The 70,691-nt window shown below is 49.6% G+C and overlaps 1 protein-coding gene and 1 long non-coding RNA gene across 3 annotated transcripts; one reads left to right on the forward strand and one right to left on the reverse strand.

Annotated features, from left to right (window-relative positions):
* Window positions 1-18,092: 18,092 nt before the first annotated feature.
* BOD1 (biorientation of chromosomes in cell division 1) lies at window positions 18,093-25,438 on the reverse strand. 2 transcript variants are annotated; one of them, XR_007127461.1, is made up of 4 exons: window positions 24,970-25,438; window positions 21,048-21,172; window positions 19,710-19,978; window positions 18,093-18,849 (listed from the first exon to the last, which is right to left on the reverse strand). XR_007127461.1 is itself a non-coding variant. In XM_047730047.1 (4 exons), exons 1-3 carry the CDS (start codon window positions 25,204-25,206, stop codon window positions 19,783-19,785), a joined length of 558 nt encoding a protein of 185 aa, XP_047586003.1. In that variant the 5' UTR covers window positions 25,207-25,436; the 3' UTR covers window positions 18,093-18,849; window position 19,782. The 2 variants fall into 2 exon arrangements, 1 of the variants encoding a protein (XP_047586003.1); XM_047730047.1 differs by having other exon boundaries at window positions 19,782-19,978; window positions 24,970-25,436.
* A 299-nt stretch (window positions 25,439-25,737) lies between these two features.
* LOC125100134 (uncharacterized) lies at window positions 25,738-44,474 on the forward strand. Its single transcript, XR_007127462.1, has 4 exons — window positions 25,738-25,880; window positions 26,341-26,489; window positions 29,111-29,226; window positions 42,069-44,474. It is a non-coding gene; the product is annotated as an uncharacterized LOC125100134 (long non-coding RNA).
* The last annotated feature ends 26,217 nt before the right edge of the window (window positions 44,475-70,691 follow it).

Below are 70,691 nucleotides of genomic sequence, written 5' to 3' on the forward strand. Positions count from 1 at the left end.
TTCACTTTTCCTTTCTTTCTCCCCATGTCCTCTGTGCTATTCCTTATGCCCCACAAGTAAGTGAAACTGTATGATAATTGACTCTCTCTGTTGACTTATTTCACTCAGCATAATCTCCTCCAGTCCCATCCATGTTGATGCAAAAGTTGGGTAGTCATCCTTTCTGATGGAGGCATAATACTCCATTGTATGTATGAACCACATCATCTTCATCCATTCGTCTGTTGAAGGGCATCTTGGCTCTTTCCACAGTTTGGCAATTGTGGCCATTGCTGGTGTGAACATTGAGGTCCATATGACCCTTCTTTTCCCTACATCTGTATCTTTGGGTAAATACCACTTGCAGCATCATATGGTAGCCCTATTTTTGATTTTTTGAGGAATCTCCACACTGTTTTCCAAAGTGGTTCACCAACTTGCATTCCCACCAACAGTGTAAGAGGATTCCCCTTTCTCCACATCCTCAACAACATTTGTTTTTTCTTGCCTTGTTAATTTTGGTCATTCTAACTGGTGTAAGGTGGTATCTTAATGTGGCTTTGATTTGAATCTCCCTGATGGCTAGTGATGATGAACATTTTTTCATGTGTCTGTTAGCCATTTGTATGTCTTCTTTGGAGAAGTATCTGCTCATGCCCTCTGCCCATTTTCTGACTCGATATCTGTTTTTTGGGTGTTGAGTTTGGTAAGCTCTTTATAGATCTTGGCTATCAGCCTCTTGTCTGTAGTGTCATTTGCAAATATCTTCTCCCACTCCGTGGGTTGCCTCTTTATTTTGTTGACTGTTTCCTTTGTTGTGCAGAAGCTTTTTATCTTGATGAAGTCCCAAAAGTTCATTTTTGCTTTTGTTTTCTTTGCCTTTGGAGATGTGTCTTGAAAGAAGTTGCTGTGGCTGAGGTTGAAGAAGTTATTGCCTGTGTTCTCCTCTAGGATTCTGATGGATTCCTGTCTCACATTGAGGTCTTTCATCCATTTTGCATTTATCTTTGTGTATGGTGTAAGAGAATAAGACCTTATTTTTTTTTTTACAGCAGTTTTAGGTCCACAACAAAACTGAGAGGTAGGTACAGAGATTTACCGCATGTCCTCTGACCTCCCTCACACACAGCCTCTCTCCACTGTCAGTGTCACTCATCGGAGCAGGACATCGTGACCAAGGACAGACGTAGACATCATAGTCATTCAAAGTCTGTGGTTTACCTCAGGGTTCACCCTTGGTGTTGTGCAGTCTATGGGTTTGGACAAAAGTGTAAAAACATATATCTACCGCGGTCATATCACACAGTCTTTTCCCTGCCCTAAAAGTCCTCTGTCCTCCACCTACTCATCTCTCCACCCCCAACCCTGGCAACCACTGATCTTTTTACTGTCTCCATGGTTTTGTCTTTTCTAGAACGTCATACAGTCAGAATCCTATGGTGTGTAGCCTTTCCAGACTGGCTTCTTTCATGTGGTAATCTGCCTTTAAGGTCCCTCCATGTCTTCCCATGGCTTGATAGCTCACTTATTTATAGCCCTGAATGATATTCCAGTGTCTGGATGAACCCCAGTTTATTTAGTCATGCCCCAACTGAAGGACGTCCTGGTTGCTTCCAAGTTTTGGCAATAATGAATAAAGCTGTTATAAATGTCTACATGTAGGTTTTTCCGTGGTTTTAAGTTTTCAAGCCCTTTGGGTGAATACCTAGGGAGTGCTGTTCCTGGATTGTACAGTAAGATTATGTTTAGTTTTGTAAGAAGCAGCCCGACTGTGTTCCGAAGTGGCGGTATCATTTTGCATTCCTGCCAGCAGGGAGGGAGCACTTCCATCGCTCTGCATGCTTGCCAGCAACTGGTGTCAGTGTTTTAGATTTTGGTCATTCTAACAGGTGTGCGGTGGTATCTCATTGTTACAAACCATCACTTTTTTGAAAAGCATACATTTCAACAGATTATTGGTATGGTTTTAAGAGATCCCAATCTTCCCACAAATCTGAACATGGTAATTTATCACAGACCCTAAACAATGGCTCTGCCTTGGGTTTTTGCTTTTAAAAAAGCATTTTCTGAGAGAACTGCTACAGTCTGAAGGGCTAAAAAACACTTTAATATGAAGTTGCCTATCAGCTAAGTAGATGCATTCATATCTTGAGGAACTGATAGGTCCCATCCCAAGAGCTTAGGGTATGTATCTGGTCTTTTTTTTTTCTGATTAATCACTTAAATACTCCCCCCGCCCCCGACTTCAAACTCTTTTGTTACAAAGCCTAATGCCTTGCTTTTGATTTTTCCAAAACCCCCAGGGCCTGCCTTAGTTCTGCTTTTGAAATACCAGATGCAGAGGGACCTATTGTTCTTGCCCATCTGCACCACAAGGTGGCGCTGTTGAACAGCAGCCCTGTGCAGCTCTGTGGAGGGGAGGCCGTTACTCTTCTGTATCTGCGGTCCCTACAGGGGTGTTCCACTCTCAGGCTCCAGAGTCTGCTCCCTTGGTTCATGTGCAGATTCTGTTCCCCCAAATGAGACCCTGAGTAGCATGCACCAGCTTCTGGGTGTTGAGCCTGAATCATCCACTCCCCAGACTCCCATGTTTTTCCTGGTAAGTGTGATGGACTGAATGTTTTGTCCCCATTCCCTACCACCTCCCCCCTCCACTCCCAATTCATACATCGAAGCCCTAAACCCCGGTATGGCTATATTTGCAGATAGGACCTTTGTGGAAGGGACCAAGGTTGGTAGGGTCCTGATCTGATAGGAGGAGGGCCCTTCTATGAGGGCCATTCTGACACTGGAGAGCCTGATGTCTGTCTTCCTCCATGAGGCACTGAGGCAAATGTGAGCGGGCAGGGAGAAGTCAGCCGTGAGCAAGCCAGGAAGAGGGTCCTTGCCGGCACCCTGATCTTGGACTGCCAGCCTCCAGGGCTGTGAGGAAGCAAATTGCTGTTGTTGAAGCCCCCAGTGTGTGGTCGCTTGTGATGGCAGCCAGAGTGGACTGACACATTGTCTGTGTGTTGCAGGGAATGACCCCCGTGGAGCTCCCCGTGTCCATTCTTGTCAGCATCCTTTGCTCAGGGGCACCCCTGTCTTACCTGCCAGAGCCGCTCGGGGAGGGAATTCTGGCACACTGAGTACCCAGGCCACGGTCCAGTAGCATGGGGGAGGGAGGAGTGTGGGGTTCCTGTGGGCATGTCCTTGGCCCTTGCCCTGCGGGAGAAGCCTGGTCAGAGGAGGAGATCAGGGGCCTCTAGAAGGTGGGGCTCAGAGTCGGGGTCTTTTCTCCCCAGCTTAATGCCAGGCTGCCTGGGCTAGATCCTGGGTCTGCTGCCCACTAACTGTGAGCCTGGGGGTGGGTTCTTTGTTCTCTTTGTGCTTCATTTTTCTCACCTGGAAAATGGGTGAGTGGGGGCAGTAATAATGGGATTAACCTCACAAGATCATCATGAGGATGAAATGCGTCAGTGGTGTGAAGGGCTTAGACTAATGGCTGGCTTATGGTAGCTAGTACTTAAAAACAACAAAAACAAAAACAAAAAACCCAGCTCCTCCAAGGGTTCTCCAAACCATCCACTCACACGTAAGCAGTAATGGTCTCTGCATACTTTACTCAAGATCTGGTATGAGGGCCAGAGGCCTGGGGTTACATCATGCTCTCCACAATAAAAACCCTAAAGATCTCCTTCTCTTGTGTTCTCTTTGTTCATCCTGCTTCCGGGGTGTGTCTCTCTGGCCCTTTGGCCCGGTGGTCCCCAGCTTTCCCATGTCTCTTATCTAGTCCTGACTCCCCTCCCCCAGGGAGAAGACACCTTCCTCTCCCAGTCTCCTTGTCCCTGTGCTATTCAGTTATATCCTTGTTCATTTGTACATGAGCTAAGGGTCTCACCCTCCATCCCAATCATTCAGTCAAAATATTTCTTTCAAAGAAATATAATGTCCTCACCGGTGGATCCTGGCGGAGGACATCTTCTCCAGCCTTCCATGCACAGAACTGAAAGTGGGGCCAAGGTGTGCCTGGGGAGTCCTGTTACCCTATTTCATTTCTGTGTCTGTAGCCCTCATTGAAAAGTGAGTTCCCTGAAGACAGGGGTGACACCGTATTCACGACTCTAGGGCCTGGCTCCAGGGGCACGGATGACATGTGGATAGGTGGAAGGTGTGCTGCCTTTGCTCTCTGCCGCGTCCCTCAGCAAGGCCTTCTGGGCCCTTCTTCTGCTCTCATGAGGGGCTGGTTCACCACACCCTGACACGCTCCGAGCTCCAGGCTCCCTCCTGGGAATGGTGCTTTTCTAGCACCCACTAGTCATTTCCACTTTTATCTTCGCCCTTGGGCTTCCGAGAAGCTTGCTCTGAGCTCTTCCCTAGCAACACAGAACATTCGCAGCTTTGGCATTTAAAATTACCCCCTTTGGGTCGTCTTGCCTTAAACAGAAAGAAAACAATGAGACTCAAGTGCCAAGACTAATTGGAGACCCCTTCTCCACCCCCCTCCAAGGCCTAACATCAATCTCTTATTTAGAACCAAATATAAATTAGAGTTATGTACATGTATCCACCCACAAGCAACCAAGAGGTAATACTCCTTTTTTTTTTTTTTTTTTTAAAGACTTTATTTATTTATTTGACAGAGAGAGATCACAAGTAGACGGAGAGGCAGGCAGAGAGAGAGAGAAGCAGGCTTCTTGCTGAGCAGAGAGCCCGATGTGGGACTCGATCCCAGGACCCTGAGATCATGACCTGAGCCGAAGGCAGCGGCTTAACCCACTGAGCCACCCAGGCGCCCCAATACTCCTTTTTTTTTTAAAAGACTTTATTTATTTATTTGACAGAGGGAAAGAGATCACAAGTAGGCAGAGAGGCAGGCAGAGACAGAGAAGTGGGGGAAGCAGGCTCCCCACTGAGCAGAGAGCCTGATGCGGGCTCGATCCCAGGACCCTGAGACCATGACCTGAGCCAAAGGCAGAGGCTTAACCCTCTGAGCCACCCAGGTGTCCCCAAGAGGTAATACTTCTATCCGTTTGGTCAGATACTAGCTTAGTAAATGCATACTTTTAAAGGTACACACAACTGTGACTTGTTCCAAAAATAAATTGAGATAGCTATAGAATTATAAGTTCATATTTATCTTTTTCATTTCATTTTATTTTATTTTACAAACACTTATTTGGGGGGTGCATGGGTGGCTCAGTTGGTTAAGCATCTGACTCTTGATTTCAGCTCAGGTTATGATCTCAGCGTTGTGAGATCCAGCCCTATAGTGGGCTCTGTGCTCAGCAGGCAGTCTTCTTGAGATTTCCTCTCTCCTCAACTTCTGCCCTTTCCTCCACTCTCTCTTAAAAAACAAAGAAGCAAACAAAAAAACCACTTATCTGGAACCCATTCTGTGCCAGGAAATGTTCTAAGAAGGCTACAGATGCTGACTCACTGACTCCTCGTGACTACCATTGGAGGTAGGCACTATGAGAATCCCCATTTTACAGATGAGAAAACTGAGATACAGAAGAATGAAGTGACTCATTCAGAACACATAGCTGGTGAGGAGCAGCCAGGAATCCAGGCAGTGTGGCTTCAGGGTCCATGCATTTAGCAGCCACACTATGCTTCTAGAACTTCAAGGAGCCCAAGAAATCATCTGTTTCCCTGTGTGTCCATTCCTTGAGCAGACTCACGGTGAGCCCCACAGCTGTGCTGGGTCCACCCGAGGCACTGGCCACACCAAAGGGACAGCATCTGGGGACTGCTCTCAAGGGACAGCCAACCTGTTGGCCTTCCCACACTGAGGGGCTGAGTGCGGCATCAGGATCCCAGCCCCAGGAACGCACTCAGTGACCCCCTTATGTTGTGAGGCTCAGGCACGCCACTTACCCTCTAGTCTCTGTTTCTTCAGCCGTAACATGAGCATCAGACCCCCGGCGCTCTTGGCTGGTTTTGAGGGTGGGATGAATTGGTGTTTGGGAAGGGGTGGGTGGAGCCCTGAGGGCCACCTGCTCAACCCCCCTCCTCCTCCAGAGAAACATCACCTGTTCGGCCTCTGGTCTCCGTGTCCATTTGGAGGGAGAGTCGTTCAACAGATGTGCTTTGTTTTTTGGGGGTGCTGGGGGGCGTGCTCAGTGCTGGTGAGGGCAGGGTAAGGTGGACTCAACGGCAGGCGGAAGTGAGTTTCCAGCGTGACGCAGGGCGAAAGGTCAGGTGTGATTCTACTTCTGTTGGCTTCCAGCAGGGCAGTTTACTGAGAGGCGGTTTCTTTATCTGTGATGGCGCTGGTCACACGGGGATGGTGAGGGGCTTAACTGAGACGGGTGTGTAAGAGCCTGGGTGTGCACTGGCTGTGTGGGCTGCATGGGGTCAGACGCTAAGAAGCAGGTGCTCCGCGTGGGGAGGACCCATAGCTCAGTTAGAAGTAAGACCCTGGGCCGGGGCTGGCCAGGCCCCGCAAAGGATGGAAAGGGCAGAAGTTAGGGACACCACATGGATGCCATCTGGCTTTCTGCCCCTCACTTGTGCCTCTTCCTGGGCAGCGGTCTTTCGTGGTCCACCCTACCCTTGGCTTTGGTGGTTATTTGCATCCAGATGGGCTGCCACCCTCCAGCTGACCTCTTACAAGGCCGGTGGCCTTTGGGGCCACCAGGGAGTGGGTTTTTGCTTACACGGCCTTTGTCTATTTATAGCAAGTGGCACTGATGAGACAGGTGCTGTGGTTGGTCCTGCCCTATGAAGACAGCTTTCAGGCCACACACGGCTGGAAATATGGGGACAAGAGCTGGGTGAGATAGAAGGCAAGGTCAAAACTAGCAGGTAGCAGCAATGTTTTCAACCCTTACTACATGCTAGGACTGTACTAAGGGGCTCGCATGCATGGTCCCAGCTGTTTGGTCCACAGAGAGGCTGAGAGGCCTGTCTCTGGCTGCTTAGCTACTCGTTTGGAGAGCTGGGATTGGAGCCCTGATCTCTCTGCAGGTCTGTGCTGTCTTCCCCTTGGTTACTCTGCCCCAAGTGAAATGAATACCAGCAGCTTCCGTTTAAAGATCCTCTGTAGTCTTTAAAGCAGCATTGTAGATAAGGAGACTAAGGTTCCTAGCAGACCAGTGACTTGCTTACTGTAGGTTGCACAAGTAGGAAGTGACAGAGCTGGGGCACATCAACCAAGGAGCCTGGCTGTCCCACCAGGAAGGTCTCCCCTGACAGACACTTTTCCTCTAGGAAAACCCAAGGTGTACCCCTCCTGACCTATCTTTTTTTTTTTTAATTTTTTTTTTTTTTTGACAGACAGAGATCACAAGTAGGCAGAGAGGCAGGCAGAGAGAGAGGAGGAAGCAGGCTCCCTGCTGAGTAGAGAGCCCGATGTGGGGCTCGATCCCAGGACCCTGGGATCATGACCCGAGCCGAAGGCAGAGGCTTTAACCCACTGAGCCACCCAGGTGCCCCCCTCCTACCTATCTTACAGGTCATCTCCTGGCTCCCTCTTCCAGCATGCGCACAGGGTGTGTCTGAGGAGTATGGAAGTCTGGCCTGCATCTCTGCCCTCAGCTCAACCATCTCTGAGCTCCATGACAAGTGATGCTAGCTCACTCAGCTACATAGGGGTCCACGTGGTGGTCTAACCCAGGTGGGTTTCCTTCCAGAGCTGCTGCTTCTTGCCTCCTGTAGACCTTCAGGTTCCAAGGCCCTCTCGGTTCCCTTCCCTGTGCCCATCATACCCTCTCTGGCAGGTAAGCCTACTTCTGATCCCCTTTCCCGCTCAGATCTGCCTCCTCTCCTGCGTACTCCTGCCCTGTCCATGCCCCACCTTTTCCATCTCCCTCTCCTGTCCCCAGGTCTTTTGGAGCCTGCTTGCAAGATAAAGCCCATGCCTTGGGCTGGGCTCCTGGAATCTCCTGAAGGAGACAAGCCCTTGCTCTGGGTCTGCTGCCCACAGGCTGGTTGGGCAACTTGGGCCAGGTGGCTTCATAGCCCAGGGCCTCAGTTTCTCCATCTGGAAAATGGACAGATGATGGCTGCTCGGCATTCTGGGGTGTTCCATGGTTGAATGAGTCATCCACCCCTCCTGCTGCCCCTGCAGCCATTTCTAGGGGCAACAGCGATATTTAATGAGCACTGACTGCGTGCCCCGCACTGTCCGTACTCTCAGGCACCGTCTCGTTCCATAAATGAAGGAAAGAGGCAGGCTGAGTGCGTGGGTGTTTCTGAGCTTCCTGTTATCACTATTTCCTCTCCCTCTTCCCCTTCCTCTCCTTTTTCCTCTTCCTCTTCCTCTCCTATCCCTCTTTTGTTCCCACAGAGCTCAGCCATGAGAGGACTGCCACACCTCAGAGCCCACGGAACAAGAAAAGGTCCCAGGTAAGAGGTGGAAGTTGGGATACCTGGGTGACTCGGTGGGTTAAGCCTCTGCCTTCAGCTCAGGTCACGGTACCAGGGTCCTGGGATCGAGCCCTGCATCGGGTTCTCTGCTTAGTGGAGAGCCTGCTTCCCCCTCTCTCTCTGCCAGCTGCTCTGCCTACTTATGATCTCTGTCTGTCAAATAAATAAATAAAATCTTCAAAAAAAAATAAAAGGAGGTGGAAGTTGAGGTGACCCTGTTCCTTGAGGATGTGGTTGTATCACTTCTCACGAATGGATGGAGCCCAAGTCCATTGCCAGTGCCGCATCAGGGCACTTGAAAACCATCCCCAAGATAGCCGCTGGGAACTGTTTCTTTTTTTCTTTTTAGAGAGATTGAGAGCGAGAGAGAGAGCACATGGGGCAAGGGCAGAGAGAGAGAGAGAGAGACTCTAAAGCAGGCTCCTCGCTGAGCATGGAGCCCAATGCAGGGCTCGATCCCGGGACCCTGAGATCATGACCTGAGCCAAAATCCAAAGTTGGACACTTAACCCACTGAGCTCCCCAGGTGCCCCCCCACACCTCCCATTTCTGGTTCTTACAACAACCCCGAACAGATTTGCAAAAGGTCTGTTCCTGCCTCCCTGGGCCCCTGTACCTCCCGTCACTCTACCCTGGGGCTGATCTCACAACAGATACTCCCACTTGCCAGAGGAACGAATGCTATAGGAACTGGTAAAATTCTAGGGCCCCAGTTGGGCCACAGAGCTAGTGTGGTGGCACTGGTGCCCACGCACAGGCCCAGTGCCCTTGGCCATCACCTTTCTCTGTCCATCCATGAGATCGCTGTGGCACAGAGTTGGCTCTGCTCCCTCGGAGCAGGCCCGGGCATCTTCTTCCTCTTTCTTTTCAGCTTAGGAGGCAAGCATAGAGAGCAAGGCCTAGAAGAGTCCTATCCATTTCTTACATTGTCCCTACCTCCTCGTGGTCACCCAGCATGGGACTTGCTCTGGCCTGACTTTTCCTGGGTTCACTTAGGCTGCACTCCAGGCCTGGGGGCCCGTGTGCCTCTCTTGCTGTCCTTCCTTTCTCTTCTGCTCTGGTGGGAGAGGGAGCACCTTTGCAGCTCCCTGGCGTGACAAGTTCCGGGAGTAGGGTTTGGGCATGGAGAAACAGGCAGAGCCGGCCTTCTTAAAGCTCATTTTGGTTCAAGACCATGTCATCCTGGAACTGGCTTGGGCCAGCAGCCCCCTGTGTGGTCCAGCTTGTCTCTCTGGAGTTCTGTGACAGGGCTCTGGCCACAGGCTCTGTGGATAGTCAAGGGCCAGCTTACTGATGTTGACTGTGCAAACATGTTCTTTCTTGGGGGTGCGAGGCTGGGCCAAGGAAGCACAGAAGTGGTTCTGGGTCTCCACATCAGATGGGACTGGTTTACAGCTGCAAACCACAGGGTGTTCTCAGCACAGACTTAATGAGGGGAAGTGGAATGATGTATTACAATACTCCTTTTATGGGGGTTTTATCCAATAATGTTCACTGTGTTTCCATCCACCCTTGCCCAAGCATTTATGGGGAGATGTGTGCTGGGCATGGAATTAATAAGATCCCAGCCTATTAATAACTTGTGGACTATAAATAAGGTTCTGTTAGTTTCCACACTCATGCAAATGGCAGAGTGGCCCTTTATCCAACCTGGTGGGTGTGTGAGGGGGTCTTGTTGGGAGTATGAAGAGTAAGTTCTGGGCAGGCATGAGAAAGACAGGTGGCCTGCCAGCAGAGTGGCTAACACGGAGCCACAGCAAGACATAGAAGGCAGATTGGGAGTGGGGCCAGGGCGGAGGGGGTGTGGAGACAATCAGAAAGCGTGAACAAAGAGAATACAGAGGGCTGGCTTGACCCCCAAACCTGCTCTCTCTCTCTGCGATCTGGCACTGTCTGGGAGGTAACCCGTTTCCTCTTCTAGCCAAGCCTGGAGATGGCCAAGCCCCCAGCCTGCCTGGCAGGGGCTATCACATGGAGATGACTCGCTGCGTCAGCCATTCTGTCTCTTAACTGTCACCACCTTGCGGTGACTGTCACCACCCCTGGCCAGTTCCCTCTCAGGAAGGGCTCGTCTGTTCATAACCACCTGATCTTTAGGCAGGGCTCGGGTCAGAGGTTTGCAGACTGAGCTACTAGGTCAGCATCCGTGGAGATGGAAGTAGGGGGCGGGGGACCAACACGGGTGTCAGAGCCAGAACGGGCAAGGGGCCAACTGTCTGGGTTCAAGGTGTTGGCGGTGACAGGCGGTGGTTCTGTGGAGATGTGACTGATCTCATGTAAACGTATGGAGGATAGTGGGAGAGGCTAGAGAAGGAATGACACTTAAGGGAAGGAAAGGAGCTCGAGTGCACCCCAGGAGGGTCTGGGAGCGAGGACACATCTGGCACTCAGTGTGACTTTTAAATACCAGACAAGGGAATCAAAGCTTCTTGGAGAAATGGTAGATTCCAGGGCAGGAGCAGGAAAAGCAGGAGGTAAGCCTAGACCGCCTCCTCATGTCAGAAAGTAAGGAGGTGCTCAAGGACAGACAGACGAATGTCACAGGATACAAAAGCCATCCTGAAAGCCTGCCCACTAGCCAAATCTGGGGCAACCTGATGCCGAGCAAGGTCATAGTAACCCCAGACTGTATAACACATTGGGTAAAATCGGGATCCATGGGTCCGTACAGATAGAAATGAACAAGTGAATCAATAAACAGGGACAAGAAAAAGCTTTTTATTATGGTAGGATGCCAACTAATCAGTGTGGAAGGAACGATGGAATTACAAATGCCCAGTTGGCCGTGGTCAAGGGTGATACTTGGTTGAACAGAGCTGTCGATGGGCATGAATGCTGGATGAAGAGCAGAACACGTACCAAATCTCCAAGTCCCTCCCCTCAAAATACTTATTGCAAATGGACAAAAGAGGGATGTGGCCCACACCACTTTAATCAAGTGATCAAAGTTAACATCAGCCACAGAGAGACAGATCTGACTCACGCACCCTATAGGATGCTGTGACCAGAATGCATCATCGCTTCTGGGATGTTCCTATCAAAGATGCAGGATTAGACGCTCACCGTGAGTAATCATCAGATGAACCCAGCTTAAGAGCTGTTCTACAAAAGATCTGGCCTGGTATATTAAAGAGGGACCGTTTCAGATTAAAGGAGACAAGAGAGATGCGGCCACTAAATGCATGTGTGATTCTGAACTGAATCCCTTCACTACACAGAACGCAATTGGGACCTACTGGCAAAATTGAAATGAGGTCTGAGGATGTGGTGGGAGAGCTCAGTGAGAAATAAGCCAGTCGTAGAGCACAAATATGTACAGCTCCACTTAGATGGGGTGCCTGGAGTCTGCAGAGTCACAGAGATGGCAAGTCGGATGGTATCTGCAGAGGGGGGATGGCGAGCTGCTGGTAATGGGGAGTTTGAGTTCAGGAAGATGTACAAGTTCTGGAGATGGATGGCGGCAATGATGGAATAACATGGACTTCATGCTACTGAACTAGACCTTAAAGATGGTTAAGATAGTAAATTTTATGTATATTTTGCTGTAGTAAAAAAAATGGGGAAAAAAGTGTGGCTTTGGAGATGAACAGAGCAGGGTTGAACTCTTGGCTCTGACTCTTGTCACTGGATGATCTCAGGTGAGTGCTTGTTTCTTTCATTGTCAGTGGGGACAATGACACTGTCTCCCTGCAGCGACACCCTTTAGTGGAGTGGCTGGAGTGCTCTGCATGTGGCAAGCACTCAGACAGAACAGGCTGCTTCCTCTTACCTGATCGTTGTGCATCATTGACTCTGTACCTGGAAGGTGGCTGCCATTTTGCCCATTGCCTCCACCCCCAGCCCACCTGTGACCTGTTGGCCACTCAGAGCTCCTAAGCCCATCATCTTCTTCTCTCCAGGAACTTCTGGGGACAGTTGTAGAGTGCATCCCAGCTGAGGACAGACATAGGAGCTGGCATGCTCGCATCTGCACGAGCCTTCTCTGAAGGGGTGAGTACGGACAGACTTTGTACTGTGGCAGCTGCTGCTGGGACAGTATCTGGGAGATGGGACACTGGGGAGGACCTTCTCCCTGTGAGACTCATGCCCTCGGAATGTCTCCCCACACACAAGTATTGTCTATGTAAATAAGTAAATACACACATGGCTCCATCATTACCACAGAGGTGCCGGAGAGGGGCCCCCAATCCCTCCTCCATCTCCTCAGTGCTCTGTCATCTGGCAGTAGCCCCTAGCTTCCCAGCTGAGACTGCTGTGGCCCTTGCTGATAAATTCAGTGAATTTCTCCGTCTCCCTCTTCCTGTCAGCTCTGCAGCTTTGCCGAACACCGCTTCCCCCCACATCAGAGAAACCAGTGACCTGTATCTGTGATTTGAGGAAGAGCGACATCTTTCATGGCCACGGTGAAGGGCACTGCCTGACATACTTGTAAGTGTGCAACAAAGATTTTTTTTTGAACAAATCATTAAACGAACAAAATTTTTAAAAATATGACTAGCCTTAATGCAAAAGTAAGCTCAAATATCATGGCACTGACGAGCTCACAAAATCATTTTGATGTGCAGATAGCCAGAAATAAAGGCAAAAGCCATCCATTTTTAAATAAAGCAGTCCTGGATGTGGGATTATATTATTGTGTTGTAAAATGTCACCAATGGAAAAACCAGGTAAGTATCGATGTGTACACAGTTAATAAGGTATAATACCAAGAGTGCCTATCTGTGAATTAAGTTATTACAAAATAAAGAGCTTGATTTAGGTAATGCAGTAAGCGCAAGCCTGATCTGTCAGAAGACACATCCACCAGTCGGGGGAGCATTCACGGACAAGTCAATCAGGCGGCACTGTAAGGCCGGTCAGGGCATTTGTTGAGCTGCGAGCAGCAAGAATGCCCAGCGATCAACCTCTGTAAGGTGGTGCGTCCTGGCAGCAGCAGCTCGGGGGCAGGTCACGTGCCTAATGAACTTGTGGCTCTAAGGGGAGAGGCGGGAAAATGGATTTTTAATAGCATCCTATGGTTATGTGGCCTGCATGTGGCAAGGTCTTCCCAGAAAGAGATGAGATCAGAAGCGAATGTAGAGAACACTTATGTGACAAAGGCCTCCATACCATGATCAGATAAGGATGCGGTGGTCTGGCCAACTTTTCAGCTTGACAGAATGGCTCAGGGAGTAAAGTGTAAGGCTCAGCTTTTGCATGGAAACCCCATAGACTCAAAGCTTCCATTGAGAGAGAGGTATGAGAGCAAGGGAGCAGAGGAATACACCAGATTTATAAGTCCCCCTAAAAATTTTGTGTGTGGCTTCTGGCTTATGCTGCTGGTTGAAATCTGTCTAGTAAAGCTCCTACTCTGTTTATAAGATAGCCATTCTGACCCAAACCCCCATGATCCCCAGGCTCCAGAAGTCTCCGCTCCAAACTTACAATGACCCTTGGGGCTGTGGTTGCCTAGAACAGGACGGGGATTAAGAAAGCTGGACAGCCTTTCGGTTCTGACTCCCCAGGAGTGTGGTGTGGCCAGAGTGCCTTGGGGAACACCGTGGAAGAACCTCCCAGAGGGTGGCACCAGAGGCCACAGAGAACTGCAGGCTGGGCCGGGCCTACGAGGGATGCCCGCCCTGCCAGTCTTCCCCTTCCTAGTTTAATCCTCTGTTAAGGACTGATGGGGGGTAGGGGTTATTAGGCGGGTGACTTCTCTCTTCAGTTCTGAGGTTTGAGGAGGAGAGGCCTAACTGCTAACACAGACACCTCCTGGGCGTCAGTCGAGCTGGCTGAGACCACTAGATGGTACTTTGAGATCATTTTCCATGGAACAGGAGCAGGATCACTGTGGGAAGACACAGCATATTCAGGGTCGGGAAGGCACACTGAGGTAGCCTTCTGGGACTCGGCCACATTTGGTTCTCCGCTCCTTCTGGGCATGTGTGTACCTCTTGGTGCCCTTGCAGTAAGATGTGACCACGTGCCTAGCTGTGGCTGGTGGGCTATGAGGGAGCGCACGGGATCACTTGCGGGCTGGATCATTCATCCTTCATGTGAGACCTCCTGTGGTTCTCTTCCTCTGCTGTGCTCCTGTGGAAGAGGTCTTGGGTTAAGACGATGGGCTAAAAGTTTGAAGCAGCCAGGATGCTAAATGTTACCTTGAAGGCAACTTGCCCTGGGGCATTGCCCGGATCATAGCCATTTTGTGTAAGAAACTTGGTGTGTGAGGCTGAGGAGATTCTGGTGTTTCTTTGTTCACGTGCTGTAGCAGAAACAGGATCTACCGTCACTCATGCTGCCCCAGAGCCCAAGGGGCAGAGTCGGTCCTCGGATTCTGAGCCTTGAACCAGCACACCATATAACTCATAGGATTGTTATGAGACGGCCATCATTACAACTCCAGGCCAGGCTGAGTGTGACAAGTTTTCCCACCTGCCCTCGGCGTCACCTCCATGCGGACCGACTGCTGCCCCCTGAAGAGTGCTGTGTAAGCTTTGCCACATTCAGATCCCACCCCGAGCATCGTTTGACTTCTGCCATCTCCAAACTCTTGCTCTTGTGAGGAGTGGAAGTGATTTTCTTTCTGCCCTTCGAGTACTTGGCTGAGACCCCTGTAATAAAAGAAAGGTTAATGAAGGAAACACGGAAGCTTCTTCACATGTATACCTCATGTCGCCATGGAGACACCCAGGGAAAAAGAAGTAACTCCCCGAGGTGGCTTAGAATTCAGGATTAAACAGGATTAAATTAAACAGGGAAGGAAGAGGGGGTAGGGAAGCCTTTTAGGGGAGAGTCAATGATTTTTAGGAAAGATGAAGAGACCTTTAGAAGAACAGATGGAAGGTATCACAGTTTGTGATGAAGTTTATCAGGGTGCACTGTTGACTTCTGGTCTCTTCTCCTGGCTGATGAATCTCCAGGGAGGGGGACCTGTGACAACTGCCTTTAGGAAATAAAAGTATTTCGGTGAAAGCCTCTCCCCATATTTGCTGTTTTCCAAGTGCCTACAGCTCTAAGTAATCCATGTATCAGAGGCAAATTTGGGGATTGCAGGTCCTGTGGTCATATTTTGGGGTGGCATATTCTACTACCCTTTACCCCCTCATTTACAAGACTTTACGCTTCATACATCAATTAGGCTACACAGACAAGCCCTCTTCTGGCTTCTGCTCTGGCAAGACTGCCATTCAGGGTCAGTCTGAGGGGCTTCTGAGAATACCATGAGCTAGTTCTCTCGGTCTGCATCCTAGCTGTACCCTGAGCCCACCTCTATGTGCGATGTTCTGTGACCTTCCCTCATCCTTGGATAGGTTCAATGTGGACACCCAGAGAGAGATGTTAGAAAGGGAACTTCAGACTCCATTCCAAGCTTGAAAATTCTGGAGCCCAACTCAGGTAGCTGAAAATCTAGTCTCCATGAAAATCAGTCTAGAAGATCTGGCCCTCTAGCTGGAGACGTTTTGAATACTCATCACAGGATGCTGACACTGTAGGGCAAGTATCCCCAACATCCTCAGGGGCCTGCATGGTGATGGAAATGAGAAGCTAGCCAGTGGCATCTGCATGTCCCACGTGCTGTCCAAAGTGGGAGAGTTGCTACAGAGTTCTGGCGGATTGTTATCCAGCAGGAATACAAGTATGTTGCCAAACCTTGACATTTTTCATTAGGAAGCAGAAAGAGAGCTCTATATGGAATTCTCCCCATTTTGAAATATTGGTAATTAAAAACAGAACAACAGACAACAGTTACAACTCCATGGCCAATAGAACATGCCTGGAGGGCAGAGTTGGTTTACAAACTCTGCCCTGTGACATTTGAATGAGGGGCACTTCAGCTCTAGGTAAGTGTTGAGATGGAGCAAGAGGTCAAGCTGACTTGACTTTGGCCTACATTTGGAAAGAAGAGTGGACCCCAAAGAACTGACAAGTCTGACTTGTTAAGTAATAATGAGGCAGAATAGCAAGGGGGTAGGGTGGGGAGGGCAACATGAACTTTAAATCCAGAGGCTTGGGTACAAACCTTGCTCCCCTACGTGACAGTTGTGGAGTGAGTACGTTGTTTCACCAGAGTGTAGGTTCCCTCATCCACAGAATGGAGAATAAATCCTAACAGGGTCGTGAGAATTAAATTTATGTGTAAGAAAATATTGGCCACCTGGTCAGTACCTAGTTTGTCTACTTCCTTTCAAAGGCTCCAGAGTGAGGAAGAGATTTGACAAAAGCAGTGTTTCTGAAAGAAAGGCCAAATGGCAGTTTGGACACTGGAGACCGAGAGACTGGCAAGGTCGCAGGCAGTGTGACCAACTTGAGAGGACGAGTAATTACTACCATGTGGCCTTGGAGCCAAGCCCATCCCTAGTGACAAGACCATAAAAAATGTTGACCTCCTGGCTCCTCCATGGGTATGGTGATGGCCAGGGTGTGATACGTAGTGCCAACAAAAGCTTGGCTGTGCCAGCTGTCCTGTCTGCTTCCCGCCCTGTCTTCGGCCTCCGTAGGGCAGCCAAGAGGGGCAGGGCCTGGCCCCCTGTCAGCGCTGATCCCGAAGGGGAGTTTTCAAACCCAGACCTCAGTGCCAGCCTCAGACCCACACCAGACCCTGACCTTTGCTGGATCCCCACAGACATCCTCCTCTATCTTAAATAGCAGCGAGTCTCAGCAGAGTTCTCACCAGTGTTCTGAGCTACTTACCAAACTCCCCTTCGGAAGACACTTCTTTTGAAAGCCAAGGAGGTGTAAGTCACATGCAGGCATTCCTACATCAAAATGCCCCAAAGCAGAGTCCTTGCAAGGAATTAAAAAACAAAACACACTCAATAGTCTCGCCCCTCAGGAGCTGCTGGAAGAGACAGGTTTACACACTAATCACAATTAAACTGTCATTGCCAGTCAACATTACCGGCTTCCCAAAAACGTTCCTTAAAGAGAAAATGATTTTTCAGGCAAAGAGAATCACCTGGAGGGCTTGCTGGGCCCCTCCACGAGTCTTGGAATCCCGTCTGGGGTGGGGGCGGCTTTCCTAGCAAGTTCCAGGGTGATCCTGCTGCTGCTGGTCCGGGACTCTGCTCTCAGCAGCACTGCTGAAATGGGTCTCTCATTACTTACCTTAGTTCACAGTGCCAGTGAGCAATCCCGAAGGCATGGGAACCCATTTGCCCTCGATGAGTAAACAGAAACTGAGGGTAAATGGCAGAAATAGGGTAAAGCAATGCCAGAACATCTGACGTAAGAGCCACAAACTTCACTTATAAGCCAAGAAATGTAAAGGTGGAGGTGGTTCATTTTAACAGGGAACCAGCTAAATAGGTTACAATTTATTGGATGAATAATATCCAGTGACAGATTCAACTAAGAACCCAAACTCTTGGATATAAGCTTTGATATTATTGAAGGCCTGCAGTACGAAGCGTTTGCCTGGGGCCAGCAGCACGAGCAGCCCCTGGAGCGTGAGACACACGCTCAGATCCCACCCTAGAACTTCTGGGTCGGGATATGCACCTTTCCGAGATACCTGGGTGATGCTGCTGCTGTACACTCAGGCTTGAGAAACACACAGAGATGGTTCTGCCCTCCCAACTAGGGACCAGCAGCAGTCATGGTCCAGGGGAGGAATGGGACCACCTGCTCACTTCTAGGGTTACCCGCCAGCTTCAGGGCGTGGGCGGCTCTGAGTTCTGCTCATCCCCCGCCCCCACCACTACTCACATGTGGGCAGGGAACAGCAGGCGGAGGACAAAGGTTACTCTTCACAGGCTCACAGGCCTGGAGGCTACACTCAGTTGAGGCTTCAGAGTATCAAATCATTTTATTACAAAACTTAAGCTATTTATTAATCATTCAACTTTTCTAAAAAACACAAACGCGGGAATAAAACAAACACACCCAAGATTCACTAGCCCTTGCAGGATAAGCAGCAGCCCTGGATGGAGAGCCTGCAGGTGTTTTTCCTTCTACCTGTTGTCCGCACTTCCTCACACATCCTACAGTCCTCTTATAGGCAAAGGAAACCGAAGCTACAAGGTTCACGTACAAGAGGGTCATGACAACTTTAGAGCTAGTTGGTGCTAATAGCTTATACACTCTAGTTGACAAATAAGCACTAATTCCTACTCCATGCTAACCTTTACTGTCATTCTTTGAAACTGCGTCTTTGGAACTGGTTATGTTCCTTCACTGTAGCTACAGCCCCTCTAGGGATCCCCGAGCACAAACCCTAAAATCCACACAGTCTCCAAGTTCAAGTATAAACATTTGTTTCAGGACAACCCAGCCTGATGCAGTGTTTCTTTACATCTCTGTAGTGTATATTGGGGGTCATCCCCCTTGGCAGGCTGACCAGATGGCAGCACAATGAGGGGACAACACGGTCAACTCCGTTACGGCCCGTTCCATCTGGACACCGCCCCACAGTCAAGGCTGAATGTTGAAATCAGTGTCGACCTCAGCCTGTCTTCATTCGGAAGTTGTACTCTTAAGTAACCAAATCCATTTCTTCATGGTCAATTCAGTGGAGCTTCCAAAGGTGTCAGACACACTCTAAAGAGAATCAGATGAAGATGCTTTTTGAAAGAGACTACATTTAATTTTACCTTCCTAAAGGAATTTACAGTTAAACTAGAAAGGATGGTAATGTTTTATACTCCACAATGGAATTGAGTTTTTCCCCCAGTCCAGGCACAAATAAGACAACCCCCCTCTTAAGGCAGTGCCCCACACGAGCTGATGCTCTTGTTCTATTCACTCACTGATGCCTTCCCATCATAAATAAGAAACATCTTAACGATGCTTACAGAGAGAACACCAAAATGGAATGAGGGGACAGGTGACTAACAGTGGCTAGGTAAGAATCCACTGCTTATCTGTTGGTCACTGCCCACATTTACTAATGTCTCAAAGCCTGCAAAAAGCATTGCTTTGTGGATCTGTAGCTGACTTTTAAGATTAATTAAATCCCAAAATAATAAGAAGGGACAATGCACATAACATAACTGACATTGGTAAACTCCAATCTCTAAACAAAAGGAAATCCAGCGGGGCTTAAAGCAGACTGTGAGTCCCGTTTAGGATGCCTTTTCAGAATGCCGTGTTTGATTTTATATTCAAACTGCAAACTCAAGTTGAACTCATGTCTAGGCATGAGACTCATTTAATCAATTTCAGAAAAATAGGACTTTCATTTGAATTTCTCTTGTGCACAACAATCACCCCTGTTGGTCTCTAATGAAGTATCTATTCACAGCGTACATGTTTAGCTCCGGGGCACAGAAGATCACACTAACACAGGAGAATGCTTCCCATTAGTTCTCAGTAAAAGAGAGACTCTTGAATAGTAGCTCAAGTCCATATGCAGTAAATGCTTTTCTGAATAAAGAACAGGATCCCCAGTAGTGGCTTACCCCTTTTCTATCCATTTTATATATCTACAAGCCAGAGATGAATGCTCCTGGACAAAAGACGGGATACTGGACCTTAGGAAGCATCCTGGGAGGGAGCTGGGGGCTCTTGGCTCTCAGGCTCTGGAGGGGGCGCGGGCACGGCTTCTTTTTTCTTGGCTGCCAGGAACTCGTGAATTGCTCTTTCTATCTGTGGTCTGAAGATGTGGTTTAGTTTGGGATCCACCACTTGAGAAATGATTCTGTCCACTCCAGCTTCCAACATCCCTGACCTTGTGGAGACAAAGAGACCACTCTTTGAAGGTCCGTGCACCCTCCCCCCAGCGACCTGTTTGCACCATGCATACCTGCAGTACAACATCAAAACTGGAAAAACGACACCAGTACGATCCAACCTTCCTTAGTTTCACATGTGGCTACACACCATTGTGTGTTTGCACAAGCAGCTCTGTGCCATTTCAGCACAGTAGTGACTTCAGGTGACCACCCCCACAATGAAGAGCTCTCCTCGGCCACCACAGCATCCCCTTGTGCGACCCGTTTCAGGTCACACTCACCCCCACCACCTTCTGCCCCTAAGCCCTAGGCAACCCCTGATCTTGTCTCCAGTGCTATCATTGTTCACCAGTGTAACATATATGGAATCAGCACCACACGTCTTTTTTTGATATTGGCTTTTTTCACTCAGCATAATTTACTGGTATTTCTATTTCTAAAGAGGTAGGCTTCACAAGCTTTTAGACATCCTAGGAGAGCTCAGTGGATCAAGACCTGAACTTGAGTGCTAGTAATAAGACCAAAAAAAGGACCGCGAGCAGATTAGAAAAAGCCAGATGCCATGACCGGCCTCCGCTGTTGGGCCCAGTAACACTAAGAAGTCACCTGGATGAGTCAGCAGTAGCACCTTGTTAACTAAGGTTCAGTTTGTGACCGACAGACATGCTTTAATAAGACTCCAGGTCTTCCTGAAAGCTGCCCTTACACTTTAGACCTCTCACCCAAGATCCAAACACTGCTATCTTGGTAGAAAACGCCCAGATATGTGCCAACTACACTGAAAACTTCAAGCAAGGAGGGAATCATGTTTCATAATTTGGAGTATCTTTCGAGGCACCTGGTCGAGTTTACACAGGAGACCTACGGAGGCTGGATAAACTAACAAGAATGTCAGTTGAGTCCTTTGATTACTTGAACCTTAACTTTAATAAAGGGGTGCATTGCTGCGACGTGTGCATGTGATTTTCTGTAAAGTACCATCCACCTTGACCAATTAATAACACCTATCAGCTCTTCTGTGCCTCGTGTGGTGAGTACTTTTCACTCTTAATTCTAATTACTTACTGAACCACACTTTGCCTCAGACCATTTCGCAACTGGTTTTTGTTCATTGTAGGATTCCATTCCTGCTTATCCAGATGTGTTGACACAAAATTATCCACTTTCTGCCTCAGGTTCTGGTAAGCTGGCTGAAACATTTAAAAAAAAGAGGTAAGGTAATAAGTTATATGCACCAAAATTTTAGAAGTCAGTCATTCAAGGATACGGCTTTCCACAGAAATGTAGATGTCTCAAGCCCTTAAAGACACTTCTATCATGACGACGAAGATGGCCCTGAGGCCCAGAAGAGCATGAATTAACGAGCAACGAAGTGCTAACATTACAGCGGGCAGGCACAAGGCCAGCAGATGCCTTATCATCCCATTTAATTTCCAAGTAACAGTACAGGGAGATTCTATTAATTCTCCTGCCCCCACTGTAGAGATTAGAAATTATGCTTAGAAAAGGGAAACAACTTGCCCACATGGCCAAAATGTGGTAAATCCAAGGTTAGGATCAGTCTGTTTCTGAATCAGAGGAACTGGGCTCTAGCCCGGCACCATGACTAACTGGCTGTCTGACTTTCAACAAGTCACCAACCTTTCAGTCTCAGTTATTTCCATTGGTAAACCTGAAATGTTACCATCCCACCTACCTTGCAGGGTATCCTAAGCAATAAATAAGGGCTCAGGAAAGCCCACCGTGTAAAATGAAGGGCTACCCGAATGTCAGCACGATGTGAGAATGGAGACTGAGGTCAACGCCTATGGAACAACTGGAAAGGCTGAGGGGAAGCACAGCTTTATGGCCAAAAATGGAGCTTGAGGCTCTTATTGGCTTAGAGTTGGTTTTAGACCCAACTATGATCAGGACAAAATTAGAAGGAACTTGGTGAACACATGGAATTTGTATTCTTAGCCTCTAAGACCTTCTAGTATGATCAGCGGCTCTTCTTCAAACCAGGTATAATAGTGTGCATTGCTGCTAGGCATCACCCCTGCCCCCCTCTGCCTGGGCAGAGACTGCTTCTCTACCCCAATGACGTTGAGTTTTAGCAATGCAACATGGTCTGGTCAATGGGGTGCTAGTGACAAGAAGCCTTAAATGTGGTCATCCTCTGTCTGGCTTGGTTCTTGTGCTCTGGTGACCCTCTATGAGGGCATGTCTGGGACCTAAGATGAGTTTATATGCAGCCAAGCTAACCCCAAGCCCAGGCCACCTGAACCATCCAGCGGAATCCCACTTAGATTAGCTCAACTTTAGCTGACCTGCAGCCCTATCAGCATGAAGATGAATGCTTATCATAAGTCACCATGATTTGCTTCATCGTGCAGTGTTAACTGTGGCAAAAGTTTGCTAGCAGTGAGAGGTAAAAATTGACAACGATATCAGCAGGCTTCAACTCTACAGGTGGACTCTTGCAAAACGCCTAGAGAACTGACTGACAAACACCCATGTACTATCTACCTAGCAACTCCTCCTTCCTCTCCTCACAAGGGTAGGACAGAGAGTGCCATGTTCTCCTGACCACAAATGGGGTGCCTGACCAACGCTAAGACAATGCTGATGTTCCCTGGGATTTTCAGAACAGGAATTGAGAGTCCCTTTCTAGAGGAAGAAGAGGTAAGATGTAATGACAGTAGGAGTAACCGAATGGATGACGCCGCTCTGCAGTGACAAGACAATAGTTATTATGAAGAGCAGAGATGAAAGACACCTTGTGGAGCATCCCTGGTTCCAAATGCATCGCTACTCTTCTGACAGCCTGTTCAATCAGTCCTTTCTTGGGGTGCCCAATCAACAGATTCACCCCTTTGCTTAAAGAAACTGGAATTAATTTGTCACTCAGAACTATGCATCCTGATACTAGATTTTCTACTATTCTAAATAAGTCACCTGGTTTGAAATGATAGTTACTGTTTACTGAAAAATGACAAAGGACAGCAAAGGTCACCACCAAACCTGAACAGATCTTGACAACACAGAATAATCCCTTCAGTTCTTTAAGTGAAAGGACAGAATGGGCCTGCCATGAACATTTTATTGTATTATCTATCCCTTACTTGATTCACTTATCAGTTTGTTCTATTTATTTGTATTTTGGATGCAATGCAAAGTAAATTACAACATCATTAGTACACTTTCCTTGAAATATTTCAGCAGTCTGGGAAGGGGCCCAAGAATATGCATTTCTAACAAGTTCTCAGGTGATGTTGATTCTGCAGATCCAAGAGCCACATTGAGAACCACGGAGCTAAAGCCACAGTGACTGAAAACACGTGGTTTCCAGAATTAAAACCACCCAGTGACTAATGGAAGGAATATTTAAGATGTTATGTGGGGAAGGCTCCAACTCTTCTTCCCCCAACAGCTTTACAATACTACTTTTCTTTCTTTCTTTTAAAAATAACATGCACGGGGGCGCCTGAGTGGCTCAGTGGGTTAAAGCCTCTGCCTTTGGCTCAGGTCATGATTCCTGGGTCCTGGGATCAAGCCCTGCATCGGGCTCTCTGCTTAGCGGGAGCCTGCTTCCCCGCGCCCCCCCGCCCCGCCTCCTTGTGATCTCTGTCTGTCAAATAAAAAAATAAAATCTTAAAAAATAATAATAACATGCATGAGGTGCCTGGGTGGCTCAGTCGTTAAGCGCCTGCCTTCAGCTCATATCATGATCCTAGGGTCCCAGGATTGAGCCTTGCATCAGGCTCCCTGCTCAGCGGAAAGCCTGCTTCTCCTTCTCCCACTCCCCCTGCTTATGTTCCTTCTCTCCCTGTCTCTCTCTGTCAAATAAATAAAATCTCTTAAAAAAATAAATAAAAATAAAAATAACATGCATACTACATTGACTTAGACACATAAAACAGAAAATGATAGAAGGGAAGAACTTGTGATGGAAGTTGAGACCATCCAGAGTCCTAGGAAAGGTGGAAGCTCAGCTGATACGTATCTGAGACCTTTAAATAAGGAAAATTAAACATTAAATATTAAGCACTTCTAACACCATGTAGTGTATATACCATTTGGTCTACATGTCAGTTTTCTACCCTACAGTTCAAACTTTGAGGACTGGTAGTAACCTACTTGTTCCTGTATCCACACAGCCCCCATGCTGTAGGCCAATAAATGTTCAATGAATAAATGGATGATGTCTTTCCCTATATTTGAATTGTAATTTTAAGTTCACGATCTTCACGTTAGGTAGGCAGATTTTCTCAAAGACGAGAACTTACTTCCGTAAAGGGGCTTAGTCAGTAACAGAACCCCCTTAACCTGCAACCCGTCTTGTTAGAAAAGCTTCTGAAAGGGGAGAAAATGGAACATTCCAGCAACTACTGTATGTCTGACACTTAACACACCTGACTTCATTGAATCTCCATGACTTTGGCAAGTAACCTGAAATAGCATTTTACTAGGGGGTTAACCTATGGCATTAGAATCTAAAATTGGCACCAACCCCCCTTTAATCCACGGTGGAGTACAAGATAGGGGTTCTGCACAGCGTACCTTAATTCAACTGGATGTTCAAGCCTGCAAATCACTGAGCCAGAGAAAAGGAAGGAACAAATAGCTACAACGTTCTGATGACTGTATTCAAACCATTCTCCCTTCCTTACCTGGCTTTCTCCAATGTTCTTAACTCACAGAGGTTTGTTACTGAAGGGCTTAAAGAAGTCTCAGCTTGGGAAAGATAAGAGCTAGGCTCAAACCAGTACTGAGTCCCCAAGTTCAGAGAAACGACTGGACGGTCACACAGCTAACAGTGATGGGAGCCCCGCCCACGTGTACACCACTCAGAAAGCTTCCCGTACTGCCTCAAGCGGTCTAACACCTCACTGCTGAGATTTTTGAAAGTCTCTTTTGTTTTCCTTTCTGCTTTAGAAAAGCCAGCCTGCAACACTGCCGTCCTCACGCCCAGCCCAACCCGTCGCCACCCCCTTCCTCCCAATACCTTGGTGTCCACGTCCGCCAGGCAGTCCCGGCGGAAGCTGTCAAACAAGCCCCGGCTCTTGAGCTGCTCCACGATGAGAGCGATGAGCTGTGGGTCTCCAGGAGGCAGTGAGGCCGGGTTGATGGGGCCGCCGCTCCCACCGGCCCCTGTCGCGCCTGTGGCCGACCCCGCCGAGGCCTGGCCCGCTCCGCCGCTGCCCACCGAGCCCGTGCCCCCACCGCCGCCGCCGTCCGCCATGGCTGTGCCCTGGGCCCACAAAGGAAACTGAACACGACTTCTCAGGGACAGAGGGTCTGGGTCATCCAGAGGTGGCAGAAGCGCCCAAGAAGGAGGTGTTGTGGGGAGAGGTGGAGGAGGAGAGGGAGAAGGCGGCGGCGGCGGAGGAGGAGGAGGTCGGCTCTGATGCAGCGGAGGTAGTGGTAGGAGCGGTAGAAACGGCCCGCTCCATCCCGGGCGCTGTGCAGATGACGTCACAAACGGCCTTTGCATTGTGGGGTGGGAAGTTTTTGGCAGTCAGCTCCGCCTTTTTTTATAGGTGGCGTTTTGGCGGTGGAAACTACAACTCCCGTAAGGCCCCGGCCCTCTAGGCGCCAGTTTGTGGGGCAGTGTGGGAATTGTAGGCTCAGGCGCTCATGATTGCCAGAACCTGCGCAGGCGTTCCTCGTCCAGTCACTGCCTTGCTCGCTTGGAATCAGCAGGTCTCAGCCAGAGTCCGATTATGAGAACCATCTGTGGGACTGAGTAAAAGTGCAGAGTAACAGATTTGTCCCTGAGATGTTCGGATTCAGTATTTCTCCGTTGGGGCCAAGGAGTCTGCTTTTAACGTGCACACCCACGCCCTCCTTGAACAATAGGAGCCCGGGAAATTTGGGCAACAGTGGACCAATCAAATTTATATTATGTCAAAATGTGTAGGTACTTTTTCCTCCTTCAAGTTTAGTAGCAGTGCATACTTATCTTTTTAAAAATTGGAATATAGGGGCGCCTGGGTGGCTCGGTAGGTTAAGCCTCTGCCTTCAGCTCAGTTCATGATCTAGGGGTTCTGGGATCAAGCCCTGCATAGGCTCTCTGCTTGGCGGGGAGCCTGCCTCTCTGCCTACTTGTGATCGCTCTCTCTGTCAAATAAATAAATAAAATCTTTTTTAAAAAATGGAAAATAACAGAATATTGTGACGAAGAAGATAAAAATTTCCCTGAATTTCTTAAGTGTGTGGATTTGGTCCCAGATAATAGACACTGTCAATAATAATGGTGATAATAATAAGAAACTAATATCGAGTAATTGGAATGTGCCAGGGATGATGCTAAGCCCTTTACACCCAGTGCTTGACAAGAAACTAAAAAGCAGATACTGTTCTTGCTGTTTTACAGATGCAAAAATGGAGACAGAGTTTGTTGCTCTGGTCACATAGCTAGAGGCTGAAGAGGAGGCTTTGAACCCAGGTTTTCTGAATACAAATCTTGCAGCTTTTAACCCAAGCTATGCTACCTCCTGAGATCTAGAGGGCGTCACGCACTAGGTAAGGCTTTTTATCCTAATTTGTTTTTAGCCTTGGTTCACCACGGGAACCCCATGGAGGTCACCACTCTCCTCTCCTCCTTTCAGCCTTTTGCCTATTATTGGCTCAACTCCTGCCCACCTAGAACAATTAGGTCAGCTTTTGTTATTTCCTCATCTTTTATAAACAGTGCAGGGGATGTAAATAATAAATCCTGCAACACCATTGGTTACTGGGCAGAGGCAGAATAGACAGGTCTGGGATGCTCTCCGCGTTAACATTTCCTACTCAAGAGAGTTTAAATTAATCTTCAAACTAAATATTCAGGTGTTAGTTTTTTAAAATTTTTATTTATTTATTTGACAGAGATCACAAGTAGGCAGAGAGGCAGGCACCCTGCCGAGCAGAGAGCCTAATGCAGGGCTTGATCCCAGGACCCTGAGACCATGACCTGAGCTGAAGGCAGAGGCTTAACCCATTGAACCACCCAGGTGCCCCCAGGCGTTAGTTTATACTCATCCTTTAACATCCACCTCAGTCTTTCTCAATGACAAATGTTACTGTTAATGACATTCTCTTAATACCTCACCATCCTTGAATTGACCCAATGCCTATTCTGACTGACTTCACACTTAACCACCTTTTGCCCCAGGAGAAGACCAATTCGGGCTGCTTGTGCCCCAGGTTTGTTCTCTTCCAAGCTCTCTGATCACTTTTCCCAGCCTTTTCTCCATTTTGGCACGGTACGCCTTTCTTTCCTCTTCTTGACCCTCAGAACCTATCTGCCTTTGGTGTCACAGATGTAGACTTTCAGAGCAGACTCTCTTGTAGCGGTTATTATAATCAAAAGTAAATACTTAATAGACTCATTAGCCACTTGTTGCCCCTACTAGCATGTAAGCTTTAGAGCTGGGACCACGCCTTGTTGTTCATCACTGTGTCCCCCGCCTGAAGCACAAAACCTAGTTCAAAGTGAATGTGTAAGTTCCTGTCTGTCTCTGGTATGTTTAGGATAGGGTCAGAGTGTGTGTGTGTGGAGGGTGGGTATCACCTAAGCCACAACCTCCAGAAAAGTGAGAGTCATTATAGCAGGAAATACCGGATTAGTTTATTTCTCATGGGAAAGTGATCCTGGAGATTGGCAATAGGTGGTTTACCCTTCGGGCAATCTCAGTGTGGGGACCCTTGTGTCCCAGGTGGCGGAATTCTGAACTGTGAGAAGATGTGCACCATATATCTGTGACGTTGCCTCTGGAATTGATATAAATGGTGTGGGGTGGGGGTTTGGGCAGTCAAGGTGGTCAAGCCTAAGGAAGGCTTATTATTCATCTAAATAGGAAGCCACCACTTATATCAGGACGCTCTCATCTCCAGTCAAGGAGTGTGTAATACACAGTGCACTAGGGGGCACCATTGCTCTGTTGATAATCCAGGACCTTTAGCAAAATCTACGGAGATGATTGCCTTAACTTTGGCCCAGGTAGTCTCATTTTCAGGTATTCTTCGGGTGAAAATAATTGTTGAGTCTCAGTTTTAAAATTGGTCTCTAACAAGTTTCCCAATCCCAGTGACTTGGACATACTAGGTTCTGGACTATTTTATATCAAAGACTGCATAAAAGAGTGGAAGCCCCATTAAGCCCAAGTCCAAGTCTCAAAGGAGAAAGGGCAGGAGCTGGAAAGGGTTGAGATCTATAGGTTGCCAAGGGAGATATGAAAAAAGCAGCTGAGTGCATGCAGGGCTTTTTGCATCAGGTGGTACAGGATTGGAATTCCAGCTGTCACTTTGGGACAGTGTGGCTTTGGGAAAGCTGAATCACAGTCTCCAAGCTTCTACTCCTCAGGACCTTGGAGAGGATTAAGCGCCATTGTGGAGATCCATTTAGTGTAATTCCTGGTCCTCAGCAAATGTTTAATAACATTTCAGTTGCAGATTTACCCCCGGGTTGGGGCATTATTTAATTAACTCTGTCTCCCCCACTGACCTCTAAATTCCCTGAATGTATTGTCTGTTTCACCTAGAAGAGTGCCTGGTATATACAGGCACTTGGAAAATGTATGATGGAGGGAAAAAAAAAGTATGAATGGGAAATTTGCTTTTCTAAGTATAGGATAAGGCTGTTTAAGATTTTTGATACTGCCTTCAAGCAAATGTCAGAATATAGCCAATATTCAGAGGAGTCATGTACAGTCCAGTAAGCTGTCCGCATTATGTGTCTAAATGGTCCATGATTTATGACCACATGGACTAGGAGACTGGGCCAGGAAGCATACCCCAAGGTTAGAAGTCAATCTGTGGGTTGCCCTGGTAACCTTCCAACCATGTAATCCAAGATCCTGGTCCCTAAGCAAGAGCATTCCAGAGCCCTAAGAACTGAATCCAAGGCTGCATTTAGATACCACAGCCACTTGGGGTAGACACATGGTTGATTCTTATTCATGTTCACGGTGCGGCCCTTTTTCTTCTCGCTTCCGTGTCGCCGTCCAGAGAGCTCTGCCAGTTCTTAGTCTGGACAGCTGTTCGTTTCCTAATTAACAGTATCCAGAGTTTCTCAAGATTGCCTGTCTGTAGCGTGTTGGCTCCATCTATACCATGTGATCTCCGCTGCTTCATTTTGTTTGTTTTTTTCTAATATTTTCCAGCATATCTAATGACAAAATGGATCCAAGTATACACTGAAAACCAGGGCTTTAATAAGCAGGAGTCCATAGCCCCAATCAGTACGATCACCATCTTTCCTACTGGACATGCATCTCAGGTAACATTTCAGGCTCCGGTGTTTTTAACACATTGTCATTTTGAATGATTTTTACTAAAGGATTTCTGGTGAAAGAGGCAACCTCAGATCATATTGAGAAAGGAGTGGGAAGTTTGGAATCTGGGCTGGGTTTGGACACAGCACCTCTGCTTCTTGGCTGTGTGCCTTGGGGTCATCCATGAACCCATTGGAGCCTCGGTTTGCTCATTTGTAAAATGGAGATGATATTAATACCTCCCTTCTGTTGTCCTGAAAATCAGCCATCATATATATGCAGAACCTGGTGAATAGTAGACCCTTAATAGCTAACGATATGGTCTTGGTACAACACCTTGGTGTACTCGGTTATAGTCTATGAGTGGGGCAAAGATCTTGATTAATAGGTATCCAGAATTAACGTACATGTTACTTTAGGAGTTTTAATCTTGTGATGACCTAGGAAACCACTCAGCTGACCTCTAAACTGGTGAGCTCAGTAAAGCCGAGCTCCTAGTCAAGCCCTCCATGCTATTGCTGCTAGGGTCTGGACCCATAGTCTGCCTTTGTCGTCATACTTCTCATGCCATCTCTCATTCTCCTGTGATGCTCCTGATCTACTACATATTTATTTCTCATTGCTAATCCAATATCTGTTCTACTTCTTTACTAACAGAACCTAGTTTTGTTTGAAGCTGCAGCAAGCCCTGTTAAAACATCCTTCCCTAGATTCCCCTGTTGCTATGGTCACCTATGGGGGGTGACCATAGGTCCTGCTTCTGATCAGAGAGGTATCCGTGGAGGCCCCTGGGAAAGCCTGGCCTTGCTGATAGAAGCACCCACCCCTTCCTCCTCTAGCATGAAGGCACATGAAACAAGACCCTAAGGGTGAGCTGGGGCCATGTAACTCGTTCTAGTCAGTGACTTGTGAGCAGAAGTGACTTGTGATACTTCTGGGCCAGAACATTTAAATACCAACATGAGACCCTCCAAGAACTCTCTTTCCATCTGCCCGTGATAACTGGCATGGTTTCAGATAGCGACTGATCTGTCATCCTGGGCCCCAAAGTGAGGATATGTGGAGCAGAGGCCCCACTGGCTCCTAGTAGACCTGTAGCAGGAGTGAGAAACTGGTTGGAAGCCACTGAGCTTTTGGAATTGTTTGTTAGTGCAGCAGACCCTGGTCCATTCTGACAGACACAATCGTGACCCCATTCCTCCACTAAGTCCATCATCTGTGAAGTAACTGAATGCTAAGAACTCCCGAGTGAGTGACTGACTGAATGCCAGGCCCCATCCCTTCAGCTCCTGTCTAGAAATGATTGTACATCAATCTCGTTTACGATGTAGGTGCCCCCTCCGAGACAGCTTCCATCAGTCCTTCTTCAATTTTGATAGCCATCCAAATTCCCTTATTAAAAACAAGAGTCACTCGGCCATCCCTCCCAAACCTACAGAAGCAGTCCCTAGAGGTAGGTCAAGGCCATCTGCATTTTTAAACAAGTTTCCTGGAAGGTTCTAACAATGGGCCAGGGTTGGGGACTCTGGTCTCTCTGGGTGGAAATTTCCAGCGCCATCAATAGGCCAGAGGTGGTGATTATCTTCAGCCTGTGGGATTTTAGCTTCTTCCCATCATTCTGTCCCCAGCTCTGCCTCCCAACCCCCACCCTCATTCCCAGGTGGCCACTTTGACCTAAAAGCAATTACCTTTGGGAAGGGTTCCCTTGAATATGTCAGTGACATCTCCTCCCTGACCCTCATATCTCTAGTCTGTCAAAAGAAGGGAGTTGGACCAGGGTGGCCAGAAGAGCCTTCTTTGAGAGGTGTCAGTGCTTAACAATCAAACATCTTTCACATACACATCACACGGTGTCATGGGATTGTGCTGCTTCTAAGATAATAGGGGCTTAGCACATATGTGATGTGTATAAATTCATAAGTGTGCCCCATGTTCTGAGGTGTAGCCATCAGATAAAGTTAAAAGCTGTGTGGCAGTTGTCTTCTTCGTCCCTTTGGTGTTTCTCTGTGACTGTATATTTAGCCTTATTTGGAGATAATATGTAAATTGGAGGATTGGATGGCAAGGCCCAGGGGAGTGGCTCCCCTGACATCCCCCCAGCCCCACACCACACCATGATGGGTCCAGGGCAGGCAGAAAAAGGCCTGGTGTTGGGTGTCTGGGGCCCACTTTCTGTAGCCTGGCTCTGCCAAGGCAAGCAGCGGTCTCTTGTGGAGACCGGGGTGTCTCCACAAGGAGCGGAAGGGGGAGAAGGGGGGGGTCCCTTCCATTTCTGAGAGCAGAGCCAGCTTTAGGCCGTGCTGGGTCTTCATGGAAACACAGCTAAAATTCCAAAGATTTATGACGGGAGGAGAGACAGAACCGCAGGGTGCTCTGGCCAGAAGAAGGGAAGTCCTATTTATTGAGTGCCTACTCTCTACTGGCCCTGATGGGAGCTCCATACCCCTGTGGCCCGTAGTTGAGCCAACCGCTCTGCAAGGCAGACAGACCTTCTTCTCGTTTTACAGGTGAGGACACTAAGGTATAGAGAGGGGAAGTCGCAATCAAAGCTCAGACTAGGTCTGCCTGATTCTAAAACCTGGATTCCACCTTCTATAAAGTTGTAGGAGGACTGTGACCTCTGGAGACAGGCTGGGGATGGAATTCTGGCCTGCCACATTGCAGCTATGAATTATGGGTCATCTCTCTTGTTGGAGCTCAGGTTCCTCCCATGTGACATGACAACCAGCTATATTCACCCCTCCCTCTGCCTCTACCAGCTGTCCTCTATTCCCCACCCCCTGCCCTGGTGGCTGCTCTGCTGGGCATTCCAGACTACACTGGGACATTCATAATCTTTCTGGGCTCAGGGACAGGGGTGCATGGGGGAGCTCCTGGGAGCTCCCACACCATGTGTGTCTTTACACTCTCCTGAGACAAAGTAGGCAAGAAGGCTCTAGAAGGTGTCCATGGTCTTACAGAGGAAGTGAGTGCCGGGCCATCCCCCTGATTTCCTTGCATTGCCTTCTCTGGCCAACCCTATGAGGTAGCCATGGGTTTGGGGCCCAGGTCAGCGGGATGGGCTGAGTGTCTTTAACAAGTTAATTAATTTCCCTAATAGGCCTCACATTCCCCACCTGCAAAACAGAGAGGATCCAAATCATCCCTACTTGCTATAGTTTTTTGAATTAATAAAATATGGCACATAAAGTACCAGGATGGAAATCAGTACAGTGCTCAGTTTGCCATGGTTCTTATTACCCATGGTTCTCATTACCCATGGTTCTCCTGGAAGTATGTATGCTTAACAGTGGAGCTAAACCACTTACGTGTTCGCTTGGAAACAATGGTATCTGTATTCTGTTCTAGGTCCAGATGGGTAGAGGGAAGAGAGGGGAGATACCCACATGAACTATGGCCTTGGTCCTCATCCTGGAGGAGTTCAGAAGCTGGAGGAAGATCATTAGTAGAGTGCCTGGGGAGGGAGGGAGGTACAGGGGGAAGAGAGAGGGTGCAGGTAATGGCTCAAGGCCACCTTGGGGATATCACAAAGGAGGCACTATTCGAGAAGGGTCCTAGTGAGAGCAGTGAGCTTTTGCCATTCCGTGTAGAAGGAGTTCCTTTGAAGATCCCCAGCTTATAAGTCTTGGCGGGAAATGTAGAGCGCAGGGACTTGACTTCTTAGCTTCCTAAACGTGTGGCCTTGACTCCAGCCATCTGAGGCCAGCCACCCAGGCGGTCTGACGCAGTGGGGAGCATGTGAGGAAGCGGGTCAGGGGAGGGGGGCGGTGTGCCGTCCCTGTCAGAGGGAGCCATGGTGGCATTCCCGCGTGGGTCTGATACCTGCTGTCCTGTCTGTCCTAGCATTGGGGCTGTAGTGTCGCCAGGCTACAATCCGTAGTGTGACTTCGGGTGTGGCTCCTGTCCACCCTCAAGCCTGGCTCTCTGGCCCTCCCAGAGATTCTGGGAACCATGTGTCATTTACTACGTATGTTCACTGCGTAAATCATCCAGAACTCCTCTGTGTTGTGATTAAGAACATTTCCTGGATCAGTAGGCCGAGAAGGGAGAGGCTCCGAGTCCCAGGCAGAGGGTACATCTTAGGCAAAGGCTCAGATGCTTGAAGAGCACCGATGTATTCTGAAAAGAGTTGCAAGCCTGTGAGCTCTGTGGGGCTAAAAAAAATGTATTCCACATGCGGTCTGGGGTGGGAGTAGGGCAGCAAGAGGCGAGGTTGATGAAGTAGGCTGGAGCCCCAAATGCTACCATTTCAGAGGGTGAATTTGACCTTGGGATGGGCACCATGTGTTTTTAATAGGGCAGGACCGGCATCCGATGTGCAGTTTTCTCTAGGACAGCACAGAACATGGTGGGACTGGGTGAAGCTGGAGGCAGGGAGACCAGTGAGGAGCCTGCAGGAGTCTTCTCACAGGGCTGGTGTTGGCTAGGGCTTCCTGCCCCTTGGGAGCTGTCGAAGACCGCTCACCCCGCTGCCCCCACCCTGGCCATCCTGGGCCCTGCAGAAGACCATGCCTGACCCATTGCATGATTTCTGCAGAATCTCCATGGTCACCTCTGCTTTGGAGCTCCTTCCTCTACCACATTCATCATAGCTTCTGGATTTTTGTATGAAACTCAGCGTCTTGATTCTTTGATGCTGACCGAAATTCCAGAGGTGTCAGAGGAAGCAATGACATTTCAGCAACGTTGAAAACAAACTGCAAATTGTCCTTTCAACCTTCTTGTTCTCAGAGGACTTTCCATGTCCTGAGGGATTCGTGGTCAGCTTTTTCTCCTCATGAGTGCACTAGCCTCTGGCCAACTTATTATTTCCTGGCTCCTCTCCCTCTGCCCTGTCGCCTCTTCACTCCCACCCTCATGATTTGCCAACAGAATGCCAACTTTTCATGATGGGATCCTCTGCAAGTCAGTTCTTCAGCTCCTTTCTGCAGACAGCCCCAGGCCGACTTTTGCATCTCCTGGCCGATCAAGAAGGTCATCCAAACAGGAAGGTGATCCTTTTAACAAGCTCCACGCTCCCTTGAAGACAAGAGTGGTTAACATGACTTTCCTGCTTTATGCTACAGCTGTTCACGGTTGTGTTTTGCTGCTAATAACTGTTAACCACAAAATAGCAGTAGCTTGTGCAAGACAAGAGCTTGTCTTATGTAAAAGTCTGGAGGAAGGCAGTGCTGGGCAGATACAGTGGCTCCATGACCACCCTAAGCTCCACCATCTTGGAAGTGCTGCCTTGTGATCCAAGATGGCTGCCCTAGTCTCCTGACCCGAAGGTCTTGGAGCTTTCTGGTAGAGTCTCCAGTTAAAAATTAGGGTTCATATTACTAAGGAAGGAGTGGCACATGTATACAGGGAGGAAACTAGTGGTCTGTGCTGTATCTCTGTACCTTCCACTTCTCTCAGAAGCTACAACTGTATTCCCTGCGCTGGGTGGCTGGAGCTTTGGTGTTTAGTCTGTTGGTGGTTAGTCAAGAGTAATTGTTCTCACTCCTTTTAGAAGTGTCAACATTACAGTTCTAGGAAGGGCTGTGGGGTTCGTCGGACCCGGGTGTGTGAGGCCCTTCAGAGAGGCAGGTTGACTCTCGCTCTTGGCACCTGGCTTCTCGGCCTTTTTCTGGGACTCTGCTTGCCTGTCATCTCTCTGTGGCTGAAATGGATTAGGTCCCAGCGGCCCGTAGATGTCCCGGCTCCTGCTGCCTGTCAGCCAGTTTCACACAAAGGGTTTATTTCCAGAGAGAAGGAAGAGCTACGGAGAGGTGCCCATCTCTCTGGGGAGATGGCAGAGTGGTCAGGAGCCTGTGAGGGAGGACGAGGCTGCCTCAGCTCCAGGAGCTGCTCTTGGCTTCCTGCTCCGATTCCTCCCAGGGCGTCTGGTGCTTCATTGTCAGCTGAGCTCTGGACGTTTGCTGCTGCCGCTTGTACTCTGAGTGGACTGCCTTCTGTGACCGCACCCCAAAGTGGGGATTCCTCGTGCCTCTGGGGATGCTAGAGGAATACACAGATCTTCATAGCTCTACCTAGAATGAAACTCTGGTCTGTTTCAGTGCCCTTTCTTCTGCTCTTTCCCTCGATGGGCTGTGGTTGGCAGGCTTCAGGTGGTGAAATGTGGAATGAATCACTCATGCTATTCTCCAGATATTCCCAGCTGTCTGCCTCCTACATTTGAGGCAGGGTTGCACCTGCTGGCCCCAAGGTGGGGCCATGTGAGTAGTCCAGCCAGTGACCCATGAGTAAAAGTGACACGTGCCCCTTCCGGACTTGGGCCTTTAAAAATTGCTGCTTTGACTCTCCCTTTCTGTCGGGGTGACAGTGGACAGTATTTGAAATGGTGGGTGCTCCGTCTGCCTGAGATCTAGGTCAAGAGTGACCTGGAGCCGAGCTCCCAGCTGGCCCTTGGTACATAGACACAGTGAAGGAGAAAGAAACGTTTAGTGTTTGAAGCCACTCAGATTTAGGATTTTTGTGTGATCACAGCATTATGTAGCCTACCTGACCATTCGTGGTTGCCAGGCGTCCCAGTGCACTTCCTGTTTGGGACTTTGCCCTCTGAGCCTCGCTGTACAAGGTGAAAATGCCAGATCCACACCCACTCTCCCAGCCTCCCTTGCAGCTCAGGGGCCAAGGCCAGCCCAGACGGTGCTGAGCCTGGGGGGGCCAGGGGCTGGGTGTTCTTAGCACCTGCCGAGGAGACAGTGCTGGGCTGGTTCTGTAGCAAGGGTTTGGGTTGTGCTTCTGGCTGTGTGACCTCCCTTTTTCCTTGCCTGCTTCCTAAGCCTCATTTTCCAGCTTTCCCATATGTTCTGTGAGCTGCCCAGTATCTTTCTGTAAATGCCCTTTCAGTTTAAATCACCCAGCATCATGCTGCTGGAGACTAGGAGCCTTGGACCAAAACAGGCATTTAGGGGCGGTTGTGAGGCTGCCGGGAGGCAGCGGGGAGGGACAGGCGGGATGTGACTAGCTTCTCTTCCCCTGAATGAGTTGCTTCCCCAGGAGCAAACCTTCTCTATCTTAGGCCAAAGCAAGCCAGAGGGGACTGGGCTCAGGGGTTCTGGTCAGACTTGGACCACCTTTAGGCAGGTGAATCATACATTCCTTATCTGTAATACACAGCAAATAATACGCCCTCACTTTGCGGGTAGTTCCGAGGAATGTATTTGAAAGAAAATGCATTCGGGAGCATTCTGGGAACTGTAAATCGAACCCCCTATGTGAGTTTACCACTTTATCCTTGGAAGTGTGACCTTGCAGAGCAGATCCAGCCAGGGACACTGGGGTGGCAGGACTGTAGAATGGAGGCCATCCTTCCTGATGCGCCTCTGTCACTCACCTCCTGGGTAGTCGCAGCTCCGTCCTCTCAGTTCCAACCCATCTGAGATTATGCCCAAGAGACCAGAGACTTCACGTTTAAAGTAATGAAAGGATTCCTGATGAGCTCGGAAAAAGCCGAGAAGCATAAAGGTGGGAAAAGATACTGGGGATTCTTTTCTTCAGTCCTCTCAATTTCCAGAGCTCAGAAAGGGAGGCCTCTGATGCACAGCCACACAGCAGCTCTCGCTGAGCTGGGGGTTGGGAGGCACATTTTTTCCACTCTGACAGTGAGTCTTAACCCGGAGGCATACTTGTGCTGTCATCCAGATTGGCAAAAATGATCTGGAAAGACAGCAACTCTCCTTCAAATTTACAAGCCCCATTTCATAGCAACCTGTGATCACCTGATCCCTTACCCCCCCACCCCACCACAAGAAGGATCCTCAGAGTACCCTTCTTTTCACTTTCTCAGCCATCTAAAACACTTTATTGCGGAAGGGTGAAAAATTGCTGAATTGATCTTTTTAAATTAACATGGGATCCAAATGAAAGAAATTTGGAAGAAGAGAACTTTCTCATCCGAGTGGCTGCCAGCACCCAGCCCCACTGCCCACCCCACCCCCCAGCTGAAGTGTCCCTTGTTCTTGCCTGCTCTGCCCCAGATTCATGGGCTGCTCTCTGAATCGTTGGCAATTTTCTCTGCACTGTCCTGACAACCTCCGGCCATGAAATTAAAAAGCTAGTTACCCAATCTTGCTCCTAACGGCTTTGTCCTTGCCAGCGATTCGACAGAGAAATCTGGAAGAGGGAGCCTCCGCTGTGCCTGCAGTGGGCTGAAATGCCACCGGAATGACAATGGGCTTCACCAGGGGAGGGGGAGAGAAGGCGCAATTTGCCAGGAATGAATGCATGAAAGAAAGAGAGAGAGGAAGAACGAACTTTGGGCTTCAAATTGAAAAATTCCAGTGTCTCAGCAGAGCTCTCGGTGCCTCTGCTCCAGGACCTGCTACAAAATGCTGAGTGGGGCACATTTCCCCACACCAGTGCCCTCTGGTCCTCTGCCAGGGTCCAGAGCTCACGGCTGGAGAGCTGGGAAGTCAGAATTTGGGGAGGAAGTGGCTCCAAACTGGGGCAAGCCCTCCCTGGGAGGCCAGCCCGCCTAGCCAGCTTGCCTGTGGCTGAGCACCCTCCCCATTCGTCCTACCTGCCAACCCCCTAGCCTGAAATCTCTCCCCTGCTTGTAAACACTAGGTGCTCACTCCACACACTGTCTACCACCAGCCTCCACTCCCAAGGAATTTTAAGAAATCTCAAAACTGGAAGAATTTTCATCACCTCTAATTAAGAAAAATCTTTCTACAAGGAGACTGTGGTGTGGCTTCCTGCAGCCTGGGTGTCCCTGAGCTGCAGGTGCATGCGGCTCAGTCCCTTGGCCTTGGCACCTGCGCCGAGCAAGGGCCTGGTAGATACTCGTTGGGTGAGGGAAGAGGGGCAGCTCTGTCAGAGATCAGCTCTCTTCCCTGCATTGCCCCCTCTGGGCACAGGCTCACAGATGGCCACGTGGCTATATAGGGAAGTGGGAAAGAGGCATTTGAGCCCTGGGTTGCCAGGGAGGGCAAATGAGGTCCTTGGCTTCATAGCCAAAGTACTTGAACAAGTTGCTTAATATCCCCAAGTATGACTCCTTTTCTGTGAAAAGGGAGTCACCATGGTGGCCACTCAGAGGGAAGCTGTGAATTAGTCAGTGTTGAATGAAAATAACGTAACCAGGACCTGGACCCAGAGCTCATCCTGACCCGGAAGTTCTTCTTGAGAGCTTTGGCCTCATCATCCCAGGGAACTTGGGATTAGTGTCATGGCTGGACAGGTCTGGCATCGAATGGCCCCTGGGAAGCTGGGTTGGTCCTCACTATTTAACTGAACACAAGCATTCACTCAGTCACCCAGTCGCTATTCATTTATCTGAACCAGTGTCTATCAGGGGCCTTCTGTGTACTGCCCTGTGTACCACCCTGTGGGATTTGGGCTAAGGGAGTAAGGGAAAGGTGGCATGGGCTCGGTTTTTAGAGCTTACAAGCAAGTGAGAAATAAACAAAATCAAGATCAAAATCCTTTGGGGTTCAGATCAGGAGGTGGTCGGGGAAGGCTTCTTTTGAGAGGTGTTGTTTGAACTGAGACCTAAGAAGAAGAAGAAGCTGCCTGTGCTCAGACCTGAGGAAAGAGGGTCCCATGGTGGGGGAGCGATCGTATAAAGGTTTGGAAGGGAGAATGAGCCTGCCCAGCGGGTTAGTATGTCCACAGCTGATGGAGTAGCAGGACAGGGGCAGCGGCTGGGTTCATTGGAGAAGTCATTCCACAGGAAGCCCATCCAGAGGACTGGTGCTGGGCCTGGAGTCCAGAACGTGAGCTAGGGTTGGAATACTTTGACTGGTGGCTTCCTGCAGCCCCCTCTGTGTCCTGCACCTGCTGGGCCTGCTTTAGAGGACAGACTGTGCAAAATGGAGAGGCGGCTCCACCAGACTCCACGTTGTTAGGTATGGCCCACCTTCTTAAAAGTGCATGTCTCCTGCTGGCCTTGGGATCATGCCTGCCACCAGGCTCTCCTGCCGCCCACCCTGTGTGGAGTGCGCGCTGGTGCTGGCTGCCAGTGATAGAGGCTGCTGAAGTCAGAGAGGCTTTTCGTGAGCTGTGTCCTGACTGGGATGGGAGTCAAGTAAGCTCCATGGTTGGCCTGTCCTCAGGGCCCCCAGCTTGCGCTCACCCTTATGACCAAGCCTCCTCTGCTCTGATCTGTGTCACACGAGGACCTGCATCCCCCCTGGAAGTCGGACCTGGGGTCCCCACACCGTGTTGCCATGACTAGTCAGCACTCAAAGGGCTGCCCACTTGGGGTCAGGCAGCCAAGGGACCTCGAATCATCTGTGAGGTTCATTATTATTAATAATACAGGTCAGAAAGAATAAATATGAAAACCATGTTGTAGAGAATGTCTCCAATCTGGCCCGTTTGGAGATGAGCTGGCGAACCCTGAGGTTAATGAAAGCGGTTAAATTTGACGGTCATGGACTGTGTTTGTAAACTCAGAGATGTGAATGGGTGAGACATTCGTGAAGCATCTCCCGCGCCAAACACTACAGCGGGCACGGGAGGCCCCCAGGGTGTTAGCTGTCGACTGGGAACCCGTCCGCCTGCGTGCTTGGAGTGCCAGCCCAGTGCTGGGCCGGGCCACGTGAGAGATGGCTGGGCTGCAAATTCTGGTGTCTGTTCTGCGTCAAGATTTGGCTTTGTCACCAGATTTCTGTGGAGATGAACCTGACAGAGCCCCGAATGTAGTTCCTTCTGTGGTGGGTTAGGTTTTCATACTCGATGAAGTCAATTATACCTACATCTTGGTGAAGCAGGCACAGAAGGGGAGGTTTGTATCTCAGAAAAATCTCTTTTTAGATTAGGCAAAATAGAATTCATGCTTGAAAAAAGAGTGCTATTTCTGTCACCAATCTGATTTTGTACCCGTTTCAGTTTTAAGCTCTATGTCCCATTCCAGTGCAAAACCCTCCTCCCCCCATTTCCCCCCTCCTCCCCCTCTCCCTCCTCAGATCTTCCCCATCCTCCTCCTCCCCCTCCTCATCATCCTTCCCCTCCTCATTTCCTCTCCCTCCACCCTTCCCCCCTCCTTCCTCTCCTCAACTCTCCCCCCCATTATCTCCTCCCCTTTTCTCCATCCCCCCCTTCTTCTTCTCCTTGTCTCTCCCTTGTCTCTCCTCCCCCTCAGCTTTCTCCCTTTTCCCCCACCTCCTCTTTCCTATTCCTTTCTTCCTCTCTCCCCACTCGTCCTTCCATAAGTCAGTCCATATTTATTTGCCTTTGATTTGAAGTGCAGTCGCGATCAGGAGACTTACTGTTGGAAATCGGAAAACACAGGAGCAGCTGACCTCGTTTATAGGAGTTCCTTTGTTTTCTCTCTAAAATGAGAACAGTTCAACACCACATCTATTGACTTGGGCCTATGTTTGTTTTTGCCAGTCTTCTGGGTTCTCTGAAGAAGAAAAGAGGAATAAAGAGGACAGCATCCTCCCTTTTAGCAACTTCCTCTCTCAGCAGGAACCTCCTTTGTGATGGGAGCTTTCTGTCTGGAGACAGACCACAGTATGACTGTCTGTATGCAATTCACAGCCAGAGAGGGTTAGAGAGGGCGGCTCAGGCCACAAATGCTACTAACCATCAGGGTCACTGTGGGCTGGAGGAAGGCTCCACAGATAGGGTGGTGCTTAAGCTGAACCTTGGAGTTTGGAATGATCTGGAATTTGGAATGATCTGGAATTGGAAGGGTGGTCACTCTTGACTGCAACCGTGGGACAAACCCATCTGTCCCCAGATTCCCCTTCTTGCACTGTGTAGACCTGCCTTGTTTTCTTGCCCGTCTCCTCCTCATGGCAGCCCCCTTGCCCTTATGTCTTTCTGGCATTGGACCTTTTCTCCCCACTTCCTCTCACTGGAAGTAACCAGTCCTCACTCATGCTCACTTACCGATGTTTCCCTCAGCACTCCCAGGAGACCCAGGTGTCCTAATGCCGTGGGAGCAATGTGGGTGACAGATCAGGCATGGACTTGGAGTTCACACTGACTTGAATCTGGATCCTCTTCTGCTCGAGACTTGCGGACCTGGGCAAGCTGATCAACAGGTCGGGCCTCTGTGTCATCGCCTGTCCCTGGGGGTGATGGTCCCTACTTCAGGGCGGTTTTCTGGATGAAATGGGATAATGTGTGGGTAAAAGGTCTAGTACAAGTAGAGACACCCCCAAAATACTGGTTCTAGCCCCAGTTCTTTTCAGCCAAGCCTGATGGCAAAGAGAACCCTTGGGGGAGATGGAGGAGTGAAAGCACTCACACTGCGGAATCCCATCACACTGGCCTTGGGCCTGATTCCCGATGCTAGGATAGGCGTCTTTTGGACAACTGACTTATCCGGAGTCTTCCCAATTGCTGTGCCCTGCATGAAACTGACTCATGGATGAGAAGTGTCGCACCCAGCGGCTGAGAACGCGTGAGCTTCACTGTCACAGCTGAGCCCAGGCCATAGAAACTGAACCCCTGAGGCTGCATCAGGCAGAACATTTACACCAACCTCAGAAAGAGGATAAAATGCATTGGAAATGACGAATTGCTTCCATGAAGTCTTCACACAGAGTTGTTCTCCCTCTCTAGTCGAGGTCCCTGCGGGCGAGAAGCATTTGGAAGTAGGATGTGGGAAGCCCCAACGTGACTGATTTTCCCAAGTTGGCCTTTGGAGCTCGCACACAACATTCTGTCCTCAGAACTCACACAATGCCGAGAGCCCCTCACGTACCGAGAACAGAGTAACCAAACCCGGGGCAGCTGGCATCGTGGGGCGCTTTGTTTGCTAACCTGACTGACAGACTCAGCGCGCCAGCCTGCTTCAGGCAGCACAGAGCCCGGGGCCGGGGAGCTCTCTTGGCCTGCTCGTTAGAGTGACAGCAGCAGAGATCAAAGTTTAATGCACTGATTATCTTTCTGTTTTCAGGGGCCCGACAGGATTGAATGGGCTGCCTCATCCAAGGAGCCTGCAGAAGGTGGCTGGGTGGGAACTAAAAAAGGAAGGACACTTGTCTGAAACAAGGCCAACCCCACCGTGTTTCTCAGCAGGGCTCTGAGTGCCAGGGGGGGCCTTCCTGGGGACGGGGCTGTGGGGCCTGTTCCATTGTCTTCAGGCTACTCTGGTCCATGCAGGTTTGGCAGGCAGGCAGCACTGAACAGAGGGACCCAGCTGAATCAGCCCTCAGGAATAGAACTGCTTGCAGGAAAACCAAAGAAATATCTGGACATCTTTTTGTGCTTCTAGACCTGCTCAGAATGCATGCTGCTAACAGAGCCTCTGCCCTCAACTGTTGAAAGTGGGTCATGCAACTGTTACCAGGCAAGAATATGCTCACTCCTCCGCCCTCATCGATACGTCACAACAGTAATTTTTATGACGATAGCAACAACGAAAGCAGCTCACACAGATTGAGTGTTTACTGTATGCCAGGCGGTCTCTGAGCACTTGACGTATGTTAATGCAGGCAGTCCTGGTTTTAATCTTGATTTTCCTTATGAATTTGCTCCATGTCCTTGAGGAAGTTACCCACATTCTCTAAACAAAGAGATATTTACATGTAATTCACAAGTTTTTTAGAGAGAATGATATATAAGGATGTTATGTGAAGTGTGAGGTATATGGTAGGTGCTCTGTGATGGTGACCAGTATGATTTTTATTAATCATACAAATGGTCCTGTTTATCTTCATCTTTATACCTATTTCCAAAGGTTGCACCTTCCTAGGACTTGTCCTTCTGAAACTGGGAATGTAGAGCTCTACCTTCTCTTTCTGGACAAACTCCTACTTAACCCTCAAGAGCCATTTCAAAAGTTCCCTACACTGTGAAACCTTCGCCAGTCTCTACAGTGCGAAACAGATTGAGCTCTTTGCCATCGCATCATATGGTAATCATGTCTGTTTATGATCTGTCTTGGACCACTGGGAAGATTCTGGAGGTTAATATCTGCTGTGCTCCCCTAGCTTAGCAGCTCTCCAGGTGTGGCCTGCAGACTCCTGGGAGTCTGCGAAATTCTTTCCGGGGGTTCTTGAGGTCAAAACTGTTTTCACAAGTCTAGGACATTATTTACCTTGTTCATTCTATTGACATTTGTAGCGGTGGTGGGTAAAGCTGCTGGCATTGGTTTCAGTTGAGGCTATGACATCAAAATGTACAAGGAGTTGTTGTACCCATCACTATCATACGGTTGTGCTAAAACACATGCCAATTTCACTTAAGAATGTCCTTAATGAGGCAATGAAGTGATTGACTTTATGATATCCCGACCCTTGCCTTTTCAATAATCTGTATAAATTAAAGTGGGAAGTACATACAAGCACTTTGGCTACATACGAAAGCACAGTGATTGTAGGTAAGGTCGAGGAAAAGCATGTGTGTGATTGAATTGTGAGCTGAATTAGCCATCATTGCTTTTTCATGACACGTGCTCTTTACTTGAAAGGACAGCTGACACACGGTGATCTTTCGTATTTGAGCATTGGCAGATGTCCTCTCAAAAATGAATTATTGAGCCTGTCACTTTAAGGAAAGCAGTATTTGTTACCAATAGAAAGTTCAAGCTAGGTGAAAATCAGAAGTTTCGATAACTTGTTCTGCCGTTCTGAACTCAACATCTTCTCATTACATGTCCTAGAAGAGAATTCCAGTGATACTAGTGAATTAGAATTTTTGATGCTGTATAGTGACATGTGTAAATGTTTGGAAGTTCTGCATGAGTCTGTGAAGCAGTTGTTTTCTAATGAACATTCCAGATGTTACAAGGTTTCACATGGGTGAAAGACAGTTCCAAGTGCAAGACAGGCGCCTGGGCAGTGCCGTCAGTTGAGCATCCAGCTCTTGGTTTCGGCCCAGGTGCTGAACTCAGGGTCATGAGATCTGGCCCCGTATCAGGCTCCACGCTCAGCACGGAGTCTGCTTTAGACTCTCTCTCCCTCTCCCTTGGTCCCCCAACCCCCAATGCATGTGCCCCCTGCCCCCGCTGAAATGAATAAATAAATCTTAAAAAAAAAAAAGTGCAAGACTGATGGATTTTATGGTGGCAGAGGAGAAAAGTTCAGCAACATGGTTTCAGACTTTACATCACAGCAAACTTTAACCCAGACTTGTCAAGTGTGTCTGTAGTACCAAAGAATATCCACTGTTACCTGAAAAGGCTATTCAGATACTGCTCCCTTTTCTAGCTAGGTATATGCGTTTTAACTGGAACCAGAACAAGCTATCAAACCAGCCTGAGTGTAGAAGCCGATCTGAGAATCCAGCCGTCTTCCATTGGGCTGGATGTTGAAGAGATTTGAAGATACGTCCAACAATATTGCTCTTCTCACTTGGAGCTCCTTCAGACTGAGTCCAACTGCCTCGTTTATGCTAAATAGGGTTACTCCTGAGTCCTCCCGTCCACATCCCAAAAGCACCTCTGCAGACTACGAGTTCTAATTCCATTTGTTTTCTGCTTTTATTGCTGGGTTTAGGCTACAGTAGGAAGCCTATGGAATTGCTGAGACAGTAATTTAATTTGCAATTAAATTTAAGAAATGTTAGGGGTCAAACCTGGGGCAGCTGTAGGCTATTTTTAAAGACAGGCCATTTAAGAATAGAGCAAGGTGGGTCACTTATCACCCAGGCCCTCCTCTGCCCGGCTCGGAAAGATGCCTCCTTAAGGAGGGCAAATGCTGATTGCTCTCTCCTTGCTCAAAGGCAGACAAGGTAGGGAAGCAGTGACCCTTCCCTGACACCCTGTAATCCAATCCCCCCCACCCCCTGCCCCGGCTGATCCCTGTGGGCCTAAAAGGGAGCATCTTCCCGGGCCAGCCTGTGTGCTGTCTGTCATTAGAGCTGAGGCCGCGATACACTTGAGGAAATGGTGATGGGGCCTGGAAACAAAGATAATTAGCTAATGCATGAAAACATGTAAATAAAGAAACCCAACCACCTCCATGGCTTTCAGGGCTTGTGGAGGTTGAGGTGACGCTGGTACTTTAGTACCACCAAGAGCCTTGGGGAAGGTCCGACGGACTGGGGCTCCTTCCTCTTGGGTCTCGACTGGGGAGGGACCACTGGGAAGACCGGCTGGTTGCAGCTTTGGATGGGAGCAGATGCCCCTGTAGAGTATCTTAGGTGGCGTTTCCCAGGATAAGACTCAGATGGGTGGCATTTGGGGCGGTCAGGCTCAGGAGCCACAGCTGTGAGGGAGCATGGGGAGCAGGCCTGGCAGGGGAAGTTTGTCTGTGGTGCAGCCACGACAGAGGTCTCGGCCGACCTGCAGGGAAACCGCAGCTGGGGTGGCCCCAGCAGTGGTCCTGAAGCGGTGCAAGAGGTCTTCGTTTTGTTTCCTACAATGGTCTGTCCCCAGTTGCCAGCTGTGCTCCACCCCAACCAGAGTGGGACAGCGGAACTTAAGGCCATGTTGCAGTTCCCAGACAAGGACTCAGCTAAAGCCACCTGCAGTTTGGAAGCTGGGGGAACAGGAGGCTGGGTCCAGATGGGTGACCTGGTTAGTGCATCATGGCACAGCCCACAGAGGCAGCAGGAAGCCATTTGAGGATGCTGGGAATGAAGGATGTAAACCAAAGTGTGGGCAGAGCCAGAAACAGTGTTGTAGAGTTTCAGTACAAATAAGTACTGCTTCAAATGAAAGGGAAAGAAACAAAAAAGATACTCAGCGCATGTCTGCTGAGCGACCGGATGAAAGAATGGAGAAAGTAATGAGATTCTGTATGGGAATCTAATATATAAATGGAATGAATTTGCTCTTAGGCAGGTGTTTAACCTTTCCGTGCCTCAGTTTTCTCATCTGTAAAATGGGAACAGAACAATGGTACCATCGTCATTGATATTTTTGTGAGGATTAAATAATATGTTTAAATGCTTAGGAAATGGTCTGGTATACAATAAGAACTATGTAAGTGTTTGCTCTGATGGTGATTGTTGCTCTTGTGGGGGTCATGGTTGTTACTGTCATGCAAAGTGCTCTTCTACCATGACAGCCCCCGGGTCCAGCCATGGAGTCCACTGCCTCCCAAGAGCACCACCGATCTGCAGGAAACTATGGAGGCCCACACGTTAAGTTAGGAGCTGGCTTGGGATTTGGCTGGGACAGGGCTTCTTAAAGCGTGGGGACCCTAGAATCTAGGGTTGCTTTAGTGGGGGACACACAAAACATTAAAGCAAATATCTCTCTCGTTTCCACCTTATCTCAATCCTGATTATCTCAAGGGGAAAATATCAGGCTGGTGCTGAGTATCCCCAATGCCTCTCTAATACTTCGCTCTTCTTTCTTTTTAATGACGAGAGCGCAGGCTACAGACTCGGCACCTCCCGATTCTGCCGGGTGGCAGAACCGGGGCTGGATTTCAGTAGCATTACCTTGTTTTCAGTGTTCTTATTTTTCTAGCGATCAACAATTTATAAGTGAAATTTATTTTTTAATTCCTGTTGTAGGAGAAAGATTCTTCTTAACGTAAGTTTTAACCGGTATGCCGACAAAAAGACAAACGTGAAATTAATGCACAAGGGAGTTATATGGATGACTAGTTTGAGATGCGCTGGGGGTAAGGGGACAGGAAGTGTTCAGGAGGCAGGATCGGCAGGGCTGGCAGGATCGGCAGGACTGGAACCCGCCTGCATTCCTTGCAGTGGTTTATGCCACAGAGAATGCCCCTGCCCTCCTCTCCATGTGGCTGATCCAACACACCTTTCCCAGCCTCCCCTTATGGCCACTTCATTCACAGACTTTTCCCTGATTCCTCTCCAGGTGAGTCACCTCTCTCTGTCTCGGCTCCATTCCCACAGCGCATCAGGGGCAATAAGACACTTCGGCTCTGTTAGCTCAGTACAGACCAAATTCCAGTTGTCTATGCCCAGCACAACACAGAAGCACGCGGTAGGCACTCAGATGTTTGCTGAGAGTCTGCACGTCCCCGAACTGCGGCCAGATGATAGGCGTGCACACTGATATAGGCAAACCGGGCCAGAGAAGGAATCGGCAGCAAAGTGCCACGGGACCCCCAGCTACAGGGGGCACGGGCTTGTGATTTAAGACTTTGCCATGATCCTACTTCACTCAAGCTACACCGGGTAGGAGGAGTGTGTGAGGGCTGGGTGGGGAAGGACAGCAGTGGGTGGCTGCCATACCCGTGTCTGCAAGGTGTCTATTAGAGCTGATAACTGGGGAAGCCTTGTTTTGTCCCCAGGAGCCATCTACTCCCACCAATGCCACACACTGTCCTCCTCCCCTCTTTGTGACCCTGTCATACCCTTCTCCCCATCATAAAGTGATCAGCCCTTTGTGCTCCTTACGCGATCAGGAAGATCAGACAATGCTAATCAGGAAGAAAGAGGGACGCTGAACCAAAAGTCGTCTTTCAACATGATGATGACCTTCTGTATGTTTCTTCCTGGGGGGAGAGGGTTTGGCCTGGTGGAAGGCTCTTCAGGGTGCTCTGACCTACAGACTGGAATTTGAACCCCTGACTCTGTGACCTCGGGCAAGTGACCATCCCTCTGGAAGCTTCAGGCTTCTCATTGTTGTCTCTGCCTACACGTTGTAGCAGTGGAGCTGGCACAGTGATGGGCAGGTGGCAGGAGCTCCTGTTCCAGCAAGTTCTGGCACCACCGCCTGCTCTGCTCCAAGGTTGCCTTGGGGTGAGGGGTTGGCTTGTCTGCAGAGAAAATGTGAAAGGGAAGGTGCTCCCACCCCCACCCCCCCCATTGTAATGGACTTTGATGAAAGGTGAGACCCCATTAAAACGGAAAATCCAAGATTTAGTTCTCAGCTTTTAGTAAGCATAGCACCTAAGGACACTTGGTAAGATGTAGATTCCGGGGTCCTGCCTAAGAGATTCTAGACGGAGCCAGAAAATGCATTTTAAATAACCTTCTCAGGTATCTTGTGCATGTGGTTCCCAGAATCTGGGTGGTTCCTAGGTTGCAGAACCGGACAGTCTAGTCTAGAGGTCACAAACAGGGCACAACTACTCAAAATTGAGAGTTTTCCATTCATACCAAGATTTCTTCTTCTTTGGGAAAATCAGAAACATGGGCAATACTGGGTCTGCCTTTCTACCTGACAAGGGGCCAGAGCTCAGTTGCTCTTGCTGCCTTCAGACGGGGCTGTGGTTTTTATTTAAAGTGCTGGCCCAAACTCTTGTGTCCTTGGGGTTTGTAGCCGCTGACGGCTGCAGTCCCCTTACCCAACATATTGTGAAACTGAAGCCCAGAGCCAAAATGGCTTAAATGCCGAGAGCTGGCTTTGGACACGAAGGTCAGAGGTGACCTTTGAAGAGCTGCTGTGTCCACTGTGATCAGAGCAGGTAAAGGGAGGCAGCGGGTAGAAGAGGAGAAAGTCGTGTAGGGCACTCCCAGGGAGGGGAAGAGCGTGCGGGAAGACCCCCAGGGCTGAGGGCCCAGCCTGTTGGTGGGGCCGAGAGGGACCTGAAGGAGGCCGTGAGAGGGCCAGATCAGAAGCTGCTGAGCCCTGACAGGTGGCACAGTTTAGGGCAGGGAAGGGCTAACCACAGTGTGATAGACAAGAGGTATGGGGCAAGCATGGACACAGGATGGGTGAAAGGAAAGAAGGAACGAGGGAGGGTCCTCTGCATAACCAGTCCTCCTTGCGGCTGCAGAAAGCAAAGGCCGGAGGTGGGAGCAGGATGAGAGAAGGAGAGAATCCTCACGGGGTTACTTGAACTCCCAGATCCAGCTTGTTTCTTGAGTTAGTTATACCCACCCCACCTAGGGCTGCCGGATAAGATGCAGGCTGGCAGTTAAATTTGAGTTTCTGATGCACTGTGTGTGTGTGTGTGTGTGTGTGTGTGTGTGTGTGTGTGTTAGCATAAGTATGTCCTATGCAATATTTGAGAACTACCTGTATAGAAATTTAGTTGTTGTTTATCTGAAATTCACATGAAATTGAGCATCCTCTAATGTTTATTTGCTAAACCTTCAACCCTAACCTCAGCTGTCCTTTGGGCTTAAGCCAGCCTGGTTGGATTTCTGAGTCTTGCAACTGAAGGGATCTCAAGGAGAGCAGACGGTTGAGAAGTGACTCAACTTGCCCGGGGTCACAAGGCCAGTGAGCAGCTGGATTAGAACACAGGTCTGTGACTCAGAAACCTGTGATTACCCTTCTGAGAGCCTGGGGGGTGGCAGAGAACAGATGATCTGAAGCTCATGCGACAGAATTGGGTCTGAACAGAGTGCGGATCAAGAAGGGGAGAGAAAAGGGAACTGGGAGTCACAGTTTTGTTGACTGACAGAGATGACATTCATTTTTTATCTTATGTGCAAATTCCCTCTCCACATAATTGTCAGTTGCCTGCCAGGTGCAGGGCACTGTGCTTGTTTTTCTGACACCTGTAGTGAACTGATGGTTTAGCCTTCCCATTTTGCAGATGGGAGAGTGAGGCTTGGAGAGACCGCAGGTCCAGGAGCCCCAAGGAGCTGGGGTTTCTCAGGCCCGCCCTGAGCTCCATGCCCCACCCTGCCAGCCCACACAGAGGCCCGTCTGCCCCAGTGCTTTGCTGCCTGTTGAAACCCAACTGCCCACCGCCAGTCTGAGCAAAGCACTGAAACTGAACTTACGAGTAAGTGTTTGGTCTGTGTATACCCTTGGCAGGTAGGCCCGTGGTGACACACCTGATGTTTAATCCTGTCACCTTGGGCCCTGCATCTGGCCAGAGCCCTCCTTGCATGTCCTCAGGGTGGTGCCCAGCCACGTCTCCTTTCTGAGTTGTGGGATGGAGGCTGCTGCGGAGGGGGACAGGAGCTCAGGGCCTCAGTGGTGCCGGAAGTTGGATCCAGGCCTCTGGTGCCATGGTGACGGTTACTATAGAGACGCAAGGTCTGCGCTCAGCAGGACGATGGGATCTGTGCAGTTTTCATAGACTGAAACCAGCAGAGAGGGGGAAGAGGGGGATCTCGGTCGTGGTGAGAGACACCCCCCCCCAACAAACACACTCCAGAGTGAGGGCCCAGTCTTGTCTTGGGGCTGCCCCACCTGTGTCTCCATCTTCCTCTCCTGCCACTTCTGTCTTGTTCCCTCTCTTCGTGCCATGCAGCCTACGGTTTCCGTGGCTCTGGCTGCTGTTGGCTCTGCCAGGAACTCCCGTTCTGGCTTCTTCACTTGGCGAATTCCTACTTACCCTCCAGACCTCACCCTGATGCTTTCTTTTGTTCAACAAATATGTATTGGGCATCTCCTAAGTACAGGACACTGCTGTGGCCACTGGAGACTGAGGCAGACAAGGGCTCTGCTCTCACCAAGCCTCCAGTCTAGCTAGGGAGACCCAGGCGTGAGGGAAGCGTGCAGGTAAATGAAGAATATGTTCAGATGGTTCCGTGGAGAGAGCAAAGGAGGATCACGAGGCAGACGGTCCTGGCTTGTGGAGATTGGAGGCCAGGGAAGATGTCTAAGGAGCAGTGTTTGTCCTCCTTGAGCCTTCTGGTTCTCCTCATCTGCATAGTCTGTCCCCGAATCACAGCACTGAGACAATGTCACTGTCTGTCTCCCACCCTAAAGTACTTTTTCCTTGAAGGCAGGAGCAAAGTCTCATTTGTCCCTGTGTCCCGAGGGTCTGGTACACAGCAGGGATTTGATAAGGCTCACACATTTACTGAGTGTGACCCATGGGTCAGGCACTGTCATAGTCTCATTTCCCCTTTATATTGATTTCATGACATGAATGTGATTTGACCACATTTGCTCACTTCAGAGCTTCAGGAACTGAGCTCAGGCAGGTGCAGGAATCAGCTTCGAGTCCGCCTGCTCATGCATAGTAGGGCTGAGATCCAAACCCAGCCTGTCCCCGCGTGCTCCTTTTGTGCAACGTGGTAACAACTTTATGGAGATAGAATTCACATGCCATGCGATCTGCCTTTTTTAAAGGATGCAAGTTAATGGTTTTTAGTTTATTCAGAGTTGTGCCAACATCAGAACAGCTGAGGTTAGAACAGCCCAGAACACAACTGGATTCCTGCAAGCAAGACCCTCCCCCTCGGTGTCGTAGGAGGACCTGAAGTTTAGAAGTTGGCTGCAGCCGTAAATTGAGAGCTGAGGGGTTCTGTGTGGGCTGGCTGCCTTTCTCTTGGCATATCAATAATGAGCTTTTGCTTATTGGCATTTTAAATGTCTATGCTTGGCCTCTCTGAATTAAGACCCCGATTCTCTGCTGGAAATCTCCAAACCACCTACAGACAAATAAGTTGAATTCCAGAAGGCCCTCCCGAGGGCTTTCCTAGCTGAAACACAGGGCGTGTGGTCCACGCAGCTACTCAGAATGTCTGGAATTCACCAGGCCCTGAGCTTGTAAAGCCCGAGGCTTTAGGGAAGCCTGACTTTGTGGCATGTGATGGCCCAGAAGCTTCAGCCAGGGAGAACCGGGACTTCTGAACCCCAGGACCACTCTGCCCTCTCCTTCCTGCAGAGCCCGTAGCTGTCAGTTTAACCTGTATGCCCACTCCACTGAGCCCCCGAACCAGTGGCTGGAGTAGGTGACCAGTTTATCCTTTTCCCAGTGGGATGGGCTCTATTGTCCCACATTTTCCCATCCTTCCATCACCTGCCCTTTAGCTAACCACAAGTGCCTGAATTTCACCTCTGAAGATGTAGTTAATCAAGTAGTGAAGGGCAACAGGTATCACCTTTTCCCCCCAGCCAGGTGTGCCAAAGAGGTCCCTTGTCCTTCCGCCATGCACATCAAAGCTCCAGTCGCCTAACGTAGCAGAATGTTCAGACACTTCCTGGCCCATCTCTCCCTTCGAGCTCAGCTTCTTCATCCGTCTCCGGAGGTCAGGCTGCAGTCCAGGATGGGTGAAGTGCGCTCTGGAGAACCTCAGCATTTTTTCATCCTCTTGTTCATGGCCGGCTCTCGATTTCTATCCATACTCCAAGACAGGACCCGAACTGGGCCAGCTGAAGCAGAAGAGTATTTCGTAAAGGTTGTTTGAGAGTCACTGGGCGGGCTGGACACTCGGGCTTGGAGATCACTCAGCTAGAAACAGCTTCCCGCATAGACACTGCCCCTGGCACCACGCCCACCGGCACCCTGGATCCGGGGGGTTGACGCTGCCTCTGGAAACCTGATTCAGCTCCTGGGCTCCGTCCTTGCTGCCAGGATTCCCTGCAGTCCCTGGTGCTCAGTAGTGGTCATGTTCCTATCCTGAGAGGGCATGTGAGAAGGAGAAACCAAGTTTATGGGCTGTCTCGCAATCTACAGAGGAGCCTAGAAAGTGAATTTTGACTTGTGTAGTGGGAGGTGGGCTCTGCCTACCAGGGAGACTCCTGAGCTGGAGAATTCTCCCCAAAATGAGCAACCCAAACAAATAAGCAGTTATCAGTGGATCCTAGGAAGCCAATTTGCCCATCTCTGCCCTGGACCTGTATACCATGGGATTTAAAGAGGGACAGCCATCGGCCCCCAAATAAATCTTCTTCCCTGTCCCTCCAAGACATTGGGTGTCCGTTTGCCTGGCATTTCTATAACGAAGATGAGCCACACAATAAAAAAGTCTGTTCCAAGAAGACCATAAATGCCCATGGACCCAAGTGGGAAGAGCTGTTCCCCAAAGGAAATCAGGGTGCTCTTTCCAACAGAAGGGATTCTAGGCAAAACAAAACAAAACAAAACAAAACACCCAAAAAACTCATGTTCACTGCAGCTGGGAAATTGCAGAGGATTTTATTTTATCTTATTAATTTAAACTTAAACTGAATTGTATCTTAATCAATTGAAACCTAACTTAAGTCCCAAACGTGGAATTTCTGGGTCGGAGGTCATGTGTATTTTCAATTTGAACAGACATTACCAATATTTCCATAAAGGCTTCATAGTAATTCTAATCCCTTCCAGTAATGTATGAGAGTGTCTTTCTCCTGTTCTTCTCAGCCCTTAAGGATTTCTTGTTGCCAAGCTAAGAAAAGTGACGTAGGCTTGCTGTATTCTGCTCCAGCGAGAGCATCTGTGTGTCTCTGCACTTTTGTATTTGTTATCTACCTCATTTCCCCACCTGGATGTCCTTTTTCTTCTTCCCAGCCTGGTGAGCTCCTACTTGGCTTTCAGAAACCAGCCACAAGGCCCTGTACTTGGGAGGCTTCCCTACTCCTCCAGAGTTAGCTTGCCTTCCTCCCTACCACCTGCTCTCTCTCTGCTCCCTGCCCCTTCCCTGTGCCCCCGCCAGCCCCATCATGGGGCACAAACAGGATTTGGGTGTCTGGAAGCCTTCCCTAGAGGACTGTAAGCTGCTAGAAGGGAAGGAACACGTCACAGTCTCCTCTGGGTCCCCTCTGCCTGAACTGTGCCTGGTGCAGAGCAGTGGTCCAGGAAATGTTTGTTTATTAAATGCCGTTATAACAAAGCTTGTCTGCAAATGTTGGCAGAATGAGGGAAGGGATTTTGTGAAAGGGAACTGGTGCTTGTAGCTGTCCAGGCAGGGTGAGCTGGAAAGAATGTGCAAGGACAGACTCTGTGGGCAGAGCATCTTGGGGCCAGAGGGACACGGACAGCACCATGTAAGCCTTGATCAGTTTAGAATTCCTACAATTCTGACATTCTCTGTTCTTCCTGGGTGCAGCCGTCCAAGGTCACCTCATTATGGCTCCATGTGAAGGCAGTACCCCAAAGGGGCCATTGATTTGGAACATCTGATCAGCTTTCTGAGTCAGATCCACTAGCTCGTAAAATCCAATAAATGTCAAAGATCTGTCAGGCCCATTAACCTCTGGAGGTCTATTAAAAGACTGCTTTTGCTAAGGAGATTTTGTTTCTGTCACACAGATGCCAGGGTAGCCAATTTGAAAACCCCCTGAATTTTGGAAGTTAGGAAAGGGGAAGATTTAAAACGGGATGACCAGATCTCTATTAGTTTTTGTCTTAAGACCCTGCCATTTCTTTAACACGGGTCCATATGGAGAGCGTCTGCTAATTTGACCAGCCCTGTGGTACGTATATGGGCAGGGGCCTGCTCCAGAAAACATTCCAGAACTTCTTTACCAGGCTTCAAGAGAATGACCCCAATCCCTCCCTACCTAATACCCTGTGTGTGTATTTTTTTTTTTAATCCCTTATACCACGGAAACAATTATTTGCTGCATATGGGTTCCTCCCACTAGACTGAAAGTGCCTCAGGAACAGAGTTTGTAGGGATTCCCTTTGATAGGAGGCGAGGGAAAACCTGAACCCAAATCACTTTAACAAAAAAGGAAATTTGGTTGTCACACCTGTCACAAGCCCTTTCCATATGTGGCAGGAGGTCCACTGGCAGATTCCGTGTGATGGCCAGCCTGCCTCCGGCAGCCCCAGGCATCCTGCTTCCAACTTAACAGCCCTGTGAAAAAGTGCCTTTCTCCCCCAGGGAGAACCTTGCTCCAGGGGTTAATTTCCACTGGTCCACTGCGGGTCCACTTACCCATCCCAGGGCATTCTTCTAGCAAAGCAGTTACCACGTGGTGCTGTTGTTACTACTTTACTTGACTGTTTCCCTTCAGAACTAGGAATTCCTTGGTGGGTGGAACCAACTCCCATCTTCCCAGTGCCTAGTTTAAGGCCTGGCCCACAGTAAGTATTTACTGAATGTGTGTAGGATGAATGGATGGATGGATGATTGAATGAATGAATGACTGGATGAATGAATGAAACTAACATCATTAAAGGGCTTCAGTGTATTAGGCTTTGTGGAAATCCATCAGTTGGACATTGTGTTTCCAAAGTGGCTACAAAAATATCCCCTATCTCCCATGCTTTTTTGTGAGGAGGACTTCTTTGTCCACATCAAGAGGCAGTCTGTTGGCCTTTGTTCAGTCCTTGGGACTGGCACTGTTAAGAGCACTAGAATGTGAGGGATGTGACGCTGGCTACCTTTTGGACCTTTAGAGAGCTCTGGCTTCCGTCTTTGCCTCTTGGAACAGCCCTTGCTGCCATGCTGTGAGGAAGCACAGGCAGCTACGTGGAGAGGTGCATGGGGGAGAACCAGAATTCCCACCCAGTGACTCCACAGAGCTACCTGGTGCTCAGAGCTAACTGCCAGTCATGTGAGTGAGGCCACTTTGGACCTTCGAGCCATCCCTGGGCCTCAGCTGGCACCATATTGAGCAAAAGAACCACCCAAGCAACCTGCAGAATCAGGAAACATAGATCATCGTCATCATCATCATCATTATATTTTATCCTTGCATCATTCCCAAGGAAATTGAGGTTCAGAGGCTCAGAGCCCTTAAATAAATAGTTTCCCTAAAATCACATGTTCCGGGGCACCTGGGTGGCTCAGTGGGTTAAGCCGCTGCCTTCGGCTCAGGTCATGATCCCAGGTCCTGGGTTCTAGCCCCACATCGGGCTTACTGCTCAGCAGGGAGCCTGCTTCCTCCTCTCTCTCTGCCTGCCTCTCTGCTTACTTGTGATTTCTCTCTGTCAAATAAATAAATAAAATCTTAAAAAAAATTAAAAAATAAAAAAAAATAAAATCACATGTTCCTTAGGACAACAGAGCAGCAGACTTGTGGCCAGGAAGCGCTCAGGGAGACTGATCTAGCCAGCATTTCATGATGGAAATCAGGAATAGGAAGGCAAAACATTTGGTGAAATCACAGAAATGCATTTCAGAGGCAGGCACTGGTCTGGTTAGACTCTCTTTGAGGGCTTTGGCATGGTAGTGAGGTGTGAGGACGCAAGGTGGGGGCGACAACAGTGGCTACAGTGTGAGGGACGTAGGCTGCTATGGGTGGGAATGGGTGGTGTGGACTGTGGCGGGCAAGAGGATGCATGCCCAACGCAACAGGACAGCACGCCCATTGCTGCTAGGGGTGTATGTTGGCCCAAGACCACCAGATCCTTCAGTCCATCAAAAGCACTAAGGATTCAAATACCTTAGTTTTGTGGAGTTGGGAGGAAGGGGGATGGAGAAGACATTTGAATGCCAGATCTGACCCACAGAACCCCACATTTCAACTTTTTTTGAAAGAACCATCCCAGTTTAAGCTCTAGAAAGGGAAACATACCACTGCCTTTGTTCCAGCAGAAAAAAAGCAATTTCTTTTTCACTATAAGCTCTATAAAGCATTTCAAGATGTTGCAGGGTTTTGTTTTGTTTTTTTTTCATACTGAAGGTAATTCACTGAGGACTCCTGTTCCATCTTCCATCTCCCGACTGGCTTTTGCTTCTCTGAACTGTTGTCATCCTGTGAAATGCTGCCGCTTCCTAGGGTGGGTTTGGGGGACAGCCAGGTAAGTTTCATACCGCACGGAAGGCAGCTCCTGATTTCTTAGGCTTGGCCAGCCATGGGTCCATATCCCGCCTGGAGCTTGGCCCATCATAGGTGCGGGGTCCTGGGCAGTCTGGCAGGAGGTCACACTCTCTGCATATTGGTGGCCCCGTGGCACCACCTTGGGGGGAAAGCATCTCACTGAATGACCTCACTCACTGGGTCCAGGACTGAAGGTGAGGCTTCCCCAAGGAGGCTGAGCCAGGCCTGGGGGGGCCACAGAGGCCCTGAGAGAGGCCAGGGAGGCACGCTGCCTTGTCTCTGACCTTGTCTTATGGCCAGCCACAAGCCCACAGCCTTTGTTTCTGTTTTCTTCTGCTCTTTAGCAGAATGGTGAGAACTTCCCTTGCTTTTCTCTCTCATGCTGCCTCATGTTTCACATCTCTGAACTCATTTACCAATTACTGCAGCCCCCCACTGGACCCCCCCCGTTTTGTAGTGGTGCCTGACCAGGGCTCAAAGAAGCAGGGGACTTGTTCAAGATCATACAGTCAGTGGACATAGTCGACCTGGATATTCTACATTTATTTATACTTTTATGGTTATTTCTATTTTTCACACAGCAGATTTTAAAAATAATTCCTTTGTTAACAATTGAAAAGTCCCCTTTCTTACCCTGTTTCTCCCATGCCCCATCTTCTCCCCATAGGAGGCCACTCTTACCACTTTTTTGTATGTACTGAAGGTAATAAAGGAGAATATGAAGTTAGGATGGGTTGGGATCAGCCAAGTGGCCACTTGACCTCTGATCATTACCTCTTGCTTAGAGTCCGGCGTGCGCTGGGGGCGGGGGTGGGGTGGGGTGCGCAGCAGTGGCAACGTGACGTTCATCTCCAGGGTGCCGCAGAGGATCCAGCACTTGCCCTGGGTACTGGAGCCCCCAGAGACCCTGCTGTCTCAGGCGCCTGGGCTTTCTTAGCCTTGAGCTCAGAGTCACTCCAGCCAAATATATGGGCAGTGATGTAGCCAAGAGGTAAAGGCTCCTCATGGTCCCCGAGTTCAGGCAGACTGGGTGTATGACCCTGACAAGGGCCTGAGGCTCCTCGAGCCTCAGTTTCCCCACCTATGCTGCAGGAACATAGCTGCTTGGGTTGTGTCTACAAAGAGGCATGTACTTGCACTAAGTTTGGCACAGGATAGGTTTTGCCAATTTACTGTACTACCAATCGACCTTTCACTCATCCCATGCTATATAACTCTAGCACCTTGAATGGCTTCTGGTACATCGTGGGCATTCAATAAATATTTGTCACCTAAATGAATGAATGAACCATTGACCCATTGGCTGGGGCTGCTGCTGACAAACTAGGTGACTTTAGATGGGTCTCTTCCCCTCTCCTAGCCTCAGTTTCCCCATCTCTGATGAGATGGGTCTCTTCTTCCAAGTCTTAACCCACGCAGCCCACTTCTCATCTGAACCAGCTTTCAGGGCCCTGTGAGCAGCCCAGGAAAGTTGTCCTTCTGTTTCCCTGAATATTAATCTTCAAATTAAATCCATGTTGGAGTACTAAGCGTTGCCATGGTATCACAACTGTTCTCTCTTTCTCTCTCTTTTTGATTCTCTCTCACTTGCCGTCTCCCCCACACCTCCCTCCCCACCCCAGCAGACAGCCCAAGGGCCTCCAAGGGCCAGCTCTGAAGTCCCCAGAGAAGGATGCTTTCTGAAGTCACAGGAAGGTCGTTGCTTTCTGGCAAGGCATTCATTTGATTTAATCCTTTGGGGAGGGAAATTGTAGCTAGGACCTGTGGAGTCAAGGCCCCTCAAGGAAGGGGAGGCCCTCCCCAGGCTATAAGTAGTGACTAGGTCTGAAAGGTAAGAACCTCATGCTACCCATCTGATTCTCCTACCAGTACGGCCCCAGAAACAAGCTAAGGTAGAAATGGGAGAGCTCTCTAGTCAGACTTGTAGAGTAGAAGAACCTGGTTCTGGCAAAGGTCAGAGCACAGCAGGCATTAGGCCACTTGTGGGACAGTAATCAATGTCTAAAACGTGAGACCTCCATTTAGTCATGGTTGCCCACAAAGGCCACTGCCATGGCTTTGAGAATGAAAATTCTTTCTTGTCCCCCAGCTTTACTGAGATGTAATCGACATGTAATATTGTTTGAGTTTAAGATGTACAGTGTGATGGTTTGACACGTACATATACTGCAAAATGTTGACCATGATAAGATTAGTTAATCCATCCCTCACCTCGCATAATTACCATGCTCTTGTTATGGCGAGAACATTTAAGATTTACTCTCATAACAACTTGCAAGCATACAGTACAGTATTACTAACTGTGGTTACTTAGATGCCCCCAAACTTACTCACCTTCTAACTGGCGCTTTGTGTGCTTAGACCAGCATCTCCCCATTTCCCCCATCTCCTTGCCCCTGGTAAACATCAGTCTACCCTCTATTCCCTAGGAGTTCACTATTTTTAGATTCCACGTATATACAAGATCATACAGCATTTGTCTTTCTCTGTCTGACTTACTAAGGTTGGAAATTCTTAAAGGCACCGCCATGGTAAGAGGGAAGGGCCAAAGGTTCCATTAAGTAACAAAGATTCTGGCAATGGTTAGTAAATAACAATCAGTAATAATTGTTATATAATTGAGAATTGTAATAAATAATCATGTGCCTGTGGGGGCCCCATTTCACTGATGAGGAAACTGTTGCTCGAAGGGGCAACCTGGCTGTGGTGGTTTGTGCTGTGTTGACGTGGTCAGGCTAGAACCGTGTTGTCCAGAATGCCCTTCCCTGCGTGGTTTTGGGTGTGAGCTGACCAAAAGGGGCATGTGTACAAAAATCTGGAGGTGGAGGTGAGCAGTGCTACACTCTCTGAGGTGTGTGACCTTGATGGATGTGGGGGTGGTGAGATGCAGACTTGCCAGTGACACCTGTGGGCCTTTACTCTTTCAGGCTCCGTGTCTAACCCTTCTCCCCCAGACCCTTGCAGCAGACCCCTGGAGGCAACAGCTTCCCTTCCTAGTCCCACTCAACTTCCAGATCAACTGGCCAGTGAGCCCTCCGATCCCCTCACTGCCCCATCCAGACCTTCCTTCACCCACACTATATAAGGCCAAACTCCCAATAATGAAGTCCTTATTTCATGCCCCCTAGTGGCCTTCTCTATGCTTGAACCCTAATACCTTGACCAAGGCATAGCTACTGAGAGAGTGAAGGAACCTCAGTTTAAACCCAACTCTGTCTGGGAAGTCTGTATTCTTCTCCATGACATTCTCTAAGAAATAGTTATGGGCACCCAAGGGCCTACCACTATGGTAGACCATGGGTGACACCAAAGAAAAAGAAGCCAGACTTGCTCTCAGGGAGCTTTTAGAGATAGAAAAGAACAGACATGGTAGGATCTTTACAGCAGAGAGCATGTCAATCACTGTAGTTTAATTCCATAAGCTTTTGTGTAAGACGGAAGGGCGTGTCCTGATGGGCCTGCAAAGGTGAGGGGCACAGATGCTGGCCCAGTTGGGTGGGGAGTTACTGAGATGTCTGCCTGAAGACGTGCACACCGACTCACATCTGCTACACGTGCTTGGCCAGTATCCAAGTGTTCTACCAGAACCTATTTCTCTGGGGAAAGATGTCTTCTCTAGTCTCATCCCATGTGGACTGGGCTGGGCCAATCCTTCTCCTTGGCTACAGTGAGTAGTTCTGGGTTGAGAACATGGCCCAGGTCAGCCTGCTGAAGGTCTATTGAACGACTTTTGCTGGAACCATGGGATAGGGGCCCTCGTGACTCATTCCTCACCCAGCTGGCTTGGGTTCCAGAACATCAGAGTCAAAGTTTCTCTGCCTCAGAGGACAGGGTTGGGCAACCAGGACCAAGAGGAGGTTCCCCTGTGTTCTGCAGAGAGAGGGAGCCCAACCCCATCAGGCCAGGAGGTCAGGAACCCTTTTCTGATTCCAGGGCCCTCTGTGCTTTTCTCCCGCACTTTCCGTCACAGACATGATCGCCCCATTGGAGGATTATCTGATGACTGTCTGTCCCTCTCAGATGCTGCGGGAGACTATAGGGACCAGGTGCTAAATGAAACGAAGGTCAGTCCATAGGGAGTGATGGACACTGTGAGGGGCTGCAGAGTTCATGCCCATCCAAACAGGGCAGTAGCGCCTACTCGAGGCAGCTGTTGCCAAGTAATAATGGAATCTTCTCATTTTTCAAGAAGCAGCCGGAAACCTAGACTTTGATGTAAAATTGCCTGACTTGCAATGTTGGAAGCCATTTTCTTTTAAGATAAAATAAAATACGCCTAGGGACCAGGTTCTGCTAGCATTCTGCCTGTGTGTCCTGCATCAGCTCTAAGTACTTTAAGAACAGGACCAGCACCAGGCCTGGATATGGGAGGGATGCCGGGAGTATTTGCTGAATGAAGGAAGGAGTGGACAAATGTTTTTCACAGTATGATTCTGGCTGAGTCATGGTGTGAGGATCCCTCTTTTCTGGCTGCACTACCGGCACTTCCAGGGATCTCTGGTTGGCCTGGTGGCCTGGAGTCTTCATGAGTAAGAGTACCTGTCCCTTGGCCTCTCAGGCAGTGGCAGAAATGCTGTGAGCATCACACAGCTCCGCTTACTCTCTCCTGACTTCCTCCATCAAGAAGGAGCCCCTCCCCCCCATGACTTCCCTAGCTTTCTGGCCAGGATTTCTGGAGTCCAAGGAAGGTGTGGGCCCACGTGCCAGCTTTTGGGGCCTCACTGAGCCCTGGGCAGCTCTGGGCAGCAAAGCGTGTGTGAGAGACAGAGGTGCCACCCAGCGCGTGGCAGGCTTTCGGTATTAGGCGTTGGCACCTCTCGAACAAGTGACCTTCCCTCAGCCTGTTTCTTTCCCCAGCAGCGCAAACCTGCTGGTAGAGAGAGGAGCCCTGTGGTGAGCTCACAGCCAGCTGGCCATTTCCCAAAGCCTGCCCACACAGGGGAAAGAAGCGATCCACAGCCCCCTGCCCATCCCCAGGGGACTGCCAGTGCCACCCCTTGCATCCCTCCGTGTGGCGACTGAGACCTTCCCAGGACCCATCCCTCCTACTCACCCACATACCCCACCTCTGGTCCGCCTCTGAGCACTGTAGCCTCTCCCCAGATGTTCTGCAAAGCTTTTCTGCAGGCCCGCTACACGCGGGGACTGGGGAGGGATGGTGATAGTACCTACCCTCCTGTAGCTACAGGTGTCAGATCCAGTAGCCACAGACAGCTGTGCGGTAGTGCCCCCTCACTGAGTGTCAGGGAGGGAGAGAACAGTGTGGCATGAAACATTAAACAGGGCATCTGACTTAGTCCAGGGGTGGGCGTCTCTGTCAGGGGACAGTGTTTGAGCGGAGTCCCGAAGAGCAGTTTCCAGCAGGGAGTCCAATGAGCAGAAAGGAAGGTCATGAGGGCTGCTCCGGGAGAACAGGGTGGTGGGTGGTGGGTGCACCCCCGTGGGCACGGGGGAACTGTCAGGAGGCTGTGACAGTAGTCCGGGAGGAGATGGCGGGTGCTGGAAGGAGGGTGGCAGCGGCAAAGATGGGGCGGAGAAGTGGGCAGATTCGGGCTATATTTAGGAGGCTTTGGTGACAGTTTGGACAAGTGAGTGGGTAGGTGCCAGAGTGCTGCTTGTATTTGTGGCTCGAGCACCTGGGGGACTGGCAGTGCCTCCGCTGGGATGGGGAATCCTGGGGGGGAGGGGCCCCGCGGAGAGCGGGGGATGTCTGAGCTGGCTCAGAGACGTCACTCGCTTTTCCCAAATGTGAACTGCTTATCACACCGCTATCCTTTCCCACATACAGCTTCCTCTGCCTGGAAAGCGATTTCTTTCTGCTTTCTGGGCAATACACCTGCTCGTGCTCCAAGGTCCAGGTCCAGGTCCAGGTCAACGGCCCCCTTCTCTGTGCCACTCAGTTGCAACCTTGTGGGAGCTTAGTGCCTCACGTCAGCCCTGGCCTCAGTCACACGTGGGACCTGAAGGGACATCTTAACTGGGGAGAAGGGAGGTGGTGAGGCTGAGAGTTGGTCGCCTCGGCTTCTGAGAACAGGAGGGCGGGCTATGTGTGTGTACATGTGTGTGAGAGAGAGTGTGGGAGTATCCAGACAGAGGAGGGAGTGTGTGGGGGTGCATATGGACGGCGTGTGAGCGTGCGCTGAGAGAGAGACCACGTGCGCTGAGCACGCTGGCCTGAGGGAGGCGGAAGGGAATGCCAGGCTTGCCTGTCTCCATCATGTCTGAGAAGACTCTGTGCCATGGTGCTCGGCATCTTGGGCTCTGGGGCCAGGCCCACCTGGATTCGAGTCTGGGCTCTTCCGTGTAATGGACTCTGTGGCCTTGGGCAAACACTGCCTCTCTAAGCCTGAGGATACTCTGCTATACTAGGGTTCTGACAGCGTCTGCCCCCTGGGCTGGTGTGAGGAATAAATATGCCTGTAAAAACACTCAGCTGGGACCAGGCCTGTGAAAGGCACTTGTACCCCCAGGCTCCAGGGTCGATGTCTTGACCCACCATACGGGTCTTAGCTCCTTGTTATTTCTGCACACAGGAGCCTGTACCCTTGCGTTCCTGGTGGCAGTCAGCAAAGGGACAACCTCGCATTTATTTGTGTGTCTATGGGGTTCTCTGTGAGCTCCAAGAGATCTGGAGTGGCGTCTTGCCTTGTTTGCCATTGTCTCCCTGGAACTCAGTATGAGCTGGAACATAGTGGGGTGCGACGTGCATTGATCAAATCAATGAACAAATGCAGAATGGTAGTGTCCTCCTTCCTTTTCTCCTCTTCCACTCTTTCGGGTTTGTCTGGACCCCACCCCCGCCCCTACTGACAGAGCTGAGCCTCACTGCCCTTCCTGGGTGGCACGAAACTGGTAGCCAGAACCAAGAAGGGAAGTAAAACGGCCAGGACAGATCGGACACTGCATGGCGTGGTCAGCCTCTGTCAAAGAGCTGGCGCGTGTTTATTTAACTGACGGCCGCTGTCACCTTTCACACCCCTGAGGGCACAGGAGAGATTACACTTTCTTTTCTTCTTCTTCTTTCTAGTCCCCAAAGCTTGTTATTATTTTTATTATTTTAAGATTTCATCCCTTGTTTTAAGCATCCTAAATGAAGGTTGTAATTTATATTCAGCCATATGGTGAATTTTCTAATTTGCTAATCGTTGTTACACTTTCACCTGTTACAAGATATTACCAGAAGGTGTCCTGTTGCTTGGAGAGCCCTTCAAATTGTCTATGGATTTGTCCCTTCTTCTGAGTCCCACTGATTAAAACAAGTGCAGGAAAACACCACACTGCCATCTGAAAGACTGGTACTCATCCTCCGCTTCTCTCACATTATCTTCAGGAGCTGAGTCTAAAGACGTTTATATGGAAAACAAGCAGCAGCAAGCAGTTTGATTCCCCCCCTCTTTTTTTTTCCTTCAGGAAATTGCTCTCTTATGCAAGAGAAATGCAAGTTCACCCACAGCAGAGCAGTCATATGATAAGAAATCTGTTTGCGAGAGAGGGAAGCTCATTTCCCCCTTTGAAAAGCCACATTTGTTTGAGGGAGACAAGGAAAGAGAAAGGAGTTTTGCTGGGGGACAGGGAAGGGATTAAGGCATCATGACAAGCACATGGTTTAGAAATGAGCCCAATTAAAAAAACATGAACCCATCTGACCCTCATGTGAAAATCCGGGGCTGTCACTGTCCACTCCTTGATTTGAGAGACCAGCACAATTATTCTGGAGATCATTAAGATTCTGATGGAATGAATTTTCTGGTCTTGCTTGCGATTTCCATTTTCTCATTACTGACAGAAGCTGCATTTATGGATCTTCCTCTTTTAAACAGGAGCTTCTCAGACTAATTTTTTAAAAAATTGGCATCCCCAAAAGGTATAATACCAAAGCTTAAATGTGTTTATCTCGGCCGGTTCCATGAGAACTGTACCCCTTCCCCACCCTCCACTACCATCTAAATTTTTTTTTTTTTTTTTTTTTGCCTTTGGAGAAGGGATTCACAGCCATGGCAGGCAATTAGATTTCAAAGCTGGAGAACTCTGTTACCCTTTGCCAGGAACTGCTGAAGCAAGCAGACAGCCCGTGGGTTTTGAATGGCTGGCTCGGAAGCAGGCTCTCCTGAGGCAGCTCTCCCAGGATGGGCTGGAGGAACGTGTTTGTCTTTGTTCTGCAAAGGGAAATCTAATTTCATCCCCCGAGCCCTATCTGCGTGGTAATTCCGTAGCTAGGCGACACTGGCGTTCAAAAGGCTGGGAGATTGTCTAGTTTGTGAAATGCGGAGAATTGGCACGGTCCAGGAAAGGGTCAGCTTCCAGGGAGCGGGTCAGCCCCCGGGGCTCGATCCTCAGCCTTCCTCTGGGGCTCCACTCCTTGGAGGGCTGCTCTGTATCTGGAGACTGAGGGTACCCCTGGGTCTCCAGCCCAGCCTTCTCACTTGCAGCTGGCTGAGTCACAGGGTTTAGGAATGAGACCCAATTTCCAAAGCTGCTGAGGAAATGCCCACACTTGTTCAAGAAGGAGGCTGATGCTGTGGCTGGAACTGGACTGGGAGCCGCCTGGAGACAGACCTGGAATAGGTCGGTCATGTCTGTGAGCCCAGACAGTGCTGCTGCTCTCACGGAGCTTATCTTCTCCATGGGGGAGGGAGGAAAGTACGTAACTAAATAACCAGAAAGATACTGGCTAGTGATAAGCACTGTGATCAAAGTGAAACTAAGCAATACGAAAGAGCAAGACTGGAGGGCCTCTCTGTGGAGGTGACATTCAAGGTGAGACCTGATGAGAAGGAGCCAGCTATGCAGACATCTGGAGGGAACAGCATCCTAGGTAGCGGGAAGAGCAAGTACGAAGCACCTGAGCAGGGAGTGATCTTGGCACATCCGAGAAGCAGTGAGAAAGCTGGTCTGGCCAGAGACTGGTGAGTGATGATGAGTTGGCTGGAGATGAAGTCAGAGAGGTAGGCACAATGATAGAAAGGAGGTTGGGAGGGATGCTGAATATTTTGTGGTAGAGAGAGAGACAATCTGTTTCGTGTTTTAAGAGCCTCACTCTGCCTTCTGGATTGAGAATGGATTGGAGGGGTACAAGGCAGGAAGCAGGGCTGCAGGTATGAAAGCTACTGTAGGGCTCCCCGTGGGAGTGTGGAATGGGTGTGTCTTCTAGTGACAAAAGACACCTTCCACAAAACAAATAGTCTACCCTTCTTTAAGAAGATGCTTCTAGGGCTTTTGCTTATTCTGGATGTTGAGAGCCTCAACCCAGCAGAGAGCTGGATGGATGTCATGAGTGCTCTCTGGAGTATGTCTTACTAGCTGGGCCTCCAAAACTCACCTGTGTGCACAGGTCTGCTCTCATGAACACCAGCAGCCCTGCAATAACGGGCCGGTGAGAATAGACTTGAACCTTCCACATAGTCAAAGCAAACCCCATTGGAATGCCAAAAAGGCCCCATGGGGCACCTGTGATGGTATGCATTCTAGAACAGCGAGCAAGGCAACATAATATACCCCACGTCTGATTCTCGTGGGCCTGATAGCTAGTGATCTATGGAAATCAGCACACACGGGGATCATGTAACATATGCTGTGTACTTATGCCCTACATATTCCTAGTATTCTGCAGTGGTTATCAGATACACCATACAAAAAGGAGCAAATCGTGCCCATTTTATTGTGTGTGATGTATACCACTCAGACTTCTTAAGTTCTTTGTACCTTAGGGAGTCACTCACATAGCTGTCATCATCTAACGAGAAGAAGAACTACCCAGGCGAGTTGAGCTCAAACTGTAGAATTATCTGCAAGTAAATGAGGACCGTTTCACATGGCTGAGTCTGGGGTGATTCTTTATAGAGCAATGGATAACTGATACAACTAACAATAGGGAAAAGTATTACCATCCCCAGGTCTGAAGGGATGTACAACTTGGGAGACATGTGCTTTAGGGAGGTGGGGGCAGGGGGAGAAACTCCCCAGTCCCTTTCTCTCCTTCCCTCCTGGTTTCTTTTCAGAGCTTCCCCTTGGGCAAATGCAACCAGAAACCAGAGGTGGAGAGAGACTGGCTGGTACAGGGCTGAGAATCCCCCGGGGGTGGGGGTGCAGGGCACAGATCGAAAGCAGCCGGCATCTAGGGATAACTGTTGAGTCCTCACACATATTCCCAAGGAGTGCCCAGCCCCTGTGGTCCTGCGGAGCCCTCCATCCTCAGAAAACCCAAACGTACACAGGGCCAGCTTTTCCAGACATCACTTGATTTCCAGAAGAAGGGAAAACAATTTGAGACCACTCCATTTGTTAGTGTTTTCCCCAAGCTTTACGTGGGTGATTTTCTCCACATTCTGTGCCGCGCTGACCCTGGCTCTAAGTCCCCCGCCCCGCCCCGCCATTGCCGCTGAAGTATGAGGAATGAGAGACTACAGTGATCTCCAGCAGGATCAGGGACGTCTCCCAAGCCATGTTTCCCGCAGGAGAGCCTTTCAGTCCTCCTTCAGGGTTTGAAAGCACCCTCGGGTCCCTGTGGCCAGCGCCCCTCACTGTCCCGGTGCCACCCTTTCTCCGGGACTCTGGTCGCCAAAGGATCACAAAGTCAGTGACCTGCGGAAAAGAAAGGATCTTGGCGTGGCTGGTGGACACCAAAGTTCTGCCCTGGGGCTCGGAAGGAAGCAGGGAGGCTTTTCTTTCAGTGGGCGCCCTTGCAGCAGGAAAAATGAAACAACGTTTCCAGCACTGCCCTTTCCCAGTCGGCTTTCGAGGGTGGTGATAATTTAAACTTCGTTCCGGAAATGTGTAAGAGATCATCATGTTCTTGCTGTTTTACCCTGAAATGATGTCAGCGGGTGAGAGAGTTGCCTCGCTTCTGAGAGTAGCCGGGCAAGGCTCCTGGCAGGGCAGGGGTAGAGGAAAATACCTGCAGGATCCAAGCAGGCAGATGGATTGAGGACCAGGAGAATTTGCAGAAAAACCTGGAAGACAAATCAAGGCGAGAGCTCAAAAGAGGGCGGGCTGAAGGGAGGCTGCCTGAAGACGATGGGGCAGAAACACAGCCGGCTCTATCAGGGGTAGAACTCCGGGAGGGGCTGGAACCTCATCTCCAATGTTAGCCCCCTGCATTGGAAAAGCAATAGAAGGAATTCGAAAAACAGCTGCTCTCTGGGGAGGCAAGCCTAATAGGCCCATTTCATCTTGGGCCTTATGAGGCTGGGGTCCTGTTTCAGGTAGTGACTCCTTAATGAGGCCCAGTGTGGAGTGGCTGCACAGCTGAGCTATCTGTCACGCAGGGAGAAACAGGGCGCCTCTGTTTCTTTTTCTGCTGCAGAATCCAGTCCCATCCATCCTCCCAAGTGACGAGCCGTGGTCAACACCCCGTTTTTCCCATCTACGGCTGGAGGATAATGATGCCAGTTCTCATTGTGCCTTTAGACCTTGGGACCCGAGGGACAAGGCTTTCTTTCCTGCCAGAGATAGGGAAAGGCCGGGCCACTATTTCGAACAAATACCCTTCCAGTTGAATCGATGTGGAGAGGGATGTGAAAAGGGGGAACGGCAGCCTCGAAGGCCCTGCAACCAGGCCAGTCCCATTCAATCAGGCACCTGACATTTGCCTATTGCCTTCTTATCGGAGATGCTAAGTCACTGGGGCCTTTGTGCTGTGGAATTGGGAAGGAAGGAATGGCCCAGCCCAGCCAATCCTACACTGGGCTCTCAGCCATTAGCATTTCCCTGACATCTGACTGATCTCTTCATTTCACTTCAGTAAACAGGCCACCTCAAGGCCAAGGTGACGGTGACCTCTGGTGCACCAGGGATTGTCCCTGGAGGCCCCGGGAAAGCACTCTCTCAGAGGCCAGGCCTCTTACTTCCCACCGCCACTGCTCTGATGAGGGATAGACAGCAGGCGCACGGGGCAGAGAAAGCGAGGTGAGGAAGGGCACCAGGGAGGGTTTGGGGCGAGGCAGAGGGGGAGGTCTCACTGAAAAGGCTGCCTCTGCGTGTCTGCCCTGAAGAACAATGCAGCTGCCCAGGAAGCACGGGGAGAGGCCGGCCAGCTATTAATAGGCTGCAGCATGGGGAGGGCTGTTGGGGGGGGGGGGCGAGCTGCTGCATTTCTGATGTTTAAATCTCCAGCGTGAAGTGGCTTGCAGACTCCGATTCTGCAAAGACAATTAAATATAGATTTGCCGGGGTGAGGGTTGAGAAGGGTGTGGGTGGAATGGAAGCCTGCGCCACCGTGCAATTGAATCCTGCGTATTTCAGTGGATCTGTTCACACGCTCCGCAGACATCCTGGAGCACGTGTGGTATGCCACGCGCCAGGTACACCCCGCTGAGCGCCCCTGGCTCTGGAGAACCCGTGGGGAGGCTTGCAATCACTGCTTCATGCAAGGGTCAGGCAAACAGCGGACTGGAATGAGGCAGACAGGGTGTAGGCACTGGGGAGGGACTCAGCCTCGTAAACTGCTCCGGCGTAGGGATGACTGCCCAGTATTGCTAGGCCTCGTGATTTTTAAAGGAAAGATATGTATTTGGAATTTCGTGTGATTTTTTTTTTCTCCTGGGTTTAAAAAAATACTACGAAGACCAAACACACCACATCTGCAGGCCTGCTGGGCCCAGGCAAGATGTTATAATAGCAAATGATAAGGGTTGAAACAGAAGGAATCCCAGAAGCTTCTGACAGCCTGCAGGTGGGGCGTTTCACCCAACCAGGGCGGGTTGCAGAAGGAGGGGAGGTCTTCCCAGTGAAGGGGAACGGAGTCTTGTCTGGTGGTCATGATGGCCTAAATCACAGCACAAAGTTTTGGGGAAGCCATTCCAGACAGAGAATATTGTGCTGGGTACGTTGCACCTGCCAGCTAAAGACTATTCCTCAGCCTTCCTTGTGACCAAGGGTGGCCATCTGACAAACGGTGTCTCTCTCCTGACTGTAACGCGTGGGCAGGGGTGGGCCAGCCTGGCTCCTCCCGCCCTCCTGGCTTTCATCTTGCGGAGGGTCACGGCCGTCAAGAGCACAGGTTGTGGAGCTGGTGATTAACTTTTGGCTTTGGTTTCTGTAAAACTGAGATAATATTATCTACCCCACAGGGAGATAGGTTGAAGGATCACTGTCTACGAAGTACTTAGAACAGTGCCTGGCATGTATGTGTGCTGCCAAGGCGAGATGCCATCATTATGGTTCTGCTGGCGAGATGATCATGCAGTGCTCTGGGGCGGTGGGCGGCAGAGCCGTGAGAGAGCACGGGGCCTGGGCCCCAGCCCCGGTCTTGCACCTGCGCTCAGACGCAGAGACGAGACAACTGCCCTCTTGTTTCGGCCGCTGTGTTTTGTACCTCTGATGCAGCAGCCAAGCTTACAGCCTTCAAATATGGCAACTCAGTATGGAGCCCCAAGGATGGAGCCCCACAAAGGGCTCCTTGCTCAGCAGGGAGTCTGCTTCTCCCTCCCTCTGCTGCACCCTCCCTGCTTTTAAGCTCTTGCTTTCTCTCTCAAATAGATAAATAAAATATATTTATTTAATAAATTAATAAAATAAATATAAATAAAGATTTTATTTGTTTGACACACAGAGAGAGAGCACACAAACAGGGGGAGCAGCAGGCAGACAGAGAGGGAGAAGCAGGCTCTCTGCTGGGCAGGGAGCCCAATGCGGGGCTCGATCCCAGGACCCTGAGATCATGACCTGAGCCGAAGGCAGACGCTTCACCAACTGAGCTACCGAGGTGCCCCTAAATAAAATCTTTAAAAATAAAATCTGGAGGAATGCTAATACCTAGTCACTTGTGGCTCCTGGGAAGTTGTGAGCCTGGATTTCTCTTGTACCACACTGTCCCATGCCGCATCATGGCCTGGAGTTCCCACATCAGTCTCAACAACCAGGTGCCACCGAAAGCTTGGGTGGGCTGAATTGGCTTCCCTGAAAGAGGGGACTGAGTGCCTGGGCGGAGCAGAGCACGTGACCATCACGAACACTTTGATCCCCCTGCTGGACCCCCATATCTCCCTCTCCCCCATCCCAGGAGCCCAGTTTTTCCAGTTTGCCTGTGAAAACCAACCAGTACCCCTACAGTCCTCTGCTTTTAGGGTGCCCAAGGGACCAAGTGCCCCAGCTGCCTCTGTGCAGAGGCATTACCCTCCACCCCATGACTGAGTGAGGCGGGGATACTAAGGCAGAAGTCCTCTGACGGTAGACTTTGGCTCATGGATGGCCCTACCAAACCTTTGAGATGGCACAGGAGCTCAGGGCCTTCCTACCCAGTCTTCCCTCCTCTTCTGCACTCAGAATTCCATTGTGTCATGGTCTGAATGCTCTCTGAATCTTGGCATTTCTCTTAATACA

This window comes from Lutra lutra, chromosome 5 (genome assembly GCF_902655055.1).
Source record: "Lutra lutra chromosome 5, mLutLut1.2, whole genome shotgun sequence".
NCBI classification, from domain to species: Eukaryota; Metazoa; Chordata; class Mammalia; order Carnivora; family Mustelidae; genus Lutra; species Lutra lutra.

Bases quoted from the DNA above. Each gene is read 5' to 3' on its own strand.
- BOD1 (XM_047730047.1), bottom strand. From the start codon at position 25,206: ATGGCGGACGGCGGCGGCGGTGGGGGCACGGGCTCGGTGGGCAGCGGC. The intron at 21,173-24,969 runs GTATTGGGAGGA...TAAATGTTTCAG, and splicing joins TGGCGGACGTGGACACCAAG to CCAGCTTACCAGAACCTGAG. The intron at 19,979-21,047 runs GTAAGTAATTAG...TGTCTCCACAAG, and splicing joins CTGAGGCAAAGTGTGGTTCA to GTCAGGGATGTTGGAAGCTG.